The 72,089-nt window shown below is 33.7% G+C and overlaps 6 protein-coding genes across 8 annotated transcripts in view; 4 read left to right on the top strand and 2 right to left on the bottom strand.

Moving 5' to 3' along the window:
• LOC147397021 (serine/threonine-protein phosphatase PP2A-2 catalytic subunit-like) overlaps window positions 1-6,011 on the bottom strand; it is an 11,620-nt gene extending 5,609 nt beyond the window's left edge. Inside the window, exons 1-4 of the mRNA XM_086452399.1 lie at window positions 5,715-6,011; window positions 4,624-4,680; window positions 3,607-3,690; window positions 1,559-1,630 (exon numbers count right to left, since the gene is read on the bottom strand). Coding sequence (XP_086308525.1) covers window positions 1,559-1,630; window positions 3,607-3,690; window positions 4,624-4,680; window positions 5,715-5,807 — 306 coding nt within the window. The 5' untranslated portion in view covers window positions 5,808-6,011. The remainder of the gene's footprint in view (window positions 1-1,558; window positions 1,631-3,606; window positions 3,691-4,623; window positions 4,681-5,714) is intronic.
• Window positions 6,012-18,398: 12,387 nt separating this feature from the next.
• LOC147397020 (DEAD-box ATP-dependent RNA helicase 37-like) lies at window positions 18,399-25,700 on the top strand. Its single transcript, XM_086452398.1, has 7 exons — window positions 18,399-18,612; window positions 18,701-19,432; window positions 19,522-19,605; window positions 22,118-22,360; window positions 23,108-23,275; window positions 23,488-23,601; window positions 24,830-25,700. Exons 2-7 carry the CDS (start codon window positions 18,746-18,748, stop codon window positions 25,325-25,327), a joined length of 1,794 nt encoding a protein of 597 aa, XP_086308524.1. The 5' UTR covers window positions 18,399-18,612; window positions 18,701-18,745; the 3' UTR covers window positions 25,328-25,700.
• A 6,220-nt stretch (window positions 25,701-31,920) lies between these two features.
• LOC147397019 (proline-rich family protein) lies at window positions 31,921-36,196 on the top strand. The gene is made up of 3 exons (XM_086452397.1): window positions 31,921-32,267; window positions 34,212-34,346; window positions 35,700-36,196. The coding sequence occupies exons 1-3, from the start codon at window positions 32,097-32,099 to the stop codon at window positions 36,072-36,074; spliced, it is 681 nt and encodes a 226-aa protein (XP_086308523.1). The 5' UTR covers window positions 31,921-32,096; the 3' UTR covers window positions 36,075-36,196.
• A 552-nt stretch (window positions 36,197-36,748) lies between these two features.
• LOC147397018 (stomatal closure-related actin-binding protein 1-like) lies at window positions 36,749-49,103 on the bottom strand. Its single transcript, XM_086452396.1, has 13 exons — window positions 48,882-49,103; window positions 47,313-47,612; window positions 47,021-47,149; window positions 46,833-46,925; window positions 45,387-45,527; window positions 43,945-44,013; window positions 42,429-42,512; window positions 40,538-40,718; window positions 38,481-38,597; window positions 38,239-38,297; window positions 37,887-38,021; window positions 37,206-37,355; window positions 36,749-37,063 (listed from the first exon to the last, which is right to left on the bottom strand). The coding sequence occupies exons 2-13, from the start codon at window positions 47,592-47,594 to the stop codon at window positions 37,022-37,024; spliced, it is 1,482 nt and encodes a 493-aa protein (XP_086308522.1). The 5' UTR covers window positions 47,595-47,612; window positions 48,882-49,103; the 3' UTR covers window positions 36,749-37,021.
• Window positions 49,104-53,945: 4,842 nt separating this feature from the next.
• Window positions 53,946-59,035, top strand: LOC147397017 (putative anion transporter 5). Of its 3 annotated transcripts, none has more exons than XM_086452393.1 (2): window positions 53,946-54,094; window positions 57,279-59,035. In XM_086452393.1, the coding sequence occupies exon 2, from the start codon at window positions 57,449-57,451 to the stop codon at window positions 58,778-58,780; it is 1,332 nt and encodes a 443-aa protein (XP_086308519.1). In that variant the 5' UTR covers window positions 53,946-54,094; window positions 57,279-57,448; the 3' UTR covers window positions 58,781-59,035. The 3 variants fall into 3 exon arrangements, with proteins under 3 accessions (XP_086308519.1, XP_086308518.1, XP_086308521.1); XM_086452392.1 differs by having other exon boundaries at window positions 53,989-54,139; XM_086452395.1 differs by lacking the exon at window positions 53,946-54,094 and adding an exon at window positions 54,213-55,940.
• A 7,066-nt stretch (window positions 59,036-66,101) lies between these two features.
• Window positions 66,102-71,131, top strand: LOC147397016 (tubulin beta-4 chain). Its single transcript, XM_086452391.1, has 4 exons — window positions 66,102-66,260; window positions 66,573-66,969; window positions 67,055-67,324; window positions 70,294-71,131. Exons 2-4 carry the CDS (start codon window positions 66,576-66,578, stop codon window positions 70,968-70,970), a joined length of 1,341 nt encoding a protein of 446 aa, XP_086308517.1. The 5' UTR covers window positions 66,102-66,260; window positions 66,573-66,575; the 3' UTR covers window positions 70,971-71,131.
• Window positions 71,132-72,089: the final 958 nt, after the last annotated feature.

Here is a 72,089-nt window from a genome sequence, read left to right as displayed (position 1 = left end):
CATCATTGTAAAACTGATATTGTCATCCGTGATATTGTGATAGCTGGGTTGCTAAATTTTTTTTCCCTTCTGATAGACAAAGATTAGAACTTTCATTAAAAAGCGGTTGAGATGACCACAAAAACCGAAAGCATGAATACAAAGAGCAACCCAAGGGCCCAACAAACTAGTCTACATTACAATAAACACCCGATCCCATCTCATAAAAAATCCTCAAAAGAGAAGCCTCTAAACTCCTTAAGAATCTTGCAACACAAAAAATAAATAAACAAATGAAAACAAGAGGGTTGCTATTGTGAAGCAGAAGACGCTGTACAAAAAGGTCCTGTCAGAAGATAAATTCCTCACGAAAAGCTGAGCTCGTTGAGACTGAGTAAGCATAGCTTTTTAATCTTTTGAGGTTGTTGAGGTCAATTTTCTTCAAGTTGTAATTCCTTTTTATTTTGGGAATCATCCTTCAGTTTTGCTTTCATGGTGAAACTTTATTCTTTTATGTTATATTTGGATCTGTGCTCTTCTCGCCAAAGTTTAGGGGGGGGGGGCATTTATTTCCAATAGAATTTGCAACTGATCCATTGCATTTTAGAAGCACAGGTTTTGTCAAAAGCTTAAAGGGATACCAAGTGAAGGTACCAGCTAGCTTAGTTGGTAAAATTTATTGGTGACGATACCTTATATGTGGGATTCAATTCCCGCCATCACAAGTTACAGATCTCATTAAAGCAGGCTTCCCAATCAAAAATAAATACAGGAATACCAAATGAATTTATCAATGTAGAAGTTTTTTATGAGTAATCAATGTCGTAGTTTTAGAATGTCCAAAGTTAATTAGTCAGATTTAGATTAGAAGTAGGAAAGTTATGGAAGAAGTTGCTGTAATAGAGATTCCTTTCTTAGTGTTGGATTTATAGTGCGAAAGATAGGTGATTGGTGATTCTTTTTAATGAATTTTAATGAGGATTCCCTTTTTATTGTACTTTTTCCTTCTTCTTCTACATTTTTTTTTTTTTTTTAAAGTCTGAAAAGATGGATTTTTCCCTTTCTTCCTTATCCAATGATATTATATAAAAGTGTTGTTGCTCATCCCATAATTATTTGAGGGAGGGGGAGCATATTTTGAGCACTTTACAGCCAGCACAAGCTCGTAGTCCTACGACAATAGCCTACTACTGATATTTTTGTCTTAAAAATCCCTCCAAGATAACTTGAAACAGACACATTACAGCCACCTTTCGGAAAATCAAGGACAACCAAGGTTTTCCAACAGAGACATCCTCTAAATCATGCCAAAATTGGAATATAGAATCACCTGTTATAATCATAATTACTCCACTATAACATACAATAAAAGATAAATGCCCAGAAAGAAGCTACAAATACTTTTGCATGGAATGTAATAGCAAAATTGCAGGTGTGCATCTTCTGCAATAAGATTTGATAGTAGCATGCTAAGCATATATGATCATAGGTGACCAAATTTTGAGAGCAACTTGGTACCTAGTCCTACACTAGGTTCACAAGACAGAGGTAGAAATTCTAAAAATCCGGCTCAACTTACAGTTACAGTTTCAACTGAATAGTACCCACGGTCCACGTAGTCTCCCATAAATAAGTAATTGGTATCTGGACACTACCAAAACAAGAAAAAACAACTGAACATCAAAACACAGCCCAGCTCCAAGGACATGAGTATCAGAAAAGAACCAAATATTAAATGTATGCATGTGTATCTTAATATCTCTGCCAACAAATTAGATGATAAATAATTACAAATAGTCAAACAAAGAACTGTGCAAAGTTTAATCTGATGACGAGCTCAATGCAAACCAAGTTTGAACTCTCTTTTTTAAATAAAAGAGAGATTATTAAAGATGAGGATGAGAAGGCCTCCAAAATAAAAATAAACAAAATGTGATTGGCTATTCCCTTTACAAACCAAATCCCACAACCATAGGAAAAAAAAATGACAAATTCTAAGTCGAATCTCCATCAAAGAGTAATCATTAGTTTTGTCTCAAATCCTAAATTGAAGATGGAATAAAATGATGTGCAATATAACATACCCTTTTAGTAGCTTAGTTAGTTTGACACATTGCAAAGCAACTTTGAGGTCTTGGGTTCAAGTCCAGCTTACCACACAAAAAAAAAAAGATCTTTGTCCTCCATTTTCCTCTTACACTCCACAGAGAGATTCCACCAGAACTACTCTCATGGTTGGCCCAAGGTTTAGAGAGTTGATCGCTTCCAAACACCTTGGATAACATTTTTTACCATTGTTTAAAGCCACGATAATACATATAGACATGGGCTTAGGAACGTCAATGCAACGTGAAACTTAATGGCCAACAAACTTAGGTGTCACGCCAAGCTAATAGATGAACATCAAAATCTCCCGCCTTTTATCTTCTTTTCTTGTATAAAATTATTCATTAGCAGTTAAAAACCAAAATAATATACCTTATACTTGAGCATAAAAAGGTTTTTTATGATATATTCTTTTTTGCTAGGTGAGTATATGTCCTTCAGTAAGTGTAGCTACTGATCATAATTAATTTAATTTAAAAAAACAAGACCTACTTTTGGCACCCCGCAACTTTTACTTATTACACTCCAATTAAAAATAAAGAAAATAATTAAATGGTTGAGAATAAGTAAAAGTTGAGGTACCAATAGAAGAGCTCTCTCGTTTTTTGCTAGATTTATATTTTTTGGGTTTAAGATCAATGATGTTAAATAGCATATGCGACCATGTGCGAGCTTATGCAATTTTGCTGTGGCATAAGCTGCAAGAAAAAAAAAATTGAAAAACAATGCAGAAAAATATGTCTTCGCACACTTTGCATATGCCATCGCATATTGGCAAAGAATTTGGGGTATGCGATTTTCACTTTGAAAATAGCATATGCGAATATGTGACAGCATTTGACAACACTGTTTAAGATTTTACATGAGCCTAATCAAAATTGTAAACAACTGCTGAAATTATTTGACAAAGTGTTATAATGTTTTGAAATGTTGAGATAATAATTTGAGCTAAACCTTTGTAATGTTTGAATGGTGTGTTTTAATCTTTAATTGGGGTGTGAAATAATTTAAGAAAGTGGGGTGTAATAAGTAAAGTTGGGGTGCCAATCGCAGCTCTCGAAAAAAGGAACAAAGATAGATAAAAATAACCACAGGACTAACCTATTTTAACAGCTTTCGAGAAGATTAACTGATGACAGACTGATATCAAGTCCAATATTTAGTTAACCTGGATGACTAGTACCACCTCATCCAATCATCCATTTAAAGGAGTATTTAAGAGTTTGTACCTCTGTGTTATTTAACTAACAATTGTCAAGTATCTATGCAATACTTCTATTAAGATTCAGAAAAGGGAGTCGGGAGTGTGTGTGTTGGGGGGGGGCGTGGTAATGCATATCACAGAAGCATGTAACCTGATAAAAATAAACAAATATTCAAATATTTATGAAATAAAAGAAACAGATACCTAACTAATGGCTTTCCAACCTGCTACAGTGTCTCGGTAGCACTTCCCTACTTATTAGCATTACCAAATATCATAGTTGAATAAAAAAAAGTGTAAATAGACAGAACAAATACCTTTCCCCCAATTCGAAAGAGTTCAGCAAGATCATGAAACTGTCCATGTATATCACCACAGATCGTCACAGGACTTTTCACAGGCTGCAAAGGAAGAAAAAAAAAAAGCAACAAAAATCCAGATAAATTACTCACTATAGGCCTTCTTATGCATAAAAGTACAGCTTGGAAAACAAGGATAATCCAAACTTAGAAAGTAAGCCTTTATCAGTCCCCAACAACCTAGATTTATTTGAAACTAATTAATAAAACAATATACTTGAAACTTACTAATAACCTAGGTTTATTTGAAACGTGTATCGTACTTAATGATGTGACAGATCAAGTTCTCCTTCAAACATAATACACCCTTCTAAGATGTACATAAATCAAAAACCACAAACAAATTAATTGAAGGTGTGCTAGGACTGCTACAAAATAAATTTTCGATACAGAATATTGCAGCTCATCAATTGTGTATCAAAGCAAGCAGCTAAATGAAATATGGCAAGTAAATTTCAGCGATCAACGATAAGTGGACAAGATTTAGTTTTTCTTTTTAGTTCATTCTGTGGTAGGGTTTCACATAGATGATTAAGCCCTAACACTCACTATCCAATCTTTTTTATCTATCTATATAACATAAAGTACTGTGATAGGCATAGAAATATTCTGATAATGTGCTTGCAACCCCAACTTCATTGTAACATTCAATTCTAAGAACTTTATTACAGTATTTAAGCTTAAATTAAGCTCTGCCCTAAAAAACACAACCACTATATCAACTGTTCGGCAATAAATTCAATATTCAGAGGAGGATGACCTTGGAGCATAAGCTATCTTTGTAAGAAAGATACATTTAGACTTACCAAATGTTAAAAAATTTCACTCATTTCAAATGAATACAAGACATTGTCATGTTGCAGCAACAGTGTTAAGAGAAGCATGATTAGACGCAAGTATCAATGTATCATTAGAACAATAACAGAAAATTAAGAATGGTAATAAATATAAAAAGGAATGGAAAGGGGGTCACACCTGAACATTGCTTTCCTCCATTAATATCTCCTTAGCCTTCTCACATAATGCTCTGACCTAAACCCACAAAAGCATCAATCATTGCAAAGTCTACATCATTCTTAGAGACCCAGAAATGCATTCATAAGTTAAAAAATAAAAATAAAAAAATATTGTCCAAAAATAATCCTTTAAACCAAATACTATGAAATTAAAAATAAAAATAAAATCTATTTAAAGTGCATAAGATGTTTAAAAATTAATCTTCACATTTTCTTTTTCAAGTTATACAGAAATATAAAGTTCAATAATTAACATTTTTTCTCACCATTTCATTTACAAGATGCTATCTATCTGGTAACAACAGATATCATCAGGAGGATGAAACTAAAACTCAATAAATCTTCACATCCAATCAATGGACTTCAATTTACTCATTTAAATGAACAAAAAGGAAAAAAAAATCCATAGATAGTGATTCTAAATGAAGCAAAGCGTGCTCCTTGAAGTGCTAAACCTACGGGAACAACATGAATTTGTGCAGAAAATCTATAAAAAAACAATGTGAAATTTGAGCTTCGAAACAATAATTAGCTCCAATTTTTTCTACATAAAACCTTAGATCACATAACAATTAGCTGCTACATATGACCTCAAATGTCCTAAATGTAGACAAACAACACATCTCATCTCAAAAGAATTTTATCGATTATGTCCAATTCATCCCAATAAACTACACATCAACTAGCTATTTAAACCAATCCCCAACCTAAACATAAACTCGGACATCTGTATGGCGGATCCGGCTCAATATCCAAACAAATATAGGGCATAATCGCATGATCTCCCAAAATTCATTTCCTGGTCGAGGTAGAAACCCCAAATCCCTCTAAAATCCCAGATCGCGATCATGCTAACCCAACAGTAAGCTGAAAGGGCCCAATCAACGCTGATCTGTTGAAAATCCATCTATGCAAACACCTCAAACAAGATTCAAGAACAAACACAAGAGCATTTTTTGGAAAAACTTCAGATTTGGACACATCAGAAAATTTAAAAAAAAAAATGGAAAGAAATTAAAAAGAATGGAAAATCACAGAAAAGGTAGGAACCTCTTGTTCGGACAAGGGCTTGCACTGCATAAGCTGTGAGATCTGCTCATCGAGGTGGCCATGGGAGTTCGAAGATAGCTGATCCACGCTCATCTTCTTTTGATTCCGATTCTCTCTCTCTCAAAACCGAACCAGAGCGACAAAGCCAGAAATAGCAGATAAAACCCTAACCCTAGATTCCGTCGTCGTCTTGTTTTTGGCTCTCACAGAGAGAGAGAGAGAGAGAGTGGTGGTGTAACCAAAGAAGAAAATCCTCGCCCTTTTTCGACCTCCGCTTTATTATGTGTGAGAAAAACTATGAAATCTCCCACTCAAAAATAAATAAATAAATAAAAATATTAATATAAAAAAAATGGAAGCTGCTATTGCCACTCCAACTTTTACTTATCAGATCTCAATTTCTTAAATTATTTATCACCCCGATTAAAGAAGGGAAAATTACTTAAAAGACCTCGTGAAGGTACTTTTTTCTAAATAATCCCTAAATTTTTAACTCTGACTTATCGTGACATTTAGGGTATGTTTGATAAATGAGAGTTGAATAGGCTGGTCACCAACTCACACGTGTTGGAGAATTTTGTGCGTTTGGAATTACAAAACTCGCAAGTTGACAACTCCACCAACTCTCCAAGTTTGTTGTCTTTTGTGAAGTTCAACATTCACTTCAACGTGTACTCTAAATGATATTTTTTCTCTCTCTCTCTCTCATAGATCTCCACAATTCTTACTATTTTTTTCGTCATCTCTTCTCCATCACTCTCAACATAAGAAATCCTAAAAAAAAAAATTGAGAAATATAGAAAGAGGGTTTTGAAATCATTTACAGGAGAAAATAACCATTTTTTTTAGAACTTTTAGGATTACATTCTTCTTCTTAAGAACTTTTGAAGAACTTTCATGGGTTTTAGCACCAAAGTCAGAAAATAGCTATATTTTAAGGTTTTGAGGTAAATGTTTTTCTTCACTATTGAAGAACTAAATTTGAGAATATGTATTTTTTTTTCCTTTGTGATTTGGGGAAGAAGTAAGCATATGATCACATTAGTCAAATACTAGAAATAAAATAAACTCACACCTTCTTGAAAGTCCAACTCTCCCTTGCCAAACAGAACCTTAGTAAACTTTTCATTTATAAATGGTCCCAGGACTTCATTCACATGTATAAGGTATTTGAAATATCCAAACTACCATTTTCTCATCTTCTTCACATAGTTAGGTTTTTCGACGACGATTGCAATCATTGATTATGAATGACGAATGGAGAATGATATTCTCTTAATTTTTAACATATAGAAGCATTTTATTTATTTATTTCGATGATTTATAAAAAGAAAATTTGAAGAACGAATTTGAGATTCGACTTTTTTTTTATTACATCGAAACTTTTGACTTGCAACAATAGTTGATGCATTTTTTGGGTATTTTTGAGGAAAATAACCAAATATCAAAATTGGAAAAATTGGTATAAAAAAATGGAAAAAAAATGAAAAAATCTATTTGCATTACAGAGCCAAGTTCACCACTTTTTTATTATTTACCATCGAAGTCGACAGTAATTAAATAAAAAAGTGGTGAACTCACCACTTACTGTCAAGTTCGTCAATTTATAACTTAGTGTCGAGTTCACCACTTTTTTATTTAATTACTATTGAGTTCAATGGTAATTAAATAAAAAGTGGTGAATTTGATGTTTTAATGTAAATCAGATTTTTCTTTTTCTTTTTCCGTTTTTTTTTTTTAATTTCAATACTTGGTTAATCTCCTCGAAGTACCAAAAAAACAAAAAAATGCATCATTAATTATGATTGCAAATAAAAAATTACGATGTAATCATACAAAAGAAATTTTGAATTTGATATTCATTCTTCAATCATCCCTTTATAAATCATCAAAATTAAAAATATACACATCCAGATGTTCAAAATTAAGAGAATAGCATTATTCATTCATTATTCATGATCAAAGATCTTTGAAAATAATTACAATCGTCATTGGAAAATCTAACTATGTAAAAACGATGTGAAAAATGTAATTTGGGTATTTCAAATACCTTATACTGGTGAGATGAGGTCTAAGGACCATTTAGAAGGGAAAAGTTTACTAAATGTCTTGATAAGTTAGAGTTGAAAACTTAGAAACTATTTAGAAAGAAATCCCTCTATGAGGGTCCTTTAAGTAATTTTCCCATTAAATAATAAAAACACTCTTCAAACGTTACAAAAGTTTGGCACAAATTATAATATCTGCATTACAAAACATTATAAAACACTCCTTCGAACAATTTCAATAGTTGTTCACCATTATGATTAGGCTCGTATAAAGTTCTACACCCAAAAAATGGAAATCAAGAAGAAGAAAAAATAATAGAGTTTCTACTGGCATCTCGACTTTTACTTATTCTCAACTATTTACTTATTTTCTTGATATATTCCTGTACAACTTATTATCAAATTTCAGTTTTGGTACATTGATTATTTTAACTCTCAAAACATGTTTTTCCAACGGATTTTTCACTCTAATAATCAACGAATTCATTGATAAATTACTAGTGAGGTCGTTTTTATCGGTGAATTCGTTGATTATAAAAATGATGAATTCATTGGAAAAAACACATGTTTTGAGAATTAAAATGCATAGTGTATCAAACTCACAATTTTGCCATATTCACCGCACAAAATGGAAACACATCTTATTTTTATTTATTTTTAATTTGGTTGTAATAAGTAAATGTTGGAGTGCCAAAACACATAAATGGTATCTATTGACCCTTGGACTTGTGAGCTTTTCATGTGGTCAGTCACATTAAATAAATAAATGGATACGAGAGTCTTTTTTTAGACCCACCCCTCCATGGCTTTACATATTTGCAATCCGTCTTCCCTATTATTAGTTTAGAACATCAAGTATAGAAGAGCCTAAAATCATGAGCTTCTTTTTTTACCTTCAAAAAAGAAAAAAATAGTATAGATTTTGTTAATTTAAAGTACCACTGTCACTATGTTTTCAAAGTCTTGACATGCCCTTTAGACTTTGGATTTTATCATAGATAAAACCTAAATGACTTTCAATGCACTCATCTTCAATCTCTAACCAAATGGGGGCAATGGGGGTACTTGCTTTTATAAGACTTTTAAAAATTATGAGGACTATGTATTATTGCAACTGATAATGGTGGTGAAACAAAAATTCTGTCACTATTGCCCCCACAAGTATTTTTAAAAAAATTGAAGAGTCTTAATTTCCCCTCACGTAGACAAAATATTGGCTATGCTCTTGTCTTAAAGCTCTTAAACATCTCGGAAATTTTTCTTTTAAATTATCCAATCTTTTATACAAAATTCTAGACTTTTCTAAATAAAATTTTATCCTTTTTAGTTTCCCAAAAAAATTATCTTACTTCGAGGTTTGAAGGTTAAAGTAGATAGAATTTTAAGGTCGAAGATGATTGGTTTTATAGAGAAATGGTCAAAGGTTTAAGATGAACAATTTTGAAAACAAAAAATAATAAATAAATAAAAAGTTTTTGGGTATAGGTTGATGATAAGGGCGTTAATGTCTTTGTTTAGTAGTTTAGTAGTCAATCACATAAGATTATGTTCAAGGGAGGAATAATCAATTTGGAAATATAGGGATATTAATATGAGTGCTGATAATATGACGAACTTCTAGTAGATGGACTTGACACACGCTGACGTGAAAGCACGTAACTTATTTAAAATAAATAAAAAAAGTTTCTCTCACTTGCCCATTCTCTGCCACATATTTATTTTTTTAGGTTTCAAATCTTAAAAAGGATCATTGGACCCACATGGATTATCACATCAACAATTCAACAACACAAACATCTAGATTTCATGAAAAAATTCATATTAAAAAAAAAAAAAATTTTCGAGCTTGATCCATGATGCATAAAATGGACGGCTACTGAGCTCCCACGTTTAAAAATAAAATTCAACGGTGAAAAATAACTGTTTTTTTTTTTAACTTCATATAATTTTATCTTCTACAATTCCATTTCATCGGATCATAATTTTGCGTGTCACAAGATAATCAGATCTGAAAGTTTCTTTTTCTCACTATGGGCAAGAGAGAGACTCTTTTTTTATCTTTTATATTTTTTTAATAAGTTATGTGTTTCTTCGTTAGCGTGTGTAAGATCCGTCATATTATCAACACTCTATTAATATATCTCAAATATGCTCAAACCTAATTGTAAACAACTGCTGAAATTGTTTGAACGAGTGTAATAATATTTTGTGATGTTAATTAATGACTTGAGCCAAATCTTTGTAATGTTTGAATATTATGTTTTGATCTTTAATTGAGGTGTGATAAATAATTTAAGAAACTAGAGTGTTATATAAGTAAGAGTTGGAGTGCCAATAGCAGCTCTCTTATTTTAATTGTATTATTGTCATAAGTGTTATAAATAAACACGAGTAAAAGGAGAATTATAAACTGCTTAACTGCATTAAAAGTAGATGAAATGAAATCATAAATGGAGAATTATATGATTGGCCTAAGGTTCATCTTCTTTTATGGGCCCTAACTAGTTTTCAAGTTTGACAAGACCACTTCAAAAACCCTAAAGATATTTGTGATTCATGCATTAGCATGACCGATCACTCCAATCATTGAGTTTGTGTTAATTGAATCTACTTCCTCGTAGAACCCAATCTTTGGAGTAACTCCAACTAATGTTTTAAAAACCGAACCGACGATCAAACCAAAATTTTGCTCTACTGGTTGAACCAAGGTTCAATTTGGTTGAACTGATTTCTATTTATTTGTAAGATTTGAAAAATTAAATTCTTTGCTATTTTCTTCTACACACATCAATTCTCATCCCGATTTTCTACTTTTTTGATGTATTAACTTCCATATTGAATATCAACTTTTAAAAGAGCCAAATTCAAATTCATCAACCAAAGAGTCTTTTGGTTGGTTATGTAGAAAAAATTTACTTTCTATAAATGAGAAGTGATTGATATCACTATGACAAAAAAAGATTTGTGAGCTCAAACATAATGGATAAAGAGAGTTTGGGCTTTTGTGTCATGTCTAGTCCTTACTAAATTAATCTCACTAAGGGTTGTTGAGCTCACCTTGTGGGATCCAAAAACATGATCTGACACCAAAGGGTTGTAGAGGACAAAATTCGAAAATAAATAACGCCATTGAATTTTAATTTTGTATATGGAAGTTCTGTAGTCATCCATTTTCAATACATTTTATCAAGCCCAATTTTTTTTTTCGAATCTTCTTATTTTGGATCTAAGTTTTTCCATCAAATGCAGAGGGATGTGGAGTTGGATTGCCAATTTAGTAATCCATTTGAGCCCAACTACCCTTGGTAAGATAGTAAATCTTACTAAGTTAGTAAGGATAGTGTTTCTAAAAGAAGTTTATTGTTAAGATCTTAATTTAAGAAGGTTTTCGATTGCAACAGTTTTCATTTGATACTAAAAACCTGTTGATTACTTTTAAAGAGCGAAGAATTTAGCAAAATTGATTCTTAAGAATAGCGGTTTGGATGGTCATAACATTGAACCAGAAGAACTGATGATACTAAATTAAATACCAGTTCTTTACAAACCGGGCCGATATTTTTATAATCTCTTATTCCATTTTGGAGAACCAAGTTTTCAAATTCCAAAATGGAGAATGAGATCTAGGTTTTATAATTGTTTGCTCCAAAAGATTTCAATTCAAATTGCTATTTTAGAAGATAATTTTGGAATTTTAGGGTCTCCAATGCAGTCGCCATCTCCAACTCCACTTTTTGTTCAATTAAAAAAATATTAAAAATAATTATGGAATAGCATTTTGGAATACACATTTGGAGTCCAAACTCCATTATGGATTTATAAAATCAGGAGTTACAAAAATATGTAAATTTTCCCAAAAATGAAAAATCCTTAAGAAAATATTACATGATTGTCCTTTTCATAACCCCAAAAAATTTGGAACGGGAGCATTGCCTCCTATACCCCCCACAACATTGTGTAGAGCAATAAAATACAAAATACTTTGATGGACATTCAAGGATATCAATTGGCAAGGCAGTAGTGTGTTACCTTATAGTTTTCAACAACAAAAAATGGAAGAAGGGTTGTACATTTTTGTTGATTTGAACAACTATCACTCCTAATCTGACCACCACAAGGTTGAGGGGTCAAATGTAGGAATGCCCACATTGGAACCAAGTGACTATATGGGCATCAATGATAAGATCAAACATAAGTTGTCTGTATTTGAGGCAACTTAAGGCCCAAGGAATCGAATCGTTTTTTAAAATTTATCACGAGAGACTAAAAGATGCATTTGCTAGTCATTCAAAGATGCCCATGAAGAAAAAACTGAGATGATTTGCTATGATGTTACATGATGCCATGAATTTAGACATGGAGGAGATTATTCGAGTAGGATCCATCGGAAAAGTTTGGTACCCATACTTGGGCGTTGATGGTGTGGCCATTTTAAGAAGGAAAAAAAAAAGAGAAAATCAAAATTTGTATGACTTTCTGAACTTAAGTTAGAGCGTATAGAAATATAACTGCGACATCATGATATGAGATGATCTCCTTCTTGGACGGGTAGTTGGGATATAATCAAATGCATTTACCTCCTAGATACTGAGAAAATACCTCCATTAGTATATAGATTGTGATGCTCATCTTTTGAATTTAAGAACACACGAGCTACTTATAAAAGAGTTGTAACTAAAAGTTTTAAGTGGTTTTGAGTTGGCACGATGTTTCTCAGAAGCATTTCTTTGAAAAAATCGAGCAATTTCTAATATTATATTTTAAAAAACCTAGAAAGTATTTAAGAAAAACATAGGTGGATGGATACCACTGGATAAAATAAAATAATTTAATAAGGTATAAGTATATTTAGGGTTGTCAATGGATAGGATTAACCTGAAATCCGATCCAATATGTTATTAGATAAGACTTGGATTAATCATGTCCTGATTCGATAATATGTTAGAAAGTATATAAATTATATTATATATTTGTTGAGATATATAAAGTTTACTTATATTTTATATATAAAATCGGGTTTGGCCTAATCTGGACCCGATCCGATTGTTAATGGATCAGATTTGAATCTTAATATTGAGACTTTATATTAAAAAATATATATATATGATAAGGGCTAGTCCTGGTACTTATTGGATCAATGTTGGATCTAGTCCAATCCTTATTGAATCGGTACCAAATCTACCTCGATCCAATCTGAACCTGATCCATTGATAGTCTTAAGTATATATATATATATAGTGTTATCCTATCGATGCATACCAATCAAACTAATAAGTGACTTAGGCATCTATATAATAAAACACAACTGTATGGCTTTGCTATAATTTTGTAGAGGGTAAACGTCTCATTTAACTACAGTTTTGTGGGTGTCCACTCTACTCACTTTATTGTCTTTCATTCACCCATTCAACCTTATTGTATTTTCTCGCATCCCCCTCATTTTTCTCAATAACATCCCTCCAATGTTATTATGTTTTCACTTTTACCCATTTTTTAATAATGTCCATCTTATTTTGCTATCTTTCCTCTTTTACCTTTTAACCCACTTTATTGTCTTTCCTCATCTCCTCTTTTCTAAATAGGGAGTAGATTTTTTTGTGGTGTTTCTTTCCCATAGTTCTATGCAGTAAAGTTAGATGATTGATCATGGTTTCAAAACTCGATTTGATGTCTCATCTTGTTCATGAACAAGAACGAGTTGTATTGGACAAGTCAACTCGTCTTGGAAGAGATAAACCTTCAACACGATTTACAATTATTTATTCATAAAAATAATTACAATTATTTGTTTAGAAAATTGAGGTAGATTAGAAGATGTTTAGTAACAAAATCATATTTTATTTGAATACTAATATTTAAAATTTTAAAAATGATTATTTTTAACTAAAATATACAAAATCCCAATTGACTAGATCGAGTTTTACTTACTCGATTGAGATTTTCAAAATATCATCTGAGTCATCTCATTTGTCTCGCAAGATTTTGCAAAGTTGAGACACCTTGTCTAATCCGTTTTATTCATAGACAATACCCAAGTCTCAGATGAGATTTAAAACCATGCAATTGAAAGAGTCTCATGTGATATAAAATCAAAATCCCTTCCGTTGAAATGTTGGGAGTTCACTAATCATTCATTTTCCATCCATCTTATTGGGCTTTCAAAAATGGTTTTTTTTTTTTTTTTTTTTAAATTCTTCAAATCATGATCATAGCATGGTTGATGTTTTATATTTTACTTTTCAACATGGTCTATTCAGTATTCAAAGAGTACTACAAAGAATTGCAGAGAAAAAATCAACACAGATACAAAGGATATACTCCCTTCTTAGTAATATCTCTCTATCTTTATTATTTTCCTTTTTCACCCCCTTGACCTTAAAGACGATGCTCGTAGGCACGTATGTACTCTTGTATTTAAAAAAAATCTGGTTACTAACTTGAGAAAAATAAATATTCAAATTGAACACTTTAAAAGAAAAAGAGAAAGATCAAGAAAAATAATAATTAAGATAACAATAGATATAGGAACACTACTTTTAATAACAACATAAATAATTTTGCACCCGTGGGTAGCCAAGAAGGGGCTTAAAATTAAGACTTTTCCCTATTTGGAGGGAGGGTCAGGCTACAATGCCCAATTATACTTGGGTTTAATTTATATATTATAAAAATTTATTAAATATAAGGGCAAAATTATCAAAAAATCAAAATAAAATAATATTTATCAAAAAAGAAACAAGTTTTTTTAAATTTATAAAAAAAAACAACCCAATTGGCAGTTTAAGTGTCGTTTTTTAATAAAAGAATGACACCTAAATTGCCAAAAAAAATATTTTAAAAAATATTTGGCAGTTGAACTGCTGAAATTTTAATATTAAAAAAAATCTTTGCACTTTAAGTGCCGAACTTTTATTTTCTCATTTTTTTTCTTTCTTCTTCTTCTTCGTCCTCCTCCTCCAACGAAAACCTTCAAATGGCAAGGTATCACACTCTTACTCGTTAAAAACCTTTGATCATGATCAACATACCCCACTCCTTTAATTTTGTACTCATTAAAAACTTATGATATTGATCCGAGATCTAGATCTTGATTCAGATTGTGATCAGGATCTAGATGAAGATCTTGATCATCAAGATTATGATTAAGATATAATCAATTTTATTAATTTTATATGATTACGTGATACATCTAGGAGATTACTAGATAAGCAAACGTTAATGGATGTGATGAAATTTAATTATTTATTATTATGAAATATTAATATTTATACATATAAATTTGATATTATGTATTAATATTTTATATTCATACCAGACACATCATTATACTTGTACCTATCTATTGACATTATGTGGAACCACATTATTTTCAGATGCATCAAGGAAGACTATTGATACTAGTTTACTATATTTGTTTAGAAATTTATCCGTTACATCTTGTTATAATTAGGGTACCGTCGTTCTTGCATATTTATACCATGGTCTCAGTAAATTTTGTAAGGAACAAGCAAAAGCGGTCATCGAGACTTATGAAATGTACATCGTTATTACAAGTATGGGCACACAAGCGATTGCCAATTTGAAGACCCATACTTATGTAATTTTTTTACACACTATCTTGTACCATACCGTGGATCGATGCATGAGACATTATGATTTACAATAGATTATTTTGGATCTTATCGAAGTGTGGCCTACAGAATGGATGAAAGGAACAATACAACATACGAGGATGAGAGATTAGGATGAAAGATTTACTAGATTTCGCATACATGTCAATTATTCAAAACTTGTGAGGTAATTTTAAATTTTAAATTTCAATTATATCAATAATGTCAACTAAAGACTTACAAGATATGGTAGAAAAATTTCAGTTGATCAGTTATCCGAAGAGTTTCAGGTTGCCCTCGGATTCATAATCCGACAATGCACTATCTTGAGATACAATATATGCCTCATGGTTATACGGTTGACTTGTACTCATTATACATGGATGGATATTATAATGTGATAAATTATAATATTTATTTTAATTACTTTTAAAAGATTACGAATAAAAAAATATATCTAATATATTAATTTATTTTTGAGTCATCAAATCCGTGAGATGGATGTTCATGGATGAGTCATATATCAGTTAGAAGTTGTTGTGACGACCCTAACATTGCTATTATCGTTGTCTCTTTAGATATCTCGTTGGATGAGCAAGCCAAAGCCTATACAGAAGGGGGTGATGAGGATTATGAATAGTAGGATAATGAGATTGGAAATTAGCAGGATGATGAAATTGATATCACATAGACATTATATGCAATACCTACAGACTCCCCATTATGATATACATTCATCATTTTCCTCTATAAAGCCATATCAACCTGCATATGGATATCACATGCACCATTATGAAATGCACTCACAAAATTTTCATGGTGAGTCATCTCAACCCCCATCTACTGATGATTTGAGTATTTTTTTTTACTTAGGCGTAATCCGAAAAGACACGTGACTAAAAAACCTACTTGAGAATTATTAAATGGTGATTGTAGTCGAGGAAAACGCTATCGTTATTAGACATTTATTATAGTATATATTATGATTTATTGTTTGTATATCTACATGACATTTTTACCCTTTAATTTCAAATTTTTATCTTTTCAACTTTCAAATATAAAGTAACATTTTATCAATGCTTAAAACATTAATCAGTCACTCATTTATTGGATAACTTAATGGATTCAAAAGAATTAACTTAATTTTTATAATAAAAAAAAAACTAATTTAAAATAATATTTACAAGGCACCTAAAGTGTACTTAAAAAATATGCGTTTTCTGTAATGAATTGATCAATGTATATTTGTTGTTAAGGAAATTCTATGTTAATGTGATGAATCAATGGCATGATACCACATGTATAAAAAAACAATAAGTAATTGGGAGGAAAAAAATAGTAGGTATCCAATACATGTATTTGTTTGTGGGCCATTGACCATGTGACATCCCATTGTATGCCACACGTATTTTGTTTGGGACCTACTGACTGTATGGATATGTGGCCCACCTCTTGTTAAATCTACATACCAAAAATCATAATGTTTAATAACTTGTATCTACTAAATCTGAGCTCTTGAAAAGAGTTTAAATCCAACGATTACAAATCATTCTTAAGACAATGTCATTATCAATGGATTCACATCATCAATCAAATTGGTCTTTTGTGTATAAGTTTACCATGGGGTAGATCACATTTTTAAAAATCTTGGGCCCATAGGTAGCCCACCAACTTTCCACTTAATCATTTCACATAATTGGATTTGAGAAATGCAACGTGACATAAAATGAGGTGTCACCTGACCTTAGTTAGGTATGGGACATCGTTCTAGATCCCTACTCTTTTTAAATATTTGTCATTCTGATGGAAATTTTGTTAATATTTACATATTTAATAAAATAAAATTATTAAAATAAATGATAGACAAGATTTGTTTATGAGGTTTGTTCCACAATCTGATAACTACGTCCCTATGTTTTTGCGAACCAATCCACTATTTTCAAATGTAAATATTACATGACAACCTTTTTATAGATATACAAAATTAAACACATAAATATTAAAAAAATTACAATTATTTTCAAATTAAAATTTTACACGTTGATCGATTGTATTTAATATTTTCGCAACGACTACAATGCAATGGTCGCACATTTTGAATATTGGTCTTCCTTCTGTTGACTTTTAGATGATCAGGTTGATGTCTAATTATAAGCGGTAAAATTTGTTATTCTCGTTGCAGAGGATTTTCTAACTCATATGAAATTGGAATACATTCTATAAAAGTTGCACAACAATGTCTATATTTTTCAACAATAAATTCGTTGAAACAAAATTGATATTTATTCCATATTTTAATATTGCATGCTTTTATTGCATGTTGGCATGGAATAAGTGTTTAGGCTCATTTTTCATATATATAATATCTATGATTCATTTGAACTACGTGCATTTTTTTATTTTCCTCGATTATACGTCTCAAATCTTATATCATTAATAGTTAAAAGTCATAACTAATAATCTTTTATATTATTTTTTGAATTTTATTTTTAATCTTTAAAACTAATTGACAATCATAAATAAAACTCTTTAAAATATGTCTATTATGTAATTCAATTATTTTACACATAAAATTTTATAATAATTTGATTATTAATTTTATATATAATTTCATTTGATCTCATTATTCTAAAATGAGGAATGAGATAATTACTTACTCTCTAATGAACTAATGCATGTGATAGATCTTTCTCTGATATAATCTAATTATATATTTCAGGATTTTTTCTCTTGATTAATTCTAATTTATTTTTATAATTATATTTAATGTAAGTTTTAGTCATCTTTTAAAAAAAATTATAAAATAAATTAAATTTATAAATTATTTTTAAATTCATCACTTGAAAATGTTGAATTTAATGTATTTTTCAAGTTGGGAGAAAAATACTATAGCACCTAAAATTTTGTTTCCTAAAATAACTTTGTAAATTAATTTTAGAAGGGCAGTTTAGTCCTTTAAAGTCTATAAGAGGGAGAGGTTCGCGTTTCCCCGTTTGTAAGGGCACGGTCGAACCGCTAATTTATCCATATAGACGCTAGCCACATCTTGTACGGACACGAGTCCGCCTCTTTTTTCGAGAGAGAAAAAAAAAAAAGAATTTTGATCGAAGTTGAAAAAGAAAGAAATAGATAGAAATAGAAAGAGAAAGAACGGAAGACGAAGATATTTTTGTCTTAGGGTTTCTAAATTCTCAAACATCGCTTATTCTGCAACAATTTTAGGGTTTCTGCTGTATTCAGGTTAATCCATTCCTCTCTCTCTTCATCTCAATCTGAATCTCTATTTGAATATCTCATATTGAATCAAAAGGTTTGATTTGATTGTTAGGGTTTATAATTGTTGATCATTGTGGAAGCAAAAAAATTTCCAATCATGCCAACTTCATGGGCGGATTCTGTAGCGAACTCTGCATCTGAGGAAGATAAGGTTGGTGATGGTAGTACTTCACGTCCCGTTCGATCTACTTACGTTCCACCACATCTCCGTAATCGCCAACCTTCATCAGATCCTCCTGTTCAAGTCTTCACCGCTCCTCCATCTAATGGAAACCGTTGGGGTGGTGGTTCTAGGGCTGATTTAGGGAGGTCTGTTGGTGGTTGGAACAATAGAAGTGGCGGATTTGATGGTAGAAGAGAGCGAGAGGTGAATCCGTTTGGGGACGATGAAGGTGTCAACGCGGAGACCACTTTTGCCGAGCAGGAGAACACTGGAATCAATTTCGATGCTTATGAAGATATTCCGGTTGAGACGAGTGGAGAGAATGTGCCTCCTCCCGTTAATACTTTCGCAGAAATTGATTTAGGGGAGGCATTGAATCGGAATATCCAGAGGTGTAAGTATGTAAAGCCGACGCCGGTGCAACGGCACGCCATAACGATCTCTCTTGCTGGACGGGATTTGATGGCATGTGCTCAAACTGGATCGGGGAAGACGGCGGCTTTTTGTTTCCCGATTATAAGTGGAATTATGAATGGTCAGTTTACACAGAGACCACGTGGTGCCCGCACGGTTTATCCACTTGCGCTTATTCTCTCGCCCACGAGAGAGCTCTCGTGCCAGGTACCCTTTCTGCTGATTTGAATTTTAGTTGTGAATTTCTCTATTTGGGGTAGTTTCAGTTTTGAATTTTGACGTGTTTTGTTTTGCAGATACATGATGAGGCTAAGAAGTTTTCCTATCAAACTGGTGTCAAGGTGGTTGTTGCTTATGGGGGAGCACCAATTAATCAACAGGTTTTTGTTATTTATTTATTTTTTGTCTTTCAGTTATTTGTTTTGAATGAATTGACCATAATCATATCTTGGTCCTGCTTGTTATGCTCATAAATTGCCACAAAACAAAAATTTGCAATAGGCCGTGCTTGGTACATTACAAATCTTTTGTATTTACAAATGTTTTGTGATGAAAATTTGCTCTTGCTTGGTAGCCATTAAAAAATCTCTTGCGAAATCATTTTTTGTGTTTGGTTAATAACTTGATATTTTTAATGTGAGAATTTCACATTGATTTATTATTAAAATAAAATGTGATTTTTTTATTATAATTTATTCTATCTCATCAAAGAAATTATTTAAATTACAAAAGTACTCTCAATATTTGCTACATTAACATATACTAGAGTTCACCTGTGCCTATGGCACGGGCATACACTTTGGGGTTAAGGGGGGTAAAAATGGAAAATAATAAAGTTGGAGAGGTATTATTAAATTTTTTTGAGGGGTAAAAGATAAAAAATAATGAAGTGGATTACAGGGTTTAAAAAAAAATAGTAAAGTCAAGAGGGGTGAAGAGTAAATGCAATAAAGTAGACCCCACAAAATTGTAGGTAGATGAGAGTTTTATCCCCCCCTCAACACTGTATTTTGATGGGAGGTTTATCTCCCACAAAACTGTAACAAAGTAGGTCCTACAATTGTGTTTTATTATATAGATATGAATTTACAAAATATCCGTATACCTACATATTGGAATTACAAAATATCTTTTATTAAAGAAACTATTCAAGATACAAAAATACTTCCAGTACTTGTTATAACAACGTGCATATGAATTTACAAAAATACTCCCCAACGATGAGGGATATTTTTGTAAACATTGATGGGGGTTATTTTTGTGATTTTCATATGCAAATAAATTGATGGGGGTTATTGTAGCAAGTACCGAGGACTATTGTTGTAATTTAAACTACAAAAATAGTTCTAGTACTTTTACAATTGTGCATATGAATTTACAAAAATACCACCACGCAGAGGGATATTTATGTCAAGACATTAATAATGGGTGTTTTTGTAATTTTCATATGCAAGTAAAGAGATCTTTGATGAGATATATTTTGTGAATTATTATGCATGTTATTGTTAGGTGCCAACTTAGCTAAGTGGTAGGATGCTATGTTACCCAATTCGTTGCTACTAGTCTGAACTAAGAATCGGTACGAAGTGAATTAGTTCGTGGTACGATTCATATTGGGTTCGTAAAATCAAGCAAAACCACGAACCCACGGAAGTTTGGTTGGGTTCGGCCAACCAAAGCATCAAGTTCGGCGAACCAAATAATTTTTCCTAATTTTTTTCATTGTCCATATTTAAAATTTGAATTATTTTATTAATTTATTTTTATTGAACTTAGAAAATTTTAACATTATAATTGTGCTTATTACTTGTATACTTGAATCATATATATGCACAAGCGGACAAAGCTAACGAACCAATCTAGGAAACCAAAGTGAACGAAGAAACAAATCATCTCTACCTACCCCTACAAACTGGGTTCATTCTAGAGTGGCGAACCACGGACCCGTATTCAAACCGATTGAACCTATGAACCAAGTAACATAGGTAAGACATGTGGAGTGTTGTTCCCATGTCCGGTTCATACCCTCCTGGACTCAGCTTCATTTGCTAACCACTAACCCTATACCTATAAAAAAAAATATGCATGTTATTGTAGCAAGTACTAAGGACTATTTTTATAATTTAAAATTTTTGTCGATGATGGATATTTATTTAATATCAATATATAATTTAATCTGACTTTGATGAGGGGTATTTTTGGTAAATCCATGCGTATATTGAATAATTTTGCAAAAAATTTGTGGTACTTTTTGGGATGAAAATCATTTGCTGAGATTTCTTAAGAATTTAGGTGATCCATGCAAATTTTTTGCTATGCAAATCGTTTGCATTGTGTAACCAGCACCCATAAAATTGATTTCATTATTAATTTTTGTGTGCCCCTACATTTTCCCTTAAGATATTATGCATACCTTTGGGTGCTTAAAAGCACCACAAAACTTTGCAATTTTTTTCCTTGTGTAGGGTCATAAGCACAAGTGATGTTTTCGTCTGTTACTTCTCACTGATTTGGTACTTAGCTCTGCTTTCTATCATCATTATTGGCATTTTTCCCGTATTGGTTCTGAGGGTTATTTTTCAAGACTTTCACGATCTTGAGCACTTTGGCGGGCATTCATCAATGATCCATTTAACTAAACTTAAAGCAATTAGATATGCCTGTTCCCCATGTTCTTGCTTTCTGTCTTGCTGGAATTTTTTTACATCCCCTTGGGTACACCTACTTGGTTTCTGGTTCTGTGTAGTATATTGTTCGTTAGATATCCTTCCATTGCTCCTGATGGCATATTGATGATCACTGTTGGTTTTTTTAGCTCCCAAATTTGCTACAGTTTGTGCATTTATGTATGTACTGTGACTGTTTAAGAATGAAGTTGTTGTATTATGTCAGCTGCGGGAGCTGGAGAGAGGTGTTGATATTCTCGTTGCTACGCCAGGACGATTGGTGGATTTGCTAGAGAGGGCTAGAGTTTCATTACAGATGATCAAATATTTGGCTCTAGATGAGGCAGATCGGATGTTGGATATGGGTTTTGAGCCACAAATTAGAAAGATTGTTGAACAAATGGACATGCCTAGGCAAGGTATACGACAAACGATGCTGTTCAGCGCCACCTTTCCAAAAGAGATACAGGTTATTTTAACTTTTAATAGAATTTCTTCATGTTTGTTTAGTTAGCTTTTTGTGAATCTCCCTTTTATGAATTTCAAGCATTCATCTGCTTAATTGCAACAAGAAGGATTATTAATTAAATTGGAGTTATGTTTGAACTTTAGGCACTGTTCACAACATAACAATGCTAGGACCTTTTGACTGTTCCATACTTTTGTCTTGCTTACTGTATTTACTTTGCATTAAGAAGTGTAGTTAAAATACTTCTGTTTACCTATAAAAAGAAGAAGAAATGTAGTTATATAGCTATATATTGATTGAATATATTTTTTTCTTGCATGGATTGTGTAAGCTAGATTTTTTTGCATGTGAGATGATTGTAATCCTACTTCTATTACCTCTCCAAAAAAAAGAAAAGGAAACCTTTTCTTTTATTCTACCTTTGTACTTAAAGTTTTTACTATTCTCCTGGCTTTACATGAATTGCAAAAGTCTTAACTCTTGTGAAGGAATTTTCTTTTATATTTTGACTCATTTCATTCATGTATACATGAACGAAGTCCAGGGCACCTTATTCTTCAGAAATGTGCCTGTCAGGTTTTTCTGTTTTCAAGAGGGAATCTGGTTTTGTAGATGCCAGGCTACAGTAGATTTTATTTTGAATCATATTCTAGTGTCAGTCTTCTTGAAGGTGATTGACATTTGATGTTCTTTCAAATTACTTTTACCCTGATCATTTTTACCTCTTGTGGTTCATTGTGTATGCAGAGACTGGCCTCTGACTTTCTTTCCAATTACATTTTTTTGGCTGTCGGAAGGGTTGGTTCAAGTACTGATTTGATTATCCAAAGAGTTGAATATGTCCTTGAGTCAGATAAGAGAAGCCACCTCATGGATCTTCTTCATGCTCAAAGGGCAAACGAATCTAACGGAAAGGTAATAAAAGAGAGGCTATGCTCTTGACATGCACTTTGGTATTCCTCTAGATTTTTCTCATATCAATCACGAATGACTTCGTTGGTGGTTTTGTTTCTTTGTTTCAAGTGCTCGCTTTAATTTCCAGTTGCAGGGCTGTGATTCTAATATTTTGATTTTATGCATCATATCTAGTCCTGTAATGGCCATTGTTCTTGTTATTGCTTTTTCAGCAAGCTCTGACTCTAGTTTTTGTGGAGACAAAGAAAGGAGCTGATGCATTGGAACACTGGTTATGCATGAGTGGTTTTCCTGCAACTACCATTCATGGTGATAGAACACAGCAAGTAAGTTGGATCTGGTGCTTGTCTGAATATGTTAGAGAGACATATTTTGCTATTTTTATTTTTTGATAAATGATTTATTTTATGTATTCTTTGCTGGTGTGCTTTCTTTTGGGTTATTTGGAATTTGATGTTGCTTTATCCTCTTTTCATTAATATCTACCCTCTTCTGCTGTCTTGTTAAAGTCTGGAAGGATGGCAGATGTTCGTCATTCCTCAAGCCGAACATGCAGCACCTGTTTTAATCCAATGATCCCTCTATATCATTAGTAGCATAGAAATTGTTGCTGGTATCCAATAATACTGACTGAATATAATGTAGTATGGGAAACTACCTTGGTTTCTGATTTGCCAAATAAATAGTGAATGGGGAAAGACCAACGTTCTTGATGTAATATTTGCAATTGGAGTCAAAGAAAACGAGTGAGTTTTCAGGAGGGAGAAGGAATATTAACCAAGTTTGGTTTCTGCAATTGTTTGGTGGGGGGTCAGTTTGGTTAATTCAGATAAATCCGGGAAAGTTTTGGGTAGAAATCAGAAATTTTTTGGGCTGGGGTAGGCCATAGAAAATCAGGTGGAGGGATGGACTCGACAAATCTCCGACCTTTTCAAAATAATTGGTGATTCTTCCAAAAATAGCCAATTTATATAGGTTGCTACTAAATGGGCACTAAAAGTACAGGGAAAAAAGATGTTGTAGTCTGGATGCACATAACTTATTGCATTGCCTTTGGTATAATTTAAACGGGCAGGACCATATAAACGAATGATCGATGTTGGTGGGGAAAGTGTACAAGCAAGGGATGGTGGAGATTTTCCGACCTTGGTTACCATTCGACAATCTAAAGAACGGTAGTGCTCAATGTTGACCAAGTCTTTGGGATGTGAATGTAGATTTAATGAGGATCGTTTGAAGATGCCATAGTTGGCTTATGGAAGTGTCTCAAAACATGCACTGGCAAACTGATGGGTCTGATCTTTGTTTTTCTTGTGTCATATTTTAGGGGTGCAAACAACATGTACCTTGTAGATATTCTTTTAGTTATCCTGTATGCATTTATTTTTGGCTCATCTGACCTGGCGCAAGACAGGATTATAGTTTTTTTACTTTTTGTTTTTTCTTGTTATGTTTTCTTTCTTTGCCGATGATATTGTTTGTTTGACTCCATTTTCAACGCTTCAATTTATTTAGTTCTTTACCATAAGCAAATGTGATTTTGTGTTTTTGCAGGAAAGAGAACACGCATTGAGATCGTTCAAGAGCGGAAGAACTCCAATTTTGGTGGCAACTGATGTGGCTGCACGTGGCCTCGATATCCCCCATGTTGCACATGTGGTCAACTTTGACCTCCCCAACGACATTGACGACTACGTCCACCGGATAGGACGGACAGGGCGAGCGGGTAAAAGCGGCTTGGCAACTGCCTTCTTCAATGAGAGCAACTCCTCGTTAGCAAAATCACTAGCTGATCTGATGCAGGAATCGAACCAAGAGGTACCCGCTTGGCTCTCCCGTTATGCTGCCCGTTCTTATGGAGGTGGGGGTAGGAACCGTCGTTCTGGCGGAGGTCGCTTTGGTGGTCGTGACTTTCGGAGGGATTCTGGTTATAATAGAGGTGGTGGTGGTGCTGATTACTATGGCGGAGGCAACAATAATGGTGGATACGGGTCCTCCCCCGCTGGTTATGGGGGTGGATATGGTCCAGGAGTGACAAGCGCATGGGATTAGCTTCTTCCCATATTTTAGTATTTGATTGCTCTAAAATATAATTTTGATCAATTTTTTTTCTTCCAAAGTCTATGGGCTGTTCATTGTGTCTTTTTAGTCCCTCATGGTTCTCCCGTGGGTGGTGGTGATAAACAACTAACAGAAATAGGGTTGGGCGTCCTCTCATTATTATTTTTTCCTTATTTTATTTTATTTTTACTTTATTTTATTTTTGTAATTTGGTTGAGTTTTGGGGTTTTAGAATGTGTAGTAAGGGAGAGGGAGGATTTCCTTTTGGCAGCCTTTTATTTTTCTCTTGAAGGCATGTTCTTTTGTACCCAATGGTGATGTTGGGAGAATCAATGAAGGCAGTGCTGTTTTTACTCGGTACTTACACCTGTACTTTATTATAGGTCTCTCTCTCTTGTCTTGTGTTGTAATATTTTGTACTTCCCATGAAAATGTTTTTAGTACTGAAAGTAAGGCATCCCTTCCATCTAATGAGATGGGAGACGATAGGTTGTGTCCTCTACGGATCAGGGTCTACTTGCCATTTCTTCCTACATTACTAGGTTTGCGATTACTGACTCGATAGTTTCTGCTTTTGCGAGCTAATCTTTATTCAAACCTCACCACCAAATATTAGAATTGCTCCTCAAAATATTAGAATCGTGTCATGATGTTGTTTTGGGTGTTGATCATTCTCTATTCGCAATACCAAATATTAGAGTTTGTTATTGAAATATTAAGGCCTACTCTTTAAGATGAATCTCGTTTGTTGACTATTTTTTGTTTCCTTGGTCGTATATCAAGTCTTTTGAAGTTGGATATATATATATGTATATAATGCTTCAAAGGTGTTCTCTGTTCTAATATATGTTTTCAAAAGATTTTTGAAGTTGCACCCCAGTGATTATACTTCACCCTTGCATTCGTACCCTCTCTAGGTTCTGATCAGTGGGTTTCTTACATAGGTCATTTGTAATATAAAATTTTATTTTTTTTATATAAATCTATATGGTCCACATCTATATATATATATATATATATATATATATATATATATATATATATATATATATATATATATATATATGGGAAGTTTTTGCAAGTCTTAAAGAGAGTCAAACATTTTTCAAAATAGGGGTTAGAAGTTTTCGAATGAGCTGATTTTTGATGAGGTTGATCTTTTAATCTTATTTTACAAGTTGAAGAATCGTAGACCGGCCGATTTTTGCAAACCACTTTTGATAGGGTTATCATCCATTCCAAAACTTCTAACCCAAACATGGGAAAAATGTTTGGCTCTCTTTAGGGTCTCCGCCACTCTATATATTTTAAAAAAAATTGAAAATAATCCCCACTATGGTCTGTGGAATTGATACACTTCTCAAGAAAATCAGTCCATTTTTTAATTTCTAACCTTATAAAAAGAGAGATTTTATTGCCACACACAATTCATATCATATGTAAATCACCATAGATTTAGCACAACTCTTGGGGTTGCATTAGCAAAAGTTGGTGCGGCAATAGAAACTCTAAAAAAAAAATTGATATCAACAGTTAACAGTGAAATCAACAGTCCATAATGTTATAACATGTAAACCACTGATAAGAGTTAGTATCTTGAGATGAATTTTTTGTCCTAGATCTTAGGGATGTCAATGAATCAGAATTGTGTCGAATTGGGGTTTGATCTGGAATCAATTTTGCAAATTCACAAAAGGTTCTTAAAGAACAAGAAAGACCTAAACAGACTCATCGAAACACAAGGTGGTGGCATATTTAGTTGGCAGTCCTTTTCAATGAGATACACCCTACCACTCATCCATCTCATCATCTTCGTCTACACTACGTTCAATCTATTAGCATATTTCATGATTATCTAAAATTCATAGATGGGAGATGCCGATACTCATAGAATTCGATTTCAATACTCAAAAAGCTGATTATCTAGAGTGCCATGTGAGTTTATAAGGTGGGATTTGTACTACATAATTCTAACTTTGTTACCAAACAAGCCTAAAACAATTACAAAATTTCACTCCAACCCATAACTACATATTCAGTAAAATTAGTAGCTAAAACAATAATCATCCCGACCATAATTAACTTACATTATTCAAAGTAGAATAATATTTGAAAGTACCAGGATGATTATATGGCATTTAGCTTCCTTTACCCATCGTCGCATGTTCTTTTGAGATTCTCTTACGAACCATCTCAATAAACTCTTCAGCCGATTCATTTATGTTTTTCTTCGGACTACTACCATCAGAAGAAACCTTGCGAGACCTCACATCAATCGTTCGAGGAGGCCCCACAATATTAATTGTTTGAGCAGCACCATCAACGATGATGGTGTTTGTCCTTCCGACCGCATTAGACGACACCCTTTTCGAGACTATAGTGATCGTACGCTCGGCCATGGTTTTGATTTTGGGTTTGTGAGAATAAGATTACAACAAGAACTATATATAATCCTTCAAAGTTCAATTGGGGGGGAATTATTGGAAGAAATAAAAAATAGAAAAAGCAAAAGCTAGTGCAAGCACCTTTATAAAATTAAAAAAAATTAAGGAATTTTGTGGAAATTGATTTTTCCAAAGAATTTTGTTTTTGGCTTTTGACCATGATATCCTCCTCCATTCACACTTGACCATTAAACACTAATCAGTTTCCCATTTCAAGTAGAAGAAAGAAAGTTTGCTCTCTTGGATGTAGAAGTTGCCACGTAAGGGGAGCAAAATATTCTCTCAAGCATGTATAGGTGACTTGACTCGACGTGATGACTTGTTTGTCAAAAAGAGGAAATATAGAACAAAGTTAAGAGACTATAATTTCTTTGGACGGTATAGAAAAGTTTCTTGAAATTCCAATATAAAATTAAACTCGTATTTCTTGTTAATTAATCACGTGAAGCGAAAGCTAATTATAAAAAGATGTTTTAGCTTAACTTACGGTCCAAGAAACTTAGAAGACTTTTTTGCATGTGGATCACGTGTTTGATGGGTCCTACATATGAAATCTGCCTATGGATTGGAGGGCCGTATATTAAAATAGGAAGCAATCCCATGGTTTTTAAACTCGTCCGACACCGAGACGTATTGTCCGAGTTAACTCGGTATCAGAGCTGAACGAGACCAACTCACAAAGTCATTTTTTTGACCGAGTTTAACATCTCACATTTAATTTTTTGAGTTGTCTCACAAGACATTTCAAACATATTGGAAAACTTGTCCGAGACGACTCGATATCGAAGTTGAACGAGACGAGACGCGATACCGAGTTTAAAAATCATGAGCAACCCTGATGGGTTTAATCTCCAATCAAAAAGTTGCCACATAGATATCTCATAAATATATATTTATGTATAATAATGATTTTCTAATAAGTAAGTCTTCACTTGATCAAGATTTGACTGATGCGACAATACATTTATTTTTTTCACTAAAAGACAAAATAAAGAGAGGCATTAATGAAAAAAAATTATCGGACAATACTAACGTCCTCATGAAGTGTTGGATGCTAGTATTCCTCTCTCTCTCTCTTTCTATGTATAGGTTTGTTTGACTGATAATGTTAAGGAGTCAATACGTTTGTCCTATATGATTTAAAATTTTTGGATTAGATTGATTTTTTGTAAGGATGATCTCAATGGTGAGAAAATCACCCTCACACAAAATCAACCCAATCCGAAATTTCTAACCTCATAAAAAATGATTTAGCAATTGTGAATTATTGATTTTTTATTAAAAACTTGTAAATCACTTTTAATGAACTTAAAAATTTCAGATTAGGCTGTTTTTTTTGTGAGGATGATCACCTCATAATAGAGACCATCATCACAAAAAATCAGTTCAGTCCAAAACTTTTAAATCAAATAAGACAACGTTGGCTCTCTGACATTGGTTGTTAAACGCCAACCATGTATATATACATAGATATGTAATCGGTAATCCTATTTTTAATAAGTTTAGTAACTCAATGTTGACGAAATTTGAATTTAGGTTTTTTGTATCATCATCCAAAGATTTTGTCAATTAAATAAATTTGTAAAATATTATAGGAACAAGACACCGTTCCAAATTGCGTCTCTATAATATTACATTCATGCACCTTTTAAAGTGGAATGATATTATTCTTTCAAAATAGAGGTCCAATCTTCATCTAAATTGTGGGCAAAATTATTATTTTGTGATTTTTATTTTTATTTTTGGATGTAAAATTTACAAACATGAACACATGGAAAATGACTTCAAAGGCTATATTATTATTGTTATAGACTAAAAGACCTCTCGACAGAAAATATTTGAATCTTTTGAGATTTACTTATTAGAACATTATCCTTACAACTACATTTTGAAGTATTGTTTTATTAAATATTTGTTTTCCATGATGTGGGTTCTTATTCTCCCTTGTTCGATCTTCGCTCTTCTTCTTATAAGTCACTTACTAGGGTAATTATTTCTATGAAAAATCCTCCGATGATTAAGTCATTGTAAGTTCTTGCAAAGTAAGTTTACAAAGAGAATTGCATACCTTTATTCTCTCGCTATGAACATTTTTATAATCTTCTTAGTTTTTATCAATCAAAGAAGTAACAAACTCTACAATTAACGAGTTAATATGTTGTTACAGATTAACTTCTCATGATATCATGGGATTGATTCAGTGGCCATGGACCGACGTTCGAGAATCTTTCCATTTATAATTGTTGTTTTGCTAATACAACAACTGTTCACCTCATGTGCCATTATCCTTATTAATCGACAACATGTGATAAATTATTCATGACTTAACATTTTGTTCCATGTCATCTACAAATCATCACCATTTATTCAAATTGTCTTTTTATTTTCATATACTTTTTCTATCAAAACACCTTTCGGTCCATATTAAAAAAAAATATATAATAATATTGTGATTAGGAATTGAAAAATCCTAACTATACCTTAATTTGACGAATTTTTCCAAAATTTATTCCAAGTGAACCTTATCCAGTGATTGCCGAATCCCAACTTGTTCCTTTGGATAAAGATTTGCCTTGGGCACAAGAGCCAATGCTCAGATTCATCTCAAGTGAGCCAAAAATGGACCAACTGGCCTAACACACCAAACCAAATTGGTGGTCTCAACTCTCACAACCTGGAAATGCCACTACTGACGTCATCAGATACCCATGACATCACCATGTCCGCGTACAGGGGGTTGTTGTACCAAAGAAGCATCAGGAGCATAATTTCCTTTTCATCTTTTTATTTATTCTTCTAATTTTTAATTAAAAGTGAGAAAGTTTTATAAATATATATTATAGGCCAAAAAAAAAAAAAAAATTTCTCATGGTTCTTATATTTAATTATAGATTCAAAAGTAAATATATGAAAATTCCTTCTACATATGTTTATCAATTTTTTAATCTTTTAAATGAAAATGAAAAACAATGACAAATCATTATTTTATTCAAATATAAAAAGAGAGGTGCTATTGCCACACTAACTTTTGCTAACGCCACCCCAAGAGGTGTAGTAATCTTTGATGACTTACAAATGAATTAGGGTGGCGTTAGCAAAAGTTGGTGTAACAATAAAATCTTTCTATAAAAAATTCACAATCCAGATTTATGTCCCATTCCTATTGCAACTTACATTGTTTATAGAAAGAGACTGATTATGAGTCTAACGTATTTTAAACTCTACCCAAAAGGTGTCACGAAGATATCGTTTCTATTCTATGGGAATAATACACTTTTCTAGATCTTGATTGAATATAAAATATTAGAGCTACTATTGCCACACCAACATTTACTGATTTCACATTAATTCTCATGTAAATCACCAAAGAATTGCATATAGTTAGTGTGGTAATAGTAACTCTCTAAAATATAGATACATAGATCTTGTGGGAATTTTATGCCATGGTTTCAAATTGATGAGATGCCTCTTGACTCGAGTCATTTTTAAGATATTAATGGAAGATAATACAAAGGCCCTCATTTTTCAACCTCTGGTCGAAAATCCATAATTTTTCTCCTCAAAACATGGTCCTCATCCTCAACCCCAAATCTCTTTAATTGTCAAACCTTAAGAGTTAGGAAGTTTTTTCTTTTTTTTTTGGATATATAGAAGACTTGGTTGAACATGTTAAAAATAATTTTAACCAGGCTGCTGACTCTCTTGCTTCCTTCCAGGTCTCTTTGGGGCGTAGTGTGCCCCCTAGTTTCTTTATCTCTGTCGTTTCTTAGGATGTTTAGGGTGTTCTTATTTTGCGCTTGTAGTTGGTCTAGGTCTGCCTTAACCCTATTGACTTTAAAAGAAAAATGTTAAAAATAATTTATCCAAAAGGTTGATGAGTTTGAGATGACTGATTTTTTGGGGAAAAAAAAAATCAAAGATTTTGACTACAGGTTGATGATGAGGGTATTTAAGTCATTTTTCATTAATTTCTAAGAGAAGACTGGTGTCAAGGGGGCTTGTCCTCAGTTTTCGAACTCAGGGGATATCTCAAATATTCACCAAAACGTGAATGGGAAGGTATAAATCACCTTTTCATTTATTTATTTGAATAGAAGCAGAGTTAGTGACACGTAGCTGCCACAAAATCCATCCAAAATCCACCACAAATCCGAAATACACCAATATCTTTCTTTCCTTCTTTCCAAAGCCTAAAAAACCCACACAGGGAAGAAAGAAAACCATAAGAATCCCCACTGAGATATTTCTTAAAACTTTTCTAGCTTTGAGTTCATATCCATCTGACATCTCTCTTTGGCAGATTTATTTTTTCTCCAATGGGTTTTACTGCCCATTCTATGATTTATGCAAATACATGTGTATTACCCTCTCATGGGTTCCTCAAAAAATTACAGAAGGTGAAGCCAAATGGTACCCTCTTCAAAATCAGAGCTTCATCCAACTCTGAAGATGACTGCAATACTGAAGAATGTGCTCCTGATAAGGAGGTGAAGTGGGATTTCTTCTCTTTCCGTTTTTTACACTTGTGTGTATAATTTTCTCCCCTTATTTTAATATTTTTTTTGTTGTATTGTTTCTGATTGATCTGTTAAAACCCATTGTTTGATTAACTTCCACATGTTCTGAGGGGAATTGTGTCAAGTTTGTAAGGTTAAGATAAAAAAGAAATAACAAGTGGGAATTGGGTTCTGTCAATTTTTTTTTTTTTTTTTTATAATAATTTTTTAAAATTTTAAAATTTTTAAGTGAGATAAATTTGATCAATTGGTTTTTGGTAGAAGAATGGTTTGTGAAAATCCATTGTTTTATTAACTTCCTCATGTTCAAAGGTGACTTATGTTGTTTTTTTTTTTACAAAGTTTAACTCAAGTGGGAATTGGGTTCTGTTTATATCTTTTTAACAAGAGTGAGATAAACAGTGTTTTAGTTGTTTTGTTTTATGGATTGTTGATGTTAGTATTCAATCTAATTCAAGTTGTGGGAATTTTCTCAAAACTTTTGATCAATTTTTTTTTGAAGATTAATAATTAGCTAATGGGTATTCTTAGCAGTGGCTTTACAATGGCAGAGGTATATAATTGTTAGTCTATTTTTGATTTATCTGAGTTGCTTTGACCGATTCCTGAGTCGAGGGATTGAGTTGTTAAACCACAATCTTTGTAAAATTAACTATGTATAAGCAACATGTGAAGTGGTGAAGATACCATTCCTACTGTGAAAAAGAATTTTCAGAAATATAGATGGCGTTTGGATAGGACTCCTTGGCTACTTTTGACTCTTGCGGGGAGTTAGAAGTCGTTTGGATAATTTAGATAAACAACTCTTTCAAAGAATTACTCCGCGCAAGAGAAAAAAATTGCTCTTTATGAAAAAGTCGCTAAAACCTACTTCTCAATTTCGCATCTTGCGGGGAGTAATATTCTAATGGCTCATTTTACCGAAATACCCCTAACTTTATTAATTTTCTACGAAATAACCCTACCTTTACCGAAATACCTCGTTTTATTAATTTTCTACGAAATACCCCTGTTTTAAACACATTATATTAATATTTAATATTTAAAATATTATATTATATTATATTAATATTTATTATATTATATTAATATTTATAGTTAAAATGTCAAAAACAATATAATTTGAAGGCATATTATGATACTAAAAAACAAAAAACAGTAACTAGTATAATATAAGGGTATTCTGGTCTTCTTTCTAGAAGTCATGAGAAGTCAGTATGGTTCCCAAACAGACTTCCAGCACAAAAGTACTTCTGCCAGTACTTCATAGAGTTGATTGTCAAACACCCTTTCTGCACAGAATTACTTTTCCAGCTCCTCCACAAAGTACTCCAGCTCCTGCTCTTTAGAACAGTAATTCTGCTCCTGGTATCCAAACACGCCCATAGTTTCTGTTGCCAATCCTCTTTATTTAGTAATTCACTAAGTAGACCAAAAAACTATTTATGTCAACTTGAAACTTTGGCCAAATCAACTTAGTCCACTAGAACTTTTTGTAATTGTTTTGGTGAATTTTATGTTGTGTAAATGTCTTGTATTCTGTTGGGAGTCCAGCTGCGGTCAATTTTTTTTTAGGGTTATGAAAAAGGCAATTGTGTAATATTTTCTTAAGGGTTTTCTATTTTTGTGAGATAGACACATTTTTCTCTACTCTCGGTTTCTTTAAATAGAGATCTTTGGGGCTGTGAAACTCGAAAGAAAATAGTGATTGTTCTTGTTCTGATCCGTGGATATAGGCACACTGCCAAACCACATAAATCCTTATTTTTGTGTGCAATTTCTGTTCTCTTTGCTGCTTTGTTTTTTTTTCCCCACACTTTGATCAGTTGGGTTCAGTGTTGAAGAAAAAACTCCATTGTATTAAACTGGTGGTTTTAGGCATGCAACGTGAATATGAAGTAATGATTCTTGCAGGTTGGGAAGGTGAGCATGGAATGGTTGGCTGGGGAGAAGACTCAAGTGGTTGGGACATTCCCACCGCGTAAAAGAGGTTGGACGGGCTACGTTGAGAAGGATACTGCCGGACAAACGAACATATATTCAGTTGAGGTTAGTCGTCTTGAGCTTTTCATATCGTTCTACATTCTTTATTCTGAAATAAGCATCAATGATGGAGATGAACTTGAGCAGTTTCGAAGGCTTTTGATTTAGGGTGATCATGTTGAAAGATAATGATGGATCCAAAGCTCTTGGTTTCATTAAATTCTTAAATCACAACCAATAAAGTCAGTAAAATTTTAGCCAAAGTGATTGACATAAACCCCAGAAAATTGAGAAAATACAGCTGGCCATCTCCCCCTCCATCTTTAAACCCGTATCCCAATCGTTCATTCAATTATACTTTATATCATATCGTTTCATATCAATCTCACTTCCTCAATCCACGTTCTTTTTGGTTTTTGTTTTGCTCTTTTAGAGTCTTCAACTTGGGCATTTCTTCACTCTCACTATAAAGATGATCCCCCTCATTGTATCCATACACATAGCACGCACGAAGTGTGGCAGGCGTGCTTTGGTTGTCCCAATTAGTAGTTATATGTGATTAGCAATATGGCCATCTGTTCCAGTAGATTCTCTGTTTTTCTGGACTTTTAACATATTTTTAAAAGATTACATTGCCACACCAACTTTTTATAACACATCAAACAATGAAATTAATATGGTTTCTGGGGTGTGGATAAACCATTCTATTTTTTAATAAGTACCCTCCTTTCTTTCTTTCATTTTTCCTCGTGAAAGCTCTTCGATTTGGTTTTATAATTAGGTGAGAAAAGCTCTTTGAGCTCGGACGGGACTGTTATGAGAGTGTAATCAAGGAAGAAATTGAAGGTTGGTTGGTATTGGATTGTCGTCACTCAAATCTGCTCCCTCTTTCCTCTTATTTTCCCCCCTTTGGCTTCAAACTCCCTCTTCTGGTGTGCTTATACCCTTATTTGGTATGTGTACATAATTTCATTAATTGGAGCGTTATAAAAACGACGTATGTGCAGCAAATTGGCAATGTAGGCTCTCTATTTTCCTGATTGTCCAAGACAACAAGAAAGATGAGATGATCATGATCATTTTTTTTTTATCGGTAGATGATCATGATCATCCAATTGGGTTGTCTTTGGCATACAAACATCTTTTGTAGACTCATCAAACAAATGCAATTGATCGTACCGTTCTTAAAGATCTCCCAAGTGAGTGTACCTTAGATCATGGTTCAAGTTCCATGCCATTTCTAAATTTTTTGATGGAACATTCTACTTTCGGCCGAGATTGGAATGAAATATTAACCCTGAAAGATTGCATATTTTGGTCGAGATTTTTTCAGGTTTTCTCCTCGAAATTCGATTTCCTCTAAACCCATTGTGTCTTGGAAGTTTGCAACTAAATAATTCTATAATTTGTTCATTGCAGCCATCTGTTTATGTAGCAGAAAGCGTTATTAGCTCAGGGAATGCAGGAACTTCCGCTGAGGGAGCTGAGAACACAGCAGCAATCGCTGCTGGTTTGGGTCTCATTTCGATCGCTGCAGCAGCTTCGATTCTTCTCCAAGTTGGTAAGAACCCACCTCCAGTACAGACCACCTTAGAATACTCGGGCCCATCCCTTAGTTACTATATAAACAAGTTTAAGCCACCTGAAATTATTGAAGCTTCGATACCATCCGAACCTGAAATTTCTCCAACAGTACAAGTAGAAAGCTCGACACCAGAAGTACCTCAAGTCGATGTTGAATCAAACATCCAGGAAGAGAGTACGACTTCTTTGGATGTAAGCAATGTTTCTTGAGAAACTAACACTGTACTTAGTCAGCTTCTCAAGGATTTTGTAATATGCTCTTTCATTATTGTAATGGTAATGCACCACTGTTATCTGTAATTCTCTAAGAATAAAAGTAGTTCATTTTGTCACACATTGATCACACCTTTACCTACTTGTTTACTACTATTATTATTATTTTATTAAATAATAATAATAAAAGCTTACATGGTCTTACTGACATTTCTTTTATAATACCAATTAATGATATTAAATGTGGTATTTCTGTGTGATTGTCTAATGGAAGGAAAAATACAGATAGGAAGACAAATTTATTATAAACATAGCAATGTATATTTTTATTGCAACAAAACATTATCCACTGATCTCTCTTAATATGTGCTCTCTTTTTTTGTTCATATATTTTAAAATGTCAAAACTTTCAATCTTTAAGTTGTTTCAAGAAAAAAATAATATCCATTGAAAGTTCTGCAATATAAAATTTTAAATATTTCATTCAAATATGAAATTATATCTAAACATTTAAAAGTGATGATTTTAAGAAAAATAAAAACAATGTAATTTTAACCACCCAATTTGTTCACTATTCTCTAGAGATGTTTGTGCAAGTAAGAAATAGCTTCAGCAACCAAATAATTTGTTCAGAAAAAAAGTCATTCAGGTGCTTATCTAGAAATGAGCCATTGTAAGCAAACAAACTCAAGTGAGCCATTTTAAATATAAGCAGAAAAAATGTGTTACAGACAAACAAGAAGGCAAATAAAAAAGAATGCCTTGATTGTTGGATGCAAACAGAATGGTGGAAGCCCAGATTCAACGCCATACACACACACACACACACACTCTCTCTCTCTCTCTCTCTCTACTGTTACAATCATCTAAGTACATAAAGCAAGCCTCAATGTCAACTACTTACATCTTAGGAGGGAGAACCCAAGCCTCACGCCTTTTGTTAGCTAACCCAAAGTAGCTCGATCACCCGGTCCAGCAAGCACGATCTAGAATTTTAAGAGTTTGAGTTGAGTTTTGGGATTTGTAACAGAAAACAACCCACCAAAAAAAAAAAACAATGATAAAAATAATAACAGATGTAATATATGTCAACATACAAAACATGAATTAGAAAGAACAGATTCTTACATTACAGTCAAAAGCAAATCTCCGAGCAAGCATAATTGCTGCATTCCTTTCTCGTTCCGATTCAAAGGCTAATACAAAGGAAAGGTTTTTCTTCGGTTGCCAAAACAGTGCCCGAGCTGCAGCATTACCGCCCCCTCTAACTCCACATAACTAGAAGCGAAACAATATAAAAAATGATTGTTCCTGATAAATAACTTCCTAACAAAAGCAGCGAGAGAGATTAAAAAAATAAAGTTTCAAAGGAAAAGCCTGAGCCTATAACAAAGACAAAATGTCTCTTCAGTATTGACAGATGAACAGGCCTTCGAAAAAAATGGTGAATGAAGAACATGAAAGAATAACAATTCGCACTAATAGCCTTGTCAATGAAAGGGAATTTCTTGAAACTTGGTAGGTTTTGTATTTTGGAACCCCAAAGCCATGGTTGAGTGAGCAAACCCATTCAGATCCTTTCCCTAGCTAAGAGCTTGAGCATTTCTTACTTCACTTCCATGAAACATGAGTAGGTTTTGTAGTTTGAAACCCACAAGCCATGGTTGAGAGAGAAAAAACCCATTCATATCCTTGGCCTAGTAGATTATTAATACTGGTTCTTTCTTCCATGTTCTCATATTAATTTCATTTTCGGAATTTTCGCCTTATTACCTCCATTGTACAAGATTCACATCCAAGGCAAGTTACCTGCATTGAAGACGTATAAGATTCTCTGGCCTTTGTGATCCATCCTTTACAAAGCTTTATCCTCATCTTTCCCACATGAAATACATGAACAAAATTTGATGGATTATCATGTCCATTCATCTGGGCGACAACTACCTGCCAAGCAGCATAACAAACATCAAGGACAAGAACATGATGCCCAAAACAATAATGGAAGTCAGCATGGACAGTTACCATGTTATTTGAAGGACGTAAAAGCTATAGTCAGACAAGAGCTGATTATAAAATAAAAAGCTAAAAAAACTATACAAGTAATCACAGGATATCAACTTCTTTCTGCAGTGGAGAAGTTTCAAGGAATAAAATAACATACATTGAAACCAGTGTCAGGCTTCCTTACAAGCGACTCCACGTAGTTTCCCAATCCTGGAGCTGTTAAAAAGAATTGAATCAGATTTGTACAACTATCAGAGCAAGAAGATAGACAAGCAATTAGCACTAAAAGTTTTAATGAGATAGTTAAATATTTTTTTCAACAGAGAGAAAGAGAAAGGAGCAACACATATTCAAATTTCATAGAGAAATAGTGTTGAAGCTCCAGGGTAAAGATCAAACCTGCATCAATGGGACCAGAGGTTGTCAATGTGATCCTTAGACCATCTGAAACAATATCTGCTAGCAAGATTCGCCCAATATCAAAAGGTTCTGGTGCATAAACTAATTTTGTGGCCCCTGGACGGTGAAAATTTGAACAAAAAAAAAAAAAAAAAGGAAAAAATTATATGACGTGACAACCAAAACAGGTTCAAAACTGAGCTAATAAAACTATAGAAATCATATATAACAAATTCTGATGTACATGCAGAGTACAGGTGCGCTTCTATATACCAATCAAATTAGAAGGAAAATTTTATAAAATGGCAATAACATGAGATATGCTCTATGGAGTTGAATGTTGAGTGATCAAGAAACATCATATTTATAGACAATGCATAGCTGAGATAAGGATGCTAAAATGAGTGAGTGGAAACACTAGGAAAGATAAAATTAGAAATGAATGCATTCAAGAAAATGTATGAGTAGCTTCAATAGGTGATAAAATAAAAGAAAGTTGATTGAGTTGGTCTGATTACATCCTGTGAAAGTCGATTACAGCCCCAATTAGAAGGAATATGCAAGTTAGACGGTTCTAAAAGAAAGAGAGGAATGTTGAGTGTATATTTTTCCTCCACTCTCGGGTGTGTCATACCCCAATTAAGCCCTGTGACCCTCTTATATTTATAGTTCTCCCCCTGTCCAACAGATTGGTCTTTTGGAGTAGTTGGTTGGTTAATATGGTATCAAAGCGCTAGGTTTGTAAAGGTCACAGGTTCGATTCTTTTCACCTTTATGGGTGAGGGGGAGTATTGAGTGTATATTTTTCTCCACTCTCGGGTGTGTCATATCCCAGTTAAGCCCCATGACCCTCTTATATTCATCTTTCTCCGTCTCCAATCGTCGGTCTTTTGGAGTAGTTGGTTGGTTAACAAGGAAGACTAAAAAAGAACGTGGATTGAGATAGTGGAAACGAATGTAAATACACTTACAATAATAGAAGACTGGCTCTAGACATAATTGAATGGAGGAACATGACTTGTTTAGACGATATATACAGTCGTTGAGGAATATTCAACTTTCCTTACTTCCTACTTTTACACCCACCAAGGACCGTAGGTAAAAGGCAACCCACGGTTGAAAAAAACTGATGAGGTGGCCAATAATTAAAGAGCATTTTTACACAGCTTGACTTGAGCTGAGTCAATGATTTAATTAATTGCTTAGTATATGAAAGAGCAGGAACCAAACGTCATATGTTTCTTTCTTTTCCCATATTTCTCTCAATGAGAAGGAAAAGGAAAGTAAAGTCTCTTTCATCTCGTTTTCTTAAATTGAAATACCCTCTTTTCCATTGTTTCTCCAGTAACTGTAGTTCCAAGCATTCTCCAATAAAGAGCAAGGTCCAAACATCATTCCTTCTTTCCTCTTTCTCTTCGTCGAAATTATACTCCTAAATCCATTTATCTCTCTTTTTGGAGTTCCATTCCATAATTAGTCTTTCTTTTTTGGGTTTAACTTTGATGAATTCAAGTTTTCTGGGGGAAGGAACAATAGATTCTAGTCTTGTTTTTTTACATGAATTCTTTGGTATGGAATCAAAAATGCCCCAAGATTTACTCTGGGCAAGAAATCATTGCTTCCTTGACTTGGGTGATCTTTTAGGGGTGGACATCAAATTATTTGTATTAATAAAACAACAATTTACACTTATGATGACGTGTCCCCCTTTGTATGCTTGGGATAAGTTTGATGTGACAGATTCCAGACTCGAGATTTTAACACATGCTAATTTTGTTCTTCTCTATCCATCTTTTCCCGCTACCTTACTGGCTAGATCCTAGCTGAATTGGGAAATAGAAAAAAACCAAAACCAAAACCAAACAAACTTGCCATGTTAGCATAATCGTCCATTGATTTTGGTGGATGGATGGTAGGGATGAGGTGTAAAACAATGGAGTACGTGTAGACTGACTAATAAATAAATATATCCACTAAATCACTTCGTGAAGAATCCAATTCAAGCATTGCTAGAAATTCCACCATAAGTAAAAGAAACAAGTTAAATGCATAAGCACCTGAAAGAAGTTCCTTTTTGCCACTTTCAGAAGAAACACGATACCACTGAATAGAACACTTTGAAAGATCTGGAGCTTTGTCAGTGCAAGGACTGATCCGTAAATGTGAGCCTAAAGTTTCCGAACCATCTAATTCATATAAGCGGTATTTATTTTGCACAAGCAACTTGCTCATTGCCAACTGAAAATGATAAGAAAAGAAGATAGTCCAAAAAATTAAGCATGGTAAAAAAAAAACTTCCAGCATTTCCACGATACTATAAAGATGAGCAAGACTAAACCAAAACTTCATCAGATCTCAGACAATATTCATCAAAAATATTTGTAAGAATTTCATATCCAAAGGCAAAACAGTAAGTAATCTGACAGATAACAAACAAATGGCTGAATGAAGGGCAAAATTTATGATCGTAATATAAATCTAAGGAAAAACATAATACAATCGTAAGTTTATCAAAGAATTAGAAAAATATTCCAAAAGCAAGTACCCTCTCCCAGTGAATGATATAAGAGGTCATAATGGGGGCAATTTTGACCATTTAAATTTTTTGTGTCGAATGTGCAAATGCACATGTGTCTGAAGGGTTTATTTTTAACTTACAATATTAATTAAATGGTGGTTGCATAGTAAAAAAGGATATTTTTGTAATTTTGAGAATTAACCAATGTGATTTTAGGGACTTGGAATTGCAATTTTCTTGGTTTTTGATCAAGATGAAACCTATTAAGTTTAAATGTTAAGGTGGCGGCATTTTTTAAATCCAAATTTTGACGTTGAACCACTTCTACTCCACCTTCTCTTGTTATAATAGTAAAGATTTTAGTTTAATTACATTTACTTCAAGATATCTCTCTGTCACTATTTAATTAGGCTACTAATTTTATTATAAATGTTATAAAGTTACTAGTCGGGTACCTGATTCTTATTGGGTCCTTGAGGTAGCTACCCAGAACCGGACCTGAAAATGATCGGGTCCATATTGGTAGACCCAAAACCGACTAATCGGTTTTGGGCACATTGGGTAATTGGGTAACCATTGACACTAGACAACCACAGCCCAAACAGATAATACTTCTATTATCTAAGTTGAAATGAACTCTAGCAATATTCAGGGTTTATGGAAAGGAAGGAAGAGAAAAAGAGACCATAGAAAGGGGAGAACCGTGTATCTAACTATCTATACATGGACCCTAATTGATTTTATTTAAACACAATTTAATACTTGTGGGCAATAATACTCTTAGAGACATAGATAATCATCAACAAAGAAGATAATAACAAAATAAAATTGTTCTTCGCAACACTTCCCCTCAAGTTGGAGCAAAAATATCAATCATGCCCAACTTGCACAAAATCTCAGACAGTCGAGATTAACTAAATACCTGCCAATCTAACCCCCTTATTCAAAATACCTGCCAATTGAATCTTTGTTGTGATGTATGGACTGCAAATCTGACTAGCTCTCAAAATTTCCCTTATCAAGTGATAATCCACTTCAATACACTTGGTTCAATGTGTGACCTTGCAACTTTGGTTTTAATGACCTAAACTAAGGTTGCTTTCTTATGCTTAACTCTCCATTTCTTTTTATAATTTTTGTTGAACTTCTCATGCTAGCAATTTGTAGCAAATGTTTTTTTTATGTTTCTCTAAGCTTCAAAGTGCATAGGAAACAAGTTCTATACCAGAGGAAAAAAGATAAATCAATGCCACAACTCAGCATCAAGGACAGCAAAAAATGGAATCACAGAACTTACTAAAGAACGTAAATCAGACAACTGTAAGGTAAGAAACAGATATCCTGACTCTAAAATCCATACTATAATTTATAGAATACTAATTGGGCTATATAAGAAATGGAACAATTAAATTATAGAACAGAAAACAAACCTCTTTCCGAAGCTGAAGAGAATACATAGACTTCTCTTCAAGTTGAATCCTTAATGCTCGAAGTTCATGTTCCATGTCCATTACCTAATATCAAGTTCAGTTTTCTCATTATCAAGAAATAAGAAATAGTAAAACAAAATATCTGACATGAAAGATATATGGTAAATATACTAGTTTACTGATCACAACATACAAACAGAAACCACATTTGTGTTCGCTACTCTTCACTTCAAAGAATATCATGTGAGCGACAGAAGGAATGGCTATGAAATTCTACGTTAACCTTTATGAACAAAACTACAACTCAAATGGAATTTCTAGAAATAATAGTTTTGTACTTTGAAATATTCTAGAAATAGAAAGCCTTTTTCTCAAGTATAATGCAATTAAAAAACCCATAAAGCAAGGTCATGAACAAGCAACTTATCCACGAGGCTGAGGTGACATAATAAGAAGGAAAAATAAATAAATGGAAAGCTTTCAAACAGCAAGCATTCCATTTCCAATGTTTCTCAATTTGTATGCAAAGTGAGTCGGTTCTGGGCAGTCCATAAATCAGGGCCCATCCTACTTAAGCTCATTTTAGGTGTCCCTGATGCAAGGGAATGACACTGTGACCTCAAATTATATGGGACCGAGGGGATGCCCTCAACGAGCTGACAAGAACAAGAGCAGGACCAGGACCAACCAAAATGAAGACTTTCCATTTCGTTGCTGATATTTATTGCCATTATTTCCTTATTTTCCTCATTTCTCTATACATTGAGGTGTAAAAGAAGAAACACAATTGATGAAAGAACTTTTGGGTTGAAGCTTGAAGCTCCCTTGATTAATGGTGTGATGCAATTTTAGAAGACGTATTCTTCTCTCTTAGATTGCAATAACCAAGATCCGAAAGAACAATTCACATGGATCAAGGTTCGTGCCGTTTGTAATGCTTGAGAGGAAGATTCTGATTTCAGTCAAGATTGGAATGAAAGATTGACCCAAAACATTCAATCTTTCAGGAATGTTTAGACCTAGACTTTTCGATTACACTTGGCCGAAACATTGAATCTAACCAAGATTTTAAATGGTGTCTGGGCGTATCCACATAGATTAGACCCACTTCTCCAAAGGGGGTGAGGATACCTTGTCGTATACAAAATATATTCTAAAACAGAGTCTCAAGCATTACCCTTCCTTATAACAACTCACCAATTCATCGGAAATAAATGGTGTTACATGCATTATTACGTAGCTTCGACGATTCTGAAAATGTTCTATGTTCTAGCAAACAATAGCAGGTATGTACAAAAAACTTTTAGAAATTTCTGTAAGAAATTAATCAAATGCCTCTTTAATAAACCATTGAAAGAATTAATAAATGATCTAAGATACAAGGTATTGATGATAGTCATAACAATAACAAATAAATAAACAATTGACCAAGACCACACCTAAATCAGGGGATGCTTCAAAATAAAAATTTCCACGAATTATATAGTGAAAGGAAATTAAATACACAATTTCAAACCTTGCTTGGTTGATGCATCATTTTAATTCTTCTAGCTTGTTGAACTTCCTCCATTAAACCTTCCAAGTCCTGAAGATTTGAAATGTAAATTTCGAAACAATACACACAACCAAACACCTACAAACAATATTATGTCAATTGAACACGAGTACACCAAATGCACAAAGGTGAACAATACTATTCAATGATTTGCCATTTGCAAAAAAAGAAGAGAAATATAAATGTGACGTGACATCTCTTTTGAAGCAGTACTATGGAAAGGATACGTGATAGTACAAGCTATTAGGGTTTAGACTCCTCAAAACTATTGGGTCTTGCCATTGCACATTTTGTTACTAGGAAATTTTAAAAGATAAACAAATACTTTTTTATTTTATATTATTAATGTATTAATGATCTTTCCAAGGGTATCTGTGTTTGCACATGAATTACAAAAAATTACTATTTATGTAAATTTAGACTTGTCTTTATTATTAATTTAAAGATTGAGTTTTCGAAATTTCAAATAGATAGTCAAACTTTTGTTACATAACATGTCATTAATGTACTGCAAGGGTAGTCTTGTAATTTAAAATTATTAATCAATGCGGATTTGTGCCAACAATACTCACCATTCTCTCATTAAAATAGTTAAGAAATTTTGTCCTCAGAATATTCAACCAGCCTAGGAACCGCATTCAAATCTTAATTGAAATTTACTCCATCCTCATCTCACAAGAAGTGATCAATTAAACGTGTTGGAGACCACAATGAAGCATCAAACTTCCTAGCTTTGAGGTCTAAAATTTCTTCTTTTAGTATCCTCTTTCCTAGTTCTGGTAAAGGACTTCGAATTATTATCAAAGAGGATGCCAGAGGTAGTGAATATCCCTAATGAAAATCCTTGCTTTTGCTTGATAGTATAGGTGGTAGGGATCCTGCCATCTCTTTACATAAAGCATAATACTAAAGCCCTAACCCTAGGCAATTTCTAGGGTATTGGAATGCCAAGAAAATCTGAACCCCCCAATCTTCATAAAATAAGAATGCCCCTTCTTATGGGAAACCCAAAATAACCACACTTTAATACAAAATTCGTAACATACGATTTTCTTTAACTTGTGTTTTCTTGAGTTACATACTTGCATTTGAATCAAAACAGACATACGTTAGTTGGTTAATATGAATATTCAAGCCCGCATGGGATGCCCATCAAAATCAAAGGAGTAACATATCCATTACAATCTAGACAGGATTTTATTATTCACTTATCTATTGAAATACGCTGACCCAAATTTTTTGGGATGAGGGTTTGATGATAACAATGATGCTGATTTGAAATAAGAAAGTGAAAATAAATCTTCAAATACCTATACTGAGAAAATGAAAAAGAAAGAAATCAAAGTGTACAAAGCAAAACGCCTATCTTATTGTAGAACAAGGATCAAACAACTCATATAAACCTTCTTTCCTGAAGATCTGGAAATCCGTTCTTGTTCCTGAAGGACCTCTTCAACTCTCTGCACAGCTGCTCTAGCATTTTCAATTTCAGCACGTGCAGAAGTCCTTTCTTCCTCAATCAGTTTCTTAGCATCTTCTGACGCCTGGGAATGATCATACCAAATCCAGCAAAAAAAGATAAAACAAATAAATAGGCATAATATAAATTGTGGGAATTAAATGAAGATGAGTTATACAAGAAGAGTATATATGGTAAATAACTGAAAAACGATCAAAGTATCTAGCATCAATTACAAAAGCACAGAGAAAATAATAAATAGACGTGTTAAAAAATTGCAAAGGCCTGAAACAGTAGACACTATAGATGTGTAAAAATTTTGCAAACTCTGACTACTCATTCTCATTCTATCTTTTTACCATTGCTTGCATGGGAATCCAAGATTCCTTCCAAAATTGCCTTATTTGCTCAACCTGCTTCTTTAAACAAAATCTCTACGGTTGATTACCTAATCACTTTTAAGAAGATCATTGTCCATTTGTGTTCCATGTGCAAATTTAGGGGGGAATCGTGGATCATCTTTACTTCATTGCAATGTTGTGAATACACAGTTAGTTGGATCTTGCCTAACACCGTGCTAAGAACTCTTCATCATTGGCATCAGGTATCTCACCTATTTGTCGCATTGTTTGAGGATTTTCCATTCACTATCTTCTAGGGAATTTTGAAGGGAAAAAAATAATCAGGCAATCATTTTTGTAAAAGAGGAAGTATTTGTTTATGTGCTCAACATTTAAGTATTTGATATTCAATTGGTCTAAGCTTTTTTCAAAACACAAGAGTTTCTTTTTCAAAGATTTTGTTCTTTCGAATGTTTGAGTTAAGGCTTTGATGATGATGATGATATTGTCTTGATTCATTGTTGTATTGGGAAAACCATCAACTTACTTCCAGGGCTTCTTCAGAAGTTCATCATTAAGATCCATCCAAAACTATACTCTCACATTATAACAATGAAGGCCATCTTCACCAAATGATAGTAATGACTTGCCCTTAGCTTGAAGACCATCTTCACAATATTTCAATACATTCTAACTTAATCCCATTAAAAGTTGACTCAAATTTGAAAAAGCTGGACTGTGCACTTAAACAGGCAATTTAAGTTAGCTTTTTAATATTAGCAGCAATGTTATAATTGACTGATTTTGATGACAATGATCATCATTTTTGAGTGACTCCATGTATGGTTGGATCATCCAAAATGTTATCCATACAGGCCCCCAAAAGCAGTACAAATAGGAAGAGGACGTAATATATATACATACATACATACTATGTTATACATACTTGAGTTCTACCAATTTATCAGGATGCATCCACCACCACTTAAATCTAAGATGTACAAAAACAATTGTATGAAGAATAACATTAAAAAATACTATGACATTACCTTCTTAAGAAAATTCGCTAGTTTTTTCACTTCTGCCTTCTCTTGTAGTAGTTCTCCTTCACCTTGGGTCAATTGTACAGCTAAAGCTTCCACCTGTCGGGAGTGTGCAAAAATTTGCACTTACAAATAGTCACAAACCCAACTGTTTCGATAAATGAGTGAGGATGATAAAAAATAGTTAAACCAACCATTGAGATAGCCTCCTCCACATTTTCCCTGTTTCGACCTGCCACACGGCCTCTCAAGGATTCGAGTGCATCTCTAAGCTTCTTCAGAAGCACATGTTTTTCCAATGAAGCCACCTCTCTGAGTTTAGCCTGAAATTTTAAGGCCACCTCTCACGTCATACTCCAGTTTGTTTTCATAATAAGCTTTGAATCAACAAAATGAGATGGAAATAAGCAAATTCTATAAAAGTAATCAAAATAACAAAAACAATCCAACATCGGGAGTTCATGACCCATAAAGAGTTGCACAAACCTCACTGGACAACTTAACAGCAACAACCAATCCCTTCTCGAATTTAGTGGCTAGATCACGGACTGATAGACGCTTTTGTTGCTCTATCAGCTGACTTGTTTCCCATGCAATAATCTCCTTCATGGCCGGTATCTTTGGCTCCTCCTTCGGCTCCAAAATCCGATCATTGGCCCCTATCTTATAATTTGGAAACTTATTTGAAGCAAAGCTCACATCAGCTGAAACTGGCGGGAATGCCTCTCTCTGCAGTGTATCTCCATAATCACAGCTTACCCTCGTCATTGATCCAAACTAAACTCTCTGCTCATCATCAAACAAGAAAAAAATTATCTCATATATTCTAATAACCATATAAATAAGGTTCCAAAGCTTCACAGCATAAAAATAAAAAGGTGGGTTAGTGTTCTCTCTCCTCAATTATCTCCATCAACTAAATTAACCACCCTAACGTTAAATAAATAAAACTGCGAATCAGGTCACTCTTGAACATAGTGACAAAATTCTCTGATATTTTTTTAAAGTCACGATTAATTTTCCATTCTTTCAATCGACAATTTAATCCCAACTTATTCACAAAATTTTGAAAAATACATTTTCATATTATATTTAATATGAACTTATGTTTAATAATACATTTTAAAATTTTGTAACTTTGTTTAATATATGAAATGTGCATTTCTATATTGTCTATAAGTAATAATATATTTTATTTTCCAAATTCCCTCAGTTTTTTCCTAACTATGCCGGCTTTTGTCAGTTTTTTCTGAAATTTTCCCTCGCTGAATTATTCCTGATCCTTGACTTGTCACTATGCTCCTGAAGAAGCTGGATTTCCTAATTATTAAACAAACAAAAGCCCAAAAATATGGAAAGTGAACACCCCTCCCGCTCCCCCAACAAACACACCCACACCCACACCAACCCAACCACCCTCATCCCCACACCACCACCACCTAAAAAGTCTATGAATTGCAAACATAAATTTATAGAAAAAGGACCTCGTAACATAAAATAAAGCAAAATGATGAATCAGTTCTCTCCTCAGTTGCTTCCATGAAAAAATTAATCATGAATAAAAAAACGTAAACTTTAAAAATATAGTAAAAATGTTCCCAGCAGAGTGATCCTTTCTGAAACAACGGAATAACCGGAAGACCCTAAATGACAATTTCAATTGTTACGCAGAAACACGGATTAGTACTGTTAGATGATTCTGGAATGCAAGTATTAACCAGCAATTCCTCCAAAGAACAATGCACCTCATAACTAGTATCTAGCAAACTTAGTTCATCCATAACAAATTAAAGGTAAAATCAACCAAATTATGTAACTTTTAAGCATTGATCATCTAAGTAAAATCAATTACAGAACAACAACAGAGGTTGCATGAAGTGCATCTATAGAAAAAAAAACCAAAGACCACAGCCAATTGGAACCCTAGGTGTTCGAATTTTCTTCTTTTTCTTTCAGTTTCAGAGAGAATCAAAGTTTGTAAAATCAGCTGAGACTACAAAATTAACAAAAACCAAAAACAAAAAACAAAAAAAAAATTAGAAATTTCTTACTTACATTACAACTGCAGATCATGAAACTATGGTCTAGGGAATTGGAGGGAACATATGGAGAATTGAAGATAGAGTGTTTCCATTGAAAAAGAAGAGAAACGCAAAAGTTAAATAGCGGAGATACAGAGGAAGAAAGAATGAGAAAACGAAAGGAACAAGAATGATAACTACTTCAGCTTTTTCAAAAGGTGGAGAGAGAAAAAAAGAGCATCTCTATTCTCTCTCTCTCTCTCTCTCTCGTCATTAAACCCATTTTGCTTAAATATTAATTAAAGTTTCTCTTAAGTCTCAAGACGGTTGGTCTACTATTTCTTTGATGTTACATGGGCTAAAAGGAAAACCTTCTTGTTAAAAAGATTTGGTAACCACCATTGCTACTTTTAATATCTACTCTTTGATTTTAATTTTTATATCTCAACTGATCGAAGTATCAAAGGCTTTGATAATCAGTTATCCACCTTATAATTATTAAGTTTAATGATAAAATATCTTGAAAAAAATACGCTGTCTATACTTTGTTGATGGGGTGCAACTTGGTCAGGTTCAAATCAAAAATCCAAACCGATAGCTTTGAGGTGGTTTGGTTCAGTTTGGAACAAGTTGCAATTCGGTTCCAAGTTACAAAAAAGGAGAATTGATCAATTTGGTTTGGTTCTCGGATCAAATTTGTATAGAACCAAACCAAATCGAGAACCGAATCCCTATGCAATATATATATATATGGATTGTGTACACACATATCTACTCATATATTTACAACGTGTTTTGTCCAATGTGGGCTAAAAGTTTTTGATTGAGTTGATTTTTGATATGAAATTTTATATTAATTTTTTCATTAAAAAATATTACTTACAATTTATAGAATATTGGCAATTCGTAGAATCGAATTGAATTAAACCGACTTTAATTTGATTTGGGCTGGTTTGATTCCAATGGAATTTGGTTTAGTTCTGATTCTTATTCAGTGGAATCGACCTATGTCGGTTCGATTCCAATTTAACCTCAAACCGAACTAAATCGAGTTGCACCCCTACACAGAACCGTAAAATTTTCCTTGTGTATCCTGAAGAAAAATATCTATGGTTCTGTGCTCTTGCCGCGTCAATCAAGTATGATTTTTTGAGTTAGAAAATCACAACTCTATAATTAATTAGAGTAATTGATGCCTACGACATGAGAGTCTTCTTTGGGGTTAAGGTGATATGAGAGAAAAGACCATAAATTTGGAGGGTTATTATTTAATTAAAGAGTGGTTTTGAAGACTACATAGTAAAAATTATGTTTTTGTAATTTTGAAAAGTAACCGAAGAGATTATAGGGATGTGAAATTACAATTTTGTTGATTTTTGACTTAAAGGGTTTTCATTATATTAAGTTTAAATGTTAAGGTGAGAATATTTTTAGAATCCAAATTTTGGTGTCGAACCACTTATACTCCACCTTCTCTCATTATAATAGTAAAGATAAAGAGAATGAGGTCCACAATTATATTTTATTATATTCTAGAATTTTATGGCACGGATATCCTCTTTGGAGTTAAAGTGGGTAAAGAAGGAAAGATGATAAAGTTAGAAGGGTATTATCCCCCATTAAGCTGGAGGTGACATTTGTCCCTCGCAGGACTATAGTAAGGTGGGACTTGTCATTGAGTTTTACTATATAGATATATTATAGAGCATAAACAGTAACAATATATTATTTCAAAAAAAAAAAAAAAAGTTTTCGTTAAAAAAGAAAAAATTGACGTTGAGGTCTCAATATCCTTCTTTGTAATTTATCTAAAATGCCGAGGATAAGGAGACCTAGTGTTGCTTTTTAGTTAATTTTAATTGCATGTTAAAGATTCTTTAAAAATACTTCTATCACAATTGTTTCTAGGACAATCCATTTTGCAATGTGGACATGTATTTTGAGATTGGCTTAGACACGCGATGCAAGATCTTAACTAGACCCGAGTTTTACAGTATATAGATGAAAATGCAACTCATATAAATGTGATTCAGATTCAATTTATTTCCAAACATGAATATTACACCGAGTATCCACTTCCATGAAATTGACTTAGACTCAAAAGCCCGAGACCCATTCGAGTCTAAGTCATGTCACATTGTCTACTCACTTATATGTTGGGACGCAATCAAGAAGTCTGGCTAAATACGTAGATGGCATGTGCAAGGTATGTGATATTTTTGAGTTGAGTTGTGCTGGAGTGACCTCAAAGTTGGACTTCATTTCACACATCTTGATGTGAAGGTAGATAGGGGAATTATAGATGCTTTTTCACTTGTATCTCAAGGAAAGCATCTATGATTCTCATACACTTTCACACTAAGGTGTGTGATGTGGAGTCCAATCTTGAGGTCACTTCAACATTATTCTTTTGAGTTTGCGTATCACAATTGCTACCTTTCCAAAAATATGAGACCTGGGCCATATTTATGAGAAAACCATTCAGTACTGCACATGCTGCATTTTTCAATGCCTCCAATAGCTGTCCATTGTAACATTGCATGATTTCGTACACGCCACGAGCCCACTAAAAGGTACATCGAATTATCTCAAGAATTTTGCAATTTGGCGAAATTTGATTTAATCGTATCTAGCATATATATTAAAATTAGTTTATAATATAATGCAAATTTATGACCTAACTATGATTTTAGATTTGTTACTTGATGATTACTTTGACAGATCAAGATCAGTTCCCTTGCAGTTTGGTTTTAGTATTTTGATTGTGTTATCTCTAACAAACCTGACCATCCCACATGATGAAGTGTATCATACAATTCATCTTAATTGTGTTGAAACAAAAGGGAAACTAACCTTCTTGTACTTTGTTGATTACATGTTAAAGAATCACTATTTCATTAAAACTCTGATTGGGTTACTTAATTTGCTAAACGAATTAAAACCCTTGATCCTCTCTTTCCACCTTATAAATAAATAAAGATTGTTGACTCATCCATATTACTCAAAAAAAAAAAAAAAAAAGAAAGTATGCAAGTTAAGAAAATACCAGAAAGAAAAATGCTAATTGACTTGAAATAACACTCGAAGTAGCATGGACAATCATCGATGCTATTTTCTCAAGAGATAGCAGTGCTACGTTGCCAAGATTTTTGGTCAGTAGGGGTTAACTGCGAACGATGGTTGATTGGTATCTTGATTTCCATTTATGCGAATGTTGGACTCATCACTGCAAGCAATGACTGGCCACCAATCTCTATAAGAATCATAGAAGATTTTCATTGAAATCGTAGATGTTTGGACTACTTATAAAAATATTCATTAGACTTGATATTCCAAAAGGATTGGATGTGAAGAAATTAAGAGTTCAAAACAATCTTTTTTTACGATTAAAACGGTAAAAAGTATCTTACCATGCCAACAACACCTGAACCAACAATTTTTTATTTGAAAGTTGAATGTAGGATGAAGGTAAGGACCATTAAGTAATTTTACATCAGTTTGAGTATGAGAAGATTGAGACTAGGGAATGCATGTTATCGATTTGATGTCAATTAAAACTTAGGGGACTTGATCACCATATTTTATTTTGTTTCAAGGTAGATTTACTCGACATCTGTTGCATTTTTATTACAAAAACTTCCTTGGAATTCTGACTACTACTTGGAAATCTTACTTTATCAAGTTTGCTACTCAACAAATGTTCAAGTGAGATCCACATCATTTTAAAAGATTAAAATATCAACAATACATTTAGTTCTTTGTATCAAATACGTACTTACCCTATCTCCCCCCAATATTGAATCTCTCTCTCAAAACTATCATGCAACACACATGACTACATTGGCAATCCAATATCATAATCATCTAGATTTCATGGGTAAAGTTCAATTTTTTTTTTTAAAGGCTTGATTCATAATTTGGAAGAGATAATAGATGTTGACAGGAAATAAGATGCAATAGGTATTTATTTTAGAGAGTTTTTATTGCCACACCAACTTTTGCTAATGCCACTTAAGATGTGTACTAATTCTATGGTGATTTACAAATGAACTAGGGGTAGCATTAGTAAAACTAGGTGTGGCAATAGAATATCTCATTTAGAGAAGTGAGGGCATTATAGATATTCAACTTTTACCAAATTGTAGGTCTTATTCCAAGGTTTGTTGGGTACCAAACTTGATAAAACATGGTTGTCACACAACAAGTCAAGAAAGCAGTTTCTGCAATAAAATTAAAATTGACTTATTTGCCACATAAAGCTCTCCTTTTTATAAGTATAGTGAGGGTTGTACATCATGAATTGAAAAACACAGGAGGTGTCTCTAATAGCAATCAAAATATAAGGGCTACTAGCCAATTTTTTTTCTTTTGGAAAAGTTCAATTGGGGCTATAGCCCCCATTGATACTTTCTTGGCACCGCCTTTGGTTATACAGTCGAGAAAATTTTATGTTTCTCTACATAAACACATAATGCTACTTTGAGTATGATTTTGAGTCACTATCATGATTTTAAAACTCGTTTTAATGTCTCGTCTCGAACGAATTCTCCAATAAGTTTGAGTCGTTTAATTAAATAATGAGAAAAATGAACTGTGATTTTAAATCTTGTTTAATATATATGACTTGTCTATTTATCTCATTGGTGGACGATATCGAGATATATTAGACGAGTCATCTCAATCTCAGACGACATTTAATACAACACTATACTACAAATGCTGCCATTCATATATAGTTTTCAAGATTATTTTATATGTGATTTTAGATTTTTTTTTTCATTGGTTGTAATTTTAGATATTAAATTCCATTATTATGTTTTAGATTAATTGATTATTTTATGTACGTCGCATTGAATTTTATACAGTTATAATTTGTTAGTAAAGTAACTATTGACTCGGACAGTTTCTTAAAATTTTTGAAGCGGACTGTCACTGATACGACATCATAGCTCATGTACGAAACGATTTGATATGTTTTTGTTGGTTTGACTATGACCAACTGTTCTTTCACGAGAATCCATTAGAGATTTAATCTGAGAACGTTTAAGACACGCTGTACATCGTGGTTTTAAACTCGTTTTTATTGGACTCGTTCGACTCATCTCGGTGTCCGAAAACCGAGTTTAAAATCCGTAACTCATAATACTTCACAACTGAGAAGGGTTCTTTCTTGACTCTTTTGAGTGACGGAATCAAAGTCAAACTTCTCCTCTCTATCTCTCAAGAAATCTGAAGATATGCGTTGAGGTAATGTCCGACTGCGTGAACAACGAAGGAGATTCAAATTCCAAGGTTAAGGATTTGAATCTCTCTTTTTCTTACATTTTCATTTCTTTAGCTTTGATTGGTTAATGTTTCGAAGTTTCTCGAATTCTATTTGTAAATCTCGCATTTTGATCACTTTATGTATATTTGGTGAATCTATCCAAGTTTCTCAAATTCTACTGGTAAATCTTGCAATTTTGATCACTTTAAGCATATTTTGTTCACTACATTTGCTTTTTCTTCCCATTTATGTTAAATTACAGTTTCTCAGTATGATTCCATAGAATGATAGAAATGTATAGGCAACGAGATTGAATTTTAAAGCAAAAAAGAAAAAAAAAAGGTCCTTTTAGGGTTACAAAATTCAAGTCCTCTAATCTGACTCATATAATTGAAGAATCAAAGTGCTCAGTTCTGTGAATTAGGGATGTTAGGGTATCGATTTTCCAATATTCTGAATTTCTCTTAGACCGTGATCCTAAAAGTGTTTTCTTGTTAGAATGGGTTTTCTTCTTTGCTTTGCTAATTTTGTTGTTTTTTGGCATCATTAGAAGATTTAGAGTTTGTTAGTGGTTTATAAGAAACCCTATAATGCACCATTTGGATAGTCTTCTTTCAATGTTTAAATTAATTCAGCTTGTGTAATTTTGATTTCTCAAGGAAATTCCAAAACTTCCTAGCACTTCATGTTTGATACTTTCCTCTTTTAGTTTGATATTATTGGATATTTTGATGTATTTCTCATTTCTACTTTTGCTACAAAGTTGATGATTTTTCAAGTCTTACTATTTTCTAGAATCTTGATGGTCACCGAAATAAAATGTCAAAAATTCTAAAGAGTGGCAATTAAAAATAGATAATTAATCTCCTCTTGGAAGGATCATGCATTTATTGTACTTTTTTTTATCTGTAATTTGAATATATTATTAAGAAAAGAAGAAAGGGAAAGAAAATGTAAGGAATATTTATTTTAGTGCACAAGACCTGCCTAAGAGTGTCATCTATGCCATCTAAATATATGGTTTTACAAGCCGTTGGCAATATCCCTGATACAGTCAAGACTACTGGGCAATCTGACAAGGACCCACATATTTTTCCCTTGCCCAAGCTAAAATATTTTTCGAATTGCCTTCAATAATTAATCCACCTTTGAAAACCTATTCCTAAATCTTAATGAAGCAAGAGCTTTGTTTTATTTGAATCTTCAATCCCATTTGGATTTAAGAAGACTTTGAGAGTGATGCCCATCAAAATTTTAAAGACATCAACAGATTTGTCTGGTCCAACTTTCCCTTGATTGTTGGAAGAGCCACCATCAAAGTTTTGCTTGATTCTTCTTTGCTCCAGATCATCCCACAAATAGTTTTCAAACCTTTCTTTCAATCATGAGTTACTCTACATTCGATTAGAACATGTTTGAAATGGTCTTTTCCTCGCTCTTGCACCTAGTCCCCTTTCCGCCTTCTCACCATACAGATCCTTAAGAAATTAGGGCACCAAAATACCAAACCTTTAACCTTTTCAAAGCTTTACACCTAGTTTTCCCTTTTTCACAGGGAAAATAGCTTTAAAAGGGGATTTCGCACGAAACATCCTCCGAATCTTCACACTGCCTCCATTACCATCCAAATTATTAACATCCACCTGCTTTCCTAAAAGCATAGTAGCCCTCAGAGGATCCTAACCCCATACCGACAAATGCCCTCGATCCCTCTCTAAGTGTTATGTCTGATTTACTTGCTATGACTCTCCGCTGCAAATCAGATTATTCTTCCCAGGATCTCCATCACCATTTATCCAACAAAGATAAATTCATGGGATAAACCAGGTGATGTTTGTACTTTTTATTAACATCCATGGTTTGTTTAAGCTGTGTTAAGGCTGGTTATGAGTGATATCTTATGGTCTTACCTCCCTAGAACTTCTTCTTTAAGCTTGCATTGCACATGGATAGCTTATATGGCGCTTTGCTGCCTGACTTGTTTTCTAATGATATTTGACCCCAAATAGTTGGGATATGCAGTGACAACGATGATGACGACGACCACTTGGTTCCTTTAACTCCACAATGCAATCTGAATCTTACTTAATAAACTATATATTGGCATGGATTTGCATGGCTGTTGAGGTCAGAAAGGAATTAGGGCTGGAAAAATAAGATGAATTTGGTTTTCTTTTATGCAAACAATATATATGTTTATATGAGAAAACTGTCTGCAAGTTTATCACATTTGAGGCATCCAGAAGTTGTGAGGCTATATATAGCCCATACCCATCTAAGATATATTGGATCTATGTGCTTGAAAATCTATTAGTACATAGTGATTTGCCCTACAAAGAACTATTAGCTAATTACTTCCAAGTTCCACCCATCTTAACAGCATTAGTTAATAATGAAGCTTCTTCTGTATTTGGTACTTAACCTGTGATATCTATCTGGGATTTGTTCTTACCTTTTCTTCATGTGGAAAGAGGTAATTATTATTATTATTTTTATTTTTATTATTGATAAGCATGCTTTTAGTGAGATCAGTAACTTGGTGATGGTGGGAGTTGATCCCAGGTCTATGGTATCATCACCCATAGACTTTACCAACTGATCTAGTTGGCACCTTCACCTCAATAGCTACTGTTCTTTCATTTTATGCTCTGTATGATAGTTATTTATTAGTTATTCTGTGGCCATGATTGTCCCAAATCAAATTTGAGGTTGTAGACAAATAGATGGAGCTGCAATCTATTTTTTGCATTCTTTAATACAGATGGACCTGATTCTTAATCAAGGTTGCTCTGTTTGGTTGCTTGATTTTCAAGTATTCCCACTTTGTAGTGGTTTCTGGGCTATGGTACCATAGTTATTTGTGGAAGCTATCTAAGCTACATGATGAGTAGTAGGCACTAGAGGCAATTTACCAGTTGTGATTATTAGGTGCATATTTACCTACTATCTTAATGGTAAAGATTTCCAAGGGGAAACTTTCTGAGTTTCCATGCATTGCCGCAAGAGTTAAACATTTAGTGCTTGTAATATTTCTTACTGTTTAACAAGGGTTGCAAGCTTTTATGTGGTGGTTCTTCTTACATGTTGAACCATTTGAAATAAAACAATCTGCAACTTTCCTCCCTAAAAATCTCTCCTTTTTTTGCATTTTCCATTTTTATGCAGGTTTTCATGAATTTCTTGAAGGTGTTCAAACCTTCAGAGGCATTAAATTTCTTCCTTTGCTCTTCAAATCACTTATTAATAGAGATTTAGGAAAGTTCCCTTTTGAAGATGGGATGAACAGAGGGTAGAGCAGCTATATATGATTCTCACGTGTAGAATTGTTGTGAAGTATGAAGGGGATAGTGTTTCCAAAGCGTTATGTGATCGTCTTCTTAACCTTCATCTGTACATGTGTTTGCTACGTAGAACGTGTGGGCTTCTCAATTGCTTACACAGCAGCTGCTGATGCTGCTGGGGTAAAACAATCAAGCAAGGGCACAATACTCTCCACGTTCTATTATGGATACGCATGTTCACAAGTGCCTGGAGGTTGGGCAGCCCAAAAGATAGGGGGAAGGCGTGTTCTTCTCCTCTCATTTGTCTTATGGTCTCTAACTTGTGCTTTGGTTCCCCTGAACCCCAACCAAGTCATAATCTTAGTCCTAGCACGGTTTCTCGTTGGGATTGCACAAGGTTTCATATTCCCTTCTATCCACACTGTCCTTGCACAGTGGGTGCCAGCACATGAACGATCTCGATCCGTGTCTCTTACAATGTCTGGCATGTACCTTGGTGCAGCAGCTGGCACGCTTGTGCTGCCAAGCTTGGTGAAGTTCAAGGGACCCCAATTGGTATTCTTAGCTGAAGCCTTACTGGGTGCAATGTGGTCTCTACTTTGGTTCAAGTATGCTAGTGACCCACATCATTCAGAACATTCAAAGGCTGCAGCCTCCGGTTTCAGGGAGTCTTTGTTGCCGATTAAAGGGAGTTTGCAGAAGATCAAGGTTGAGAATGGAGGAAGTGCGTTGCCTTCTACCAAGATACCATGGAAAAGAATACTCGTCAGTTTACCGATTTGGGCAATTGTGGTAAACAACTTCACATTCCATTATGCGCTCTACGTTCTGATGAATTGGTTGCCCACATACTTTGAACAAGGCCTCCAGTTAAGTCTTCAGGAGATGGGTTCTTCTAAGATGTTGCCTTATCTCAACATGTTCATGTTCTCCAACATAGGTGGAGTGGTAGGGGACTACTTGATAACAAGGAGGATCTTGTCAGTGACCAGGACTCGCAAGTTCTTGAACACCATCGGCTTCATTGTGGCCTCCCTAGCATTGATGGCACTTCCCAATTTCAGAACTTCCGGTGGGGCTGTGTTTTGTTCTTCGGTGGTACTTGGTTTCTTGGCATTGGGGAGAGCCGGATTTGCGGTGAATCACATGGATATCGCTCCAAGGTACGCAGGAATTGTGATGGGAGTTTCAAATACAGCGGGCACATTGGCTGGTATTGTTGGGGTTGATCTAACAGGTCGGCTTCTTGAGGCTGCAAAGTCTGCTCATTTGGGACTTGAAAGTCCTGAAAGCTGGAAGTCAGTGTTCTTCATACCAGGGTACCTATGCATATTCAGTTCACTTGTTTTTTTACTGTTTGCAACCGGCGAAAGAGTTTTTGATTGAGGAAGCAGTATAGTTTTCCTTGGAGCTTATTCTGAGCTTTGATTTAGATTATACTGGAAGTAAGTAGAGAACTTTATTTAGGGAGGAAGATGCGTGTATACGTCTTCAGATGCCTTCCTTTCTCCAAGTGATAACATTGAAGTTCAGAGGCACATTAAGGTATGATATTTCAAATTGTTGTTCATTTACTATTATTGATTCTTACGTGTAGAATTGTTGTGAAGTATGAGCCAGTATTATTGCTTTTTTTTTTTTTTGTGCCAAAAACTAACCTGATTTGTTATTCTCAATCATCTCTTGTATAGTGTTTTTTTTTTTTTTTCCGAACTTGAGATAAAAAGGGTAGTAGTAAGTGATTCAGGTGGAAATGCATTTTTGGGCACCATACCAGTTTCTTGCCTAATGGACATCAATAGCCTATTTGGAGACCTAACCCAACCCCTGGGAATATAGAAAGAACCAAAAAAGATGAAATCAGATTATGGTGTGTCATCTGGTCAGGTTGTGAACCTAACCAAATCATCATTCATAGTGCCCTTATTTTCATCACACAGATTTGACAGAAATCCAAGACTTTGAATAATGTGGATTCATTTGTTCTCATAAGCTTTAGTCCTTTAAGCACTCCGAAAGCATATTATATCCATCACACTATCATTACCAAATTTATTAGATGGGGCAGTCTTTTGCTTAAATGTATGAAAATTGTTCGATGGGTTACTCAGAGCGGCCTATAAGATTAATTTTTGGGGATTGCGAGAGAGAGATACTTCAATCATAACTACTAACAAATAACGCATCTAGATGTTGAATTTTCTGTTCAAAATTCCGTTGTCTTCTACCTCCCGAAAATTCTATCTTGGTCTTGAGGTTTGAAGGTTGAAGAAGAAATAGAATCTTATGATGGTTAAAAGTGGCTGTAAAAAAATGTTACCTGATTATGGGTATAAAAAATCAAGGGAATTTGGCTGGAGGTTGAAGATATGGGCATCATGTAAGATTTTGTGATCCAAAATCATTATAAAAAAACAAAGGACACAACTTATATATACATCTGGCAATTTCCAAGCGTACCGCAATTATCTGCTAGAAACATAAGTCACGAGAGAGACGACAAAACAAGAAAACAAGACCTAGTTGACTTATTCGAGTCATTCGTCTTGAGTTGAGCTAGCTATTTACTTTGATTATTATTATTATTATTATTTTTAATTTGAATTTATATTTAAATAAAAAATAATTTTTATTATTTCTATTAGAAGGTGAATCAGTGGATGGTGAGGTACATAATCTCAATTTTATATAAACCATCAATATTTAAATCATAAAAATTTATTATTCTATATAAAATGTACCAAATCTGGTTGACTTGAGTTTTTGATACTCCAGTCCATATATGGGTTTTTAAATGAGGGACGGTTATTTGCACACATCGTAAGTGCTCAATGCACCCACCTAAATGACTTTTGTACAAAAATCAAATTATCATTTCACCCTTTTTGTTTTGGCTTATTTCACCCACCACCACCTCTCTAACAAAAACCCCAAATCCGCTTTCTTTTTCTTTTTCTTCCTTCCTCTTGTTCTTCTCTTCTTCATTTTCATCTTTTTTTGAGTTTTGTAAGAGATCGAATCAATGGAGATTAGGTTTTAAATTTTATTTATTTATTTTAAAGTTGTCTTACATCTTTAAAATTTCTTTTAATTTTTTTGTATTTAATCATCTAGGAAGATGGAAAATTATTTTTAAAACCTTAAAACGACGATTTTGAATTGAAGAAATAGAAGATTTTTTGATAGTTCAATTCAGTAGGTTCATAATGAACTTTTTTAGTAAATTTAGTAGGTACTTATCGAATATTACTAAACAGATTTAACAAGTACCTATTAAATAAAATTTTCTATCGAACATAACTTTCTCATGTGAACAGTTTTGAATCAATTGAAAGTATTAGGGTAAGAAAAATTAGGAAGATCAAAGCTTAAAACCCTCATTGAAATCTTTCTATATGCAAAACAGAAAAAGAAGAAGACATGATTCGATATGTTTAGGTGTGTGCAATAAGTAATAGAGGTTAAAATAGATTATTAGGTGTGTGTAAAGGAATATTTTAAAATTAAGGAGTTAAGGTGGGTATTGCAGGCAAGTGACTGATATGAGTAATTTCGACGTGTGCAAATAGACTCACTTTTTTAAATATGGAGTTGATCATCGTCGTCGAACCTTGAATGAGTCAATGTAATGGACGAATAACATTAGTTGTCTTCAAGATCGAGATGACTTGTCCTAATCATGGGACCATTTTTAAAAGAGTCGTGCTATAGTGACCTCAAGCTTGACATGAAACTGGATAAGAGCCATAGATGGTTTGTCACTCGTATCTCAATGAAAAGTATCTATGGTTCTCATACACTTTCACGTCAAGAATGCGTTATTAGGTTCCATCCCGAGGCCACTTCAGGATTATTCTTTTTAAAACCACAAGTGAAATGCGATCAACTTGATTTCTCAGATCAACCAACACTTGGCCCACTCTTTTGGTAGGTCGCATATTGTTCACTTCTCCCTGGTGGGCTCACACACCCCAAATGACTATTGATTGGTGATTTCTAACCTTTAATCTGGTTTTTTTTTTTTTAAACTTGTATGTCTTCTTAGAAGATTACCGAATGTTTGTGGTTCGGTTGAGCATGAAAATTGAAAAAAAAAAAAAAAAAGTGCCACATGGCATGCAATGAAGGGTGGAATTCAGTTGCAATCTAACTCCCTGGAGTATACACTCCTATCAAGATGAAGTGTAAAACAGGATGCTTAACCTTTAAACTAAGCAAAGACAGGGATTTAACCAGAGTCCAGAGAGAGAGAGAGAGAGAGAGAGTTAGAAGTTAACCAGGGTTAAGAGGATGGCAGGTCACATGTAGGCATCGCTGTCTCATGTGATCCCTGCCGCTAAAGCTTAGATAGCTTTTGTCCCTTTCTCCCACCTCTTAATTGATTGGCGAAATATAAAAATTGATTAAATTATTTGATTATATATTGGTACAGTAATATATGCTAGAAATATCTCAATAATAACCCTAAATTTTACAAGAATATCTTTTTTAATTGACTAAACTACCCTTCCATTATTAGGACTAATAGATTACTTACTAATGAAATTACGACTATACCCCTCCAAGACATTATTTTTCGTTGCAATTTTTATGAAAATCAACACATCGACCTCTTGCCACTTTCTTAACTCTTTCAAGGTGTTAAAAAGGGAAATACACTACTTCTTTCTAAATACCCTCTAATTTTTTGATGGAAAAATACTTAATTCACCCTCTTCAGAATCGTTGAGTTCGAGATTGGCTATTTGTAATCCTATATCAACAATTTAAATCGTTGGTGTCAATACTTTAAAAAAAAAGTCAATCCCAATGATTGGATCAACATAAGTTGAGATCTACTATAATTTTATCCAAACCAACGAGTGTTAGGCATAATGGCAAAAGCATTCCTCCAAAAAGAAAGAGGTCTTGAGTTCAAGTCCCCTTGTTGGCCATCCACAAGGATTTATCTCTATTTATTTGATATGTGTGATTTGCAGGGGTATTGTACAACATGAAAAAAACTTTATATTTGACGGTCCAAGACCATTGAATTTCATAAAATTCGACTGACCAAAACATTAAAATTTTCATTGTTAATTTTTTTCGACAGATCGAAACTGTCAAATTAATAGAAAATAAGAGAAATTTGATGGCTCTAAGCCGTTGAATTGGGAAGTAACAAAATTTTCAATGGCCATGGGTTGTTCAAATTCGATTTCTAAAATTTGTGGGCTTTGGCCCATCATATTTTCTTGTCAAATTCTTTAGCTTTCACATAATGTTGAATGAGCGGGGAGATTTGGGTGAGATATGGTGCTCTAAAAAACCAGTTGCCTTTGTCTCTACTAGTTGAAGTCGGACCTACATATTTGGAAACTCGTCATAAAAATTAGAAAAAAAAAGACTAATTTAATCTAAAGAGTCAAGGTCATTCTTGAATTGTCAAAATTGGAACTCAACTATTTACAAGGGTGATGGAATGTTAAGAAAGAAAAAAAGGAAAAATTACTTAAAAGACCCTCGCGGAAGGATTTTTTTCTAAATAATCCCCTAAGTTTTGTGTAGTAGCTTGATAGGACATTTAGTAAACTTTTTCTTTATTAATGGTCCATCATTATTGGCAAACTCACCACTTTTTTTATTTACTGTCAAGTTTACTATTTTTTATTTACAGTTAAACTCGAACACTTTTTAATTACTGTCGAGTTCATCACTGGTAAAACCAACACATTTTCAATTTTTGAGTTTTTCCGACTAAAATACATGGAAAGATTGACTAAAAATTTGAGATAACGACTTGTTTAGATGATTTTAACCCAAAAAATTTATTCTTGATAGATTTTCATATATATAAAAAGCAAAGTAAAAAAAAGTAAAAAAATCCTAATTTTTTACATATATATTCAAAATGTTTGAAAAAACCCTTGAAAGTGACATCTTTTTTTTCTTAAATCCTTTCCAACAGAATGGAGTCTCCAAAGCTTAATTGAGATGTCAAAATTTTAATTTTTTAATGAAAACGATGAGTTCGAACGGTTAAGATATTCAATCGTGAGAAATATAGGAGATGACGTTCAAGGACCATTTATAATTTTTTTTTTATTACATGTCTTGTCAAGCTATCGTGAAAAACTTGGGGACTATTTAGAAAAACAACCCTTCCACAAAAGTCCTTTAAATAATTTTTCCAAGAAAAAATTTATTGTTTGGGCCATAGATATACTACTTACATGTTAGGGTGAAAAGATATCCCTCCTACAACTCCATTTAATAATTTCTCCACATAAAGGTAAAAAAAACCTTTTAAGTAGCAATGACTACAAGGTTTCACTTAAGTATGTCAAAAAGAATTATGGTCGAAGACTTGATAGGAATTGACTTTAGAAAAGTGGTCTCATCCAGATCATTTCTAACTTCCACATGGTCAAGAACCAAAAGGTTAGGGTATTCTAGTTTTTTTTTTTTTTTTTTCTTTTTACCTACTTAAAAAGGCGCTTAAACTCATTAAGTACATCTTTTACCTAAACAATTTTTATTTATTTTTTATCTTATTACCTTGTGAACATGGTGAAATAATTTCAATTATCCAAATAGGTTATGATGAAATAAATGTTTCTCAGACAAATGGTTATTGTGCAGAATTTAAAAATGATCAAGATCTGTTGACTCATCAAAAGTGACTAGTAAAAAGACATAAAATTCTAATCTTAAATACAAAATTGACAAATAAGATAAAAAATACTTAATTTATTTTAAAAAAATTATTAAAAAAGAGTTAAATATTTTAATATTTACATAAAAAAAATTATTTTTTCAAAAATTACAAAACACGAATTAAGTCATTGGATTGTCTAGTGTTTTAATGTGTTAAAATACATTGTTTTACCAAAAATGACCTTGAATGCTTGAAACGCTGGAGTGTCTAGCGTTTTAATAGCTTGTTTTAATACCCCCAACAATTTAGCTTCCATTCAAAACGCTGGATAGTCCAACAACTTAGTTTTTGGTAATTTTTGAAAAAATAGATTCTTTTTTGTAAACATTAAAATATTTAACCCTCTTTTAATAATTTTTCCATCTATTTTAAAGTGCTGCCGTATCAATATTTATCCCTCCATTTAAGGAATAGAAATTGAATGGATTCGATATCTTATACACTCTCAACAAAGATATTAAAAAAAAAAAAAAAAAAAAAAGAAGAAGACGAGTACTTTTTTTTAGGAAAATGCTGAAGTAACGTTGAAATTAACATCTTTTCAGACATTGTTGACGTGGATGTGTATATAGAATCATAGATACTTTTCATCGAGATATGAGTGAGAAACATCTATATTTTTGTGCACACCAATGTCCCAAACGATGTCAATTCCAATGTTACGTCAGCACAACTTTTTTTTTTTATAACTTAGAAGTTGTGGTCCATGTTATGAATGAGATAAAGAAGTGAGAAAATTGAATTTTGTGTTTTGAATGGTTAGGATTTAATATTTTTTATGAGTTACTTTTGCTGAAAAACAAAATCAAACTAATTAATGTGTGAACCTAATAAAAGTTATGACAAATCATTTGTTCTTAAAATATTCAAGTCATTTGTAAATATGTTTCTAAAATAAATTTGAATCTTGAAAAATGAATTAAAACTTAAATAACAAATCTTGATAGTTCATCTAACTAGCATAATCTAACCATTTGTTATAATGACTCCTAATTATGACCACTTATATCAGTCCACACTTCTAACATGCTTTTAAAGAATAAAACATCATTCTTTACAAAAGCATGCACTAATGTTGTTTATCTTTATTACAACTTCTCAATTGGATTTTTTTAAATAAATAATTGAATAATGTTGAAGTTACCTCAACAATGGACTTCATATAGCACACCCTGACATGAAAGTGCATGAGAACCATAGATGCTTTTTCTTGAGATACGAGGGAAAAATTAATATACACTTTCATGTTAAGTCAAGATGTGCGACATGAGGTCCAATCTTGGGGTTACTCCAGCACGACTCTAAATAATTACGTTGGGATCAGTTGACTCATGAAAAAACAAGAAACTACAATCCCTCGAACATATCAGACCACGAGGTTTCATGTTTTATCACGAGTCACCCGATCAGATCCCAACCAAGTAATTATGTTTTAAAATGTATCATCTTTAGGTAATTTGATTAAATTAAGGAATTTAATTTTCTCTTCCCAACATTTGTTCATTGTGATTTGAGATGATTCTTGATTTTTGATCATCAATAATTTAATTTCCAGGGTTTTCTATTTTAGTTTGTATCAAGCGAGGCAGGAAGCTTGCGTCATGTGGTGACAAAAGAGACAACAAGTTGTGTAGCTATCTGACTCCTTGGAGTACATGATATATTTGCTTTTGAAAACAATAAATCGGTATTCCGAGTTGACTTGAATCGAGGCGAGTCGAGTTTTAAAGATAGGGGTATTTTTGGAAATCTAGGTTTTTAAAAACAAATAATTAAGGATATTGTAGTAAATTAATACTGAAGGGTGCGATCGTAATTAGACTTAAATTTTCCTACAAATACCAAAAAGTAGTTTTTTCGATCCCACCAAACGAACAATCTACAGCGTCTGTTCTAACATCTAACAGCATCCAACGGCATCCAAGGGATCACTAGAAAAAGGAGGGAAAGAACACCAGCCGTTGGATCTCTCTGCAATCTCCCTTCGCTCCTCTATATATTCAATTTGAAGGTTTGGTTTCTTCGCCATTTCTCATCTTCGATCGATCTCCATTTCTACAAGTTCGATCGTCGGAATTTGGACGGAATTTCCATTTTTATCTTCTCACCTTTGTGAATCTCCGGCGGAGAAATCACCGGAAAAATCTCCAGTTTTTCTGTTCGTCACCGGTAAATCTCTGATATTCTCCGATTTGATCTTTTAAAAAACCTCTGTTATTTGCCCTAAATTTCAAAGTTTTCGATTGTATTTTGGTTTTCGGATCCGATTTCTATGCTGATTTACGTAAATTTATGTTTGGTTTGATAGACAAATCCTTCACACTCGATCGCATTTTGTGTTCGATTTCTCTGCTTCTTTCATTTTGTCTCTTGAAATTTGAAGTTCCTCTGTTTGTTGCCCTAATTTCCAAAACTTCGATTGTATTTTGGTTTTCGGATCGATTTCTCTACTAATTTTCTTATTTGTGTCTGATTTCATAGAAAATGAGAGAAATCCTTCACATTCAAGGTGGGCAGTGCGGAAACCAGATTGGATCGAAGTTCTGGGAGGTTGTTTGCGATGAGCACGGCATAGATCCTACTGGAATGTACACTGGAACCTCAGATCTTCAATTAGAGCGCGTTAATGTCTACTACAACGAGGCTTCTTGCGGGAGATTCGTTCCTCGGGCGGTTCTCATGGATCTCGAGCCTGGAACCATGGACAGTGTGAGAACTGGACCGTACGGTCAGATCTTCCGTCCCGATAACTTCGTTTTCGGGCAATCTGGTGCTGGAAACAATTGGGCCAAGGGCCATTACACTGAGGGAGCCGAGCTCATAGATTCGGTTCTTGATGTCGTTCGGAAAGAGGCCGAGAATTGCGATTGTCTTCAAGGTATAATCGCATCGTGTGTTCTTGTTGAGATCTGCTCTTAATTTTTACCTTTTTTTTATCTTAAATTTGTTCAAAATCTGTATAGGTTTTCAAGTATGCCATTCGCTTGGTGGAGGTACTGGTTCTGGAATGGGGACTTTGCTGATCTCGAAGATTAGGGAAGAATATCCTGATCGAATGATGCTCACATTCTCTGTGTTTCCTTCACCAAAAGTTTCGGATACAGTGGTTGAGCCTTACAACGCTACTCTATCTGTTCATCAGTTGGTGGAAAATGCCGATGAGTGTATGGTGTTGGATAACGAGGCTTTGTACGATATTTGCTTCAGGACTCTCAAGCTAACTACTCCTAGCTGTAAGTTTTCCCTGGCCTGGATTATCTCTTTGTATGTGCTTTATGCGTGATTTCGTATGTGTTTGTGTTGGTTCAGATCTAATTTGTTCTTTGCTTAAATTATATTTACTTTAGGGTGTTTGAATATATAATTTTTTTAGCATCCAATGATGTTGGAGGCTCTTTGCCTCTTTGTCCATTTAACAGCTGAGATGAAAAGATATTCCCCAGGAATTCCTTTGAAACCTGTATATATATCTTCTCATCTCAGCCGTTGGCCGGATACCATATTAGCCTAGAAAAGTCTTAATTGAAATGAGAAATTTCAGGGGTCCAGTTTCATTGGAATTTAGTGATCCCACACTTCCTAATGGCAAATCCCTTGAAGCTTTAGCTCACCCTCCACAAATCACAATTCAGATTTTCAGACAATATCAATTTTTCTCTCAATTGAAACATTGTCTCGAGACAAGATTTTAAACCTTGCTGGCCACTACTAGGTTTGAAGCCCATGAAGAACAAATAGGACAAATTTAACATGTAGAAGTCACCAATTTGGCTGAATTTTGGTGTGTAGAATACGTGATTTCAAAACTCGTCCAACACCAAGATGACTCGCATGAGAGATTCGATATCGTTCAAGAGAGTAGAATATTCAATTTGAATCATCCAGCATGTTATCTCGTTGGATAACAATATATCATCTGATAACCAAGATGACTTGCGCGATATTTTGAAAATATCAGCCAAGTTAGGAAAATTTGGCTGAGTCAATATGGGGGTTATATTTTTTTATTATTTAAATAATTATTATTTTTTAATTTAAATATTAGTATCTACACAAGTTATAATCTTACGACTAAGAATTTTCTAATCCACCTTATCTTATAAAAAAAAAACCTATAATAATTTACATATAAATATATATTAATAAATAATTGTAAACAAAGTTAATGATTTATCTCCTCCGAGATGAGATGACTCAGATGAGTCAACTCGATATTGATTGGGGTGAGATGAGATGGAATACCGAGTTTTAAAACCATGGTAGCACACCAAGGCATGGACAGAAAATGTGTGGTGGCAGTGGGCTCAATGAATTTAGTGCCCCCAGGACTATAGCAGCCTTGAGTGATGGGATGTCAGAAATACATCGTTTACAAAACAACTGAAATCATCTACGGTCGGTTATGTATGCATGTCCACGTCAGAATTGTGAGAATCACAGTAAATCCTGCGTCACCCCAGCATTTTTCATAAAAGAAATAAAGAAAATCTTAAAGTGACTTTGATGTGGATATATGTACGGAATCATAGATGTATCTCATCGAGATACGAGTGAAAATCATTCATGATTCTGTGCTCACCTCCACGTCAGCGACATGTAGATCGATGTCAATTTTAATGTTACTCCAGGACAACTCAAAAAACAAAGCTATCAATTATTTTGATGAGCTGGAAACCTCATTTTTAATTTTGCCTTTGTTATACAAGTACAGTGTTACTACTGGTGGCCCTCATTCTACTAAGAAACTAGAGCTGTTGTTTTCTTTTGTGTTTGTACTTTGGCATTGTCTAAGAAAAAGACAATTGCCACCCGGATAGTTAACTAGTTTTAACTTTTCATTTATACTAGAATATTGGGGGTAGATTGCCAGCTGTCTGTTGTGTGTCTCTATCATAATTGAATTGTCTATTGTATTGATGGGCTTTAAAGCCATGAGATTTTCATAGACTTTTTTGGCCATCACAGTTCAACAACCATTGTACGTGGGATCCATGGTGTCGGTTGCAAGAGCTATTTTAAGAGCATTATTACATGAAGACGTAAATATTTGTCCATATCCCCACCTGACTGTCGGTTAGCAATATTTTGGGATTTCGTTGTATTAATAATTATATTCGGTAGCGTATATTTTATTACTATTATAGTTATAAAGGACTTGACCGTTGAGCTGAGTATGGCTCAGCTGAATCTTTTGAAGCTGAATGTTAGGAAACCCTGTGCTAAACATGTACCTATTAGGATAAATTTAAACCGACCAAGTAAATCTGAGTCTGGGAATCACTTTGAGGCCTTTTTTCACTCAATTTGCATTCCTTGCACTTGTATTGTTACCTAATTGAAAGTAAGACTATAAATCAAGTAGGGATGTCTTGGTTGGTCTTTTTGTCTTCGAAAAATGCAAAAGCCTTTATTCTGTTGACTTTGTTTTTATTGAAGGAAGAATTGTTGGGAGAGGGGGTATATTACTTGGGATTTGTCATTTTATTATATTCCTTTTTATCAATTAAAAAAGATAGTTTGGTAGGTTACATTCTACAGCTTGATTCAAATTATTTAGTAGCGTGACCTGATTAAAAAATGTAAATTGAGGACATCCAAGGCCCTGTTGAGTGAGGGAACAGAGGATGTTCTATTCATGTTAGTTTTATTTTTCTTATTTTTGTTAACCCAAATGGGTTATATTCCCAGTGTCCCATCAAAATTAGTCATTCTGAATTACTTGATTTATTTGTTCTGTCTGATGCTTGTTTACATTGTGGTTGCTTGAAGTGCTTTTTCCCAATTTTTTTCTTATTGATAAGCTGGACGACTTGAACCCACAACTTCAAAGTTGTTTTGCAATGTGTCAAACCAACTGACCTATGGGTCTAAGCCCCAAAAATTAAAAAACTAAAAAAATAAAATATAATTTTTTTGGTTGGCAGGGTGAATCCCTTCTACTAGATCTTCTTCTTCTTTTTATTTTTAATAAACAATCTATTTAGTGGTTAGTAATTAGCAGTTGAAGGCAGGTTTTGAACCCAAGTCGTGGTATTGACACATAGACTTTAACTAACTTAACAAACTGGCACCTTCAACTAGATCTATTGTCAATTATTGTATTATAATTTTGATTTTCTTTAATAAAATGCATGTTTCTCTCTGTCATATGTATGTTATGTATATAATGATTAATTTACCTCATTGTAAATCCTTGTTCCAGTTGGCGATCTGAATCATTTGATCTCTGCAACCATGAGTGGTGTTACCTGCTGCCTCAGGTTCCCTGGGCAACTGAACTCAGATCTTCGGAAGCTTGCAGTGAACTTAATTCCCTTCCCTCGTCTCCACTTCTTCATGGTAGGGTTCGCTCCTCTGACCTCACGTGGGTCACAACAATACCGGGCTCTGACAGTCCCAGAGCTGACTCAGCAGATGTGGGATGCAAAGAACATGATGTGTGCCGCAGACCCACGACATGGTCGGTATCTCACCGCGTCAGCCATGTTTAGGGGGAAGATGAGCACTAAGGAAGTGGACGAGCAAATGATTAACGTTCAGAACAAGAACTCGTCTTACTTTGTTGAGTGGATTCCAAACAATGTGAAGTCAAGCGTGTGCGACATTCCACCAAAGGGGCTGTCAATGGCATCAACCTTCATTGGTAACTCAACCTCAATCCAGGAGATGTTCAGGAGAGTGAGTGAGCAGTTCACAGCAATGTTCAGGAGGAAGGCTTTCTTGCATTGGTACACAGGTGAAGGGATGGACGAGATGGAGTTCACAGAGGCAGAAAGCAACATGAATGACCTTGTGTCGGAGTACCAGCAGTATCAGGATGCTACTGCAGATGACGAAGGTGAATATGAGGACGAGGAGGAAGGTGTCCAGGACATATGAAGAAATCTTAAATGTGTATAAATATGATATATAGATGCCTAATAAGTATGGTCTTCATACTACTACTTTGCTTGTTCTTGAGCTTGGAAATTTTGATTTCTGTTTGTCAGGTGGACATGGTTGATCAGATATTAATTATCAACTAAGAAGTATTTCTGGTTTGGGTTGGGTATGCATTTGCTTTACTTTCTAGTACTAGCAGTGTATGTGGTACAATCTTTCTTTCTTTCCTTGTCAGCTATAGCTATTATGGTTGTTACTTTCTACTGTAAATCTCAAGTGTTTGATTTGTGTCGCTCTAATATTTTACTTTGAACTTGAAAGATTTGAGGAATGCCAGCAGCAGCAGGGAAAGAATACAAAATACTACAGTGCAATCCACTTACTGCTCCATCCCTTCTAAAGGGATCTCACAGTCTATTATTGAGCAGACAGTGGAGTATACTTTTTTAACGAATGAATAGAGCTCAGCGGGGTGAGGAACTTGTCGTCCCTACTCCATTATCACTTGCCCCCATCTCTTAAGAAAATAATTTTTTATTTTTTTTTTCAACTAAAAAATTGACAACTTTCAAAAAAAAAAAAAAAGTAAATTTATTTTAACTAACCTAAGATACTTAAAGTGGTATTATTGTCTGTCACATAGTTATATTTTGACTCACCCTAGTCCAATTAGCATGATTGCATTTTCTATTACTACATTGTTATGACTTGACTAATATCACTAATGCCACAATCGAACTTAAACTTCTAACTAGTCAAAATCAAACAAGTTTTTACCTTACTTTGAAAAATAAAGGGATTTTTGACTTGAAGAGCTTCAATAAAATAAAATATTGAAGATAATGGGCTTTGGGAAAAAGATCATGGATTTTTGTCCTGATATTGTCGATGAGGGTGTTTTGGTCATTTTATTGTAATATCTAAGGCAAGACTGAAGTCAAGAGCATGCCATCAGTTTGAAACTCCAACAAGGTACCTCTAATTTTCATCAACAGCAGAACTGATGATTCTGAGGCACACAAAAAATCAGTTCAATATATATATATAAAAGGGGCGGATCATGGGACATATGTACAATGATTCTTCAAAATATGGGTTAGAAGTTTCAGATTTAGC

The sequence above is a fragment of the Akebia trifoliata genome, chromosome 8 (genome assembly GCF_017979445.1).
Source record: "Akebia trifoliata isolate Shusen 1 chromosome 8, ASM1797944v1, whole genome shotgun sequence".
Taxonomy (NCBI): domain Eukaryota; kingdom Viridiplantae; phylum Streptophyta; class Magnoliopsida; order Ranunculales; family Lardizabalaceae; genus Akebia; species Akebia trifoliata.
This window is presented reverse-complemented; position numbering and strand designations above follow the sequence as displayed.

Bases quoted from the DNA above. Each gene is read 5' to 3' on its own strand.
- LOC147397016 (XM_086452391.1), top strand. From the start codon at position 66,576: ATGAGAGAAATCCTTCACATTCAAGGTGGGCAGTGCGGAAACCAGATT. The intron at 66,970-67,054 runs GTATAATCGCAT...AAATCTGTATAG, and splicing joins GAATTGCGATTGTCTTCAAG to GTTTTCAAGTATGCCATTCG. The intron at 67,325-70,293 runs GTAAGTTTTCCC...TCCTTGTTCCAG, and splicing joins CAAGCTAACTACTCCTAGCT to TTGGCGATCTGAATCATTTG.
- LOC147397019 (XM_086452397.1), top strand. From the start codon at position 32,097: ATGGGTTTTACTGCCCATTCTATGATTTATGCAAATACATGTGTATTA. The intron at 32,268-34,211 runs GTGAAGTGGGAT...TGATTCTTGCAG, and splicing joins AATGTGCTCCTGATAAGGAG to GTTGGGAAGGTGAGCATGGA. The intron at 34,347-35,699 runs GTTAGTCGTCTT...TGTTCATTGCAG, and splicing joins CGAACATATATTCAGTTGAG to CCATCTGTTTATGTAGCAGA.
- LOC147397018 (XM_086452396.1), bottom strand. From the start codon at position 47,594: ATGACGAGGGTAAGCTGTGATTATGGAGATACACTGCAGAGAGAGGCA. The intron at 38,598-40,537 runs GTGCTTATGCAT...TTCACCGTCCAG, and splicing joins CAAAAAGGAACTTCTTTCAG to GGGCCACAAAATTAGTTTAT. The intron at 38,022-38,238 runs GTATGTTATTTT...GCTGCTTGGCAG, and splicing joins AGCCTGACACTGGTTTCAAT to GTAGTTGTCGCCCAGATGAA.
- LOC147397017 (XM_086452393.1), top strand. From the start codon at position 57,449: ATGAAGGGGATAGTGTTTCCAAAGCGTTATGTGATCGTCTTCTTAACC.
- LOC147397020 (XM_086452398.1), top strand. From the start codon at position 18,746: ATGCCAACTTCATGGGCGGATTCTGTAGCGAACTCTGCATCTGAGGAA. The intron at 19,606-22,117 runs GTTTTTGTTATT...GTATTATGTCAG, and splicing joins GAGCACCAATTAATCAACAG to CTGCGGGAGCTGGAGAGAGG. The intron at 23,602-24,829 runs GTAAGTTGGATC...GTGTTTTTGCAG, and splicing joins ATGGTGATAGAACACAGCAA to GAAAGAGAACACGCATTGAG.